The 72,089-nt window shown below is 48.8% G+C and overlaps 1 protein-coding gene and 1 long non-coding RNA gene across 2 annotated transcripts; one reads left to right on the top strand and one right to left on the bottom strand.

Moving 5' to 3' along the window:
* The first annotated feature begins 22,854 nt into the window (after positions 1-22,854).
* On the top strand, positions 22,855-52,909 carry LOC146026853 (uncharacterized). Its single transcript, XR_014454557.1, has 3 exons — positions 22,855-23,021; positions 51,529-51,595; positions 52,686-52,909. It is a non-coding gene; the product is annotated as an uncharacterized LOC146026853 (long non-coding RNA).
* Positions 23,249-28,458, bottom strand: CCN1 (cellular communication network factor 1). Its single transcript, XM_083157898.1, has 5 exons — positions 27,281-28,458; positions 26,972-27,185; positions 26,528-26,878; positions 24,345-24,547; positions 23,249-24,240 (listed from the first exon to the last, which is right to left on the bottom strand). Exons 1-5 carry the CDS (start codon positions 27,341-27,343, stop codon positions 23,941-23,943), a joined length of 1,131 nt encoding a protein of 376 aa, XP_083014024.1. The 5' UTR covers positions 27,344-28,458; the 3' UTR covers positions 23,249-23,940.
* Positions 52,910-72,089: the final 19,180 nt, after the last annotated feature.

Raw genomic sequence — 72,089 nt, 5'->3', positions numbered from 1 at the left:
TTGTAATTCCCAGTCATATTTCGTAGGTTCTCTCTGACTTAGTTTTTCTGAGGGGATATTCCAAAAGCTGGGACTCTCCCCTTTCTGTCGACACTAGGGGCTTGTCTCTATCATGCCCAGAACCAGAGATATCAGCCTTCCAGCAGACAGTCTCTGCTCCAGCTCCAAACGTCTGGTGTACATATTTTTGTCAATGGATTGCTCTGGCTCCTGATCTCTGATCCCCAAGTTCCCAGCACCTCCTGAAAGTTGGGACTCTAGGTTTTTATACTATTGAAGGCTAAGAAATCTATTTCCAGATAATGGCGATATCTGCAGTCAAACAAGCTGCCCTTCCACCGGAAAATGACGAATATTAAGCCCACTCCATTATCCAACCCTCCCCTGCGTATATAACACCCGCTACCTCCCTGGAAGTCATTTACAAGGGACCCTTCATTCAGCTCAGTGCCCCCTTCCACATGTTAGTGTTCTCCCTCCCGCCACCTCTGCAGTAAAGGAGTAATTAGCAGAAGTTACTGCTCCAGGTCCTACATGGTGAGTGGAAGATAGAGCACCCCCTGCCACCCGTGGGACATCAGAGCTGCTGCTAGGAGGGGAGAATGGGTAAGGGCCCTAGTGCATTGCTTTGCCCAGGGGCCCATACTGCTGTTAAGACGGTCCTGGACAGAATTACTTGCTGATCCGTGTGTTTTAGTTGAACCTGTGTCTGACGTGGCCGGAATTACTCGCTGCACCATGTGTTTTGGTAGAACGTGTGTCTGACGTGGCCGGAATTACTTGCTGATCCGTGTGTTTTGGTTGAACCTGTGTCTGACGTGGCCGGAATTACTCGCTGATCCGTGTGTTTTGGTTGAACCTGTGTCTGACGTGGCCGGAATTACTCGCTGATCCGTGTGTTTTGGTTGAACCTGTGTCTGACGTGGGCAGAATTACTCGCTGATCCATGTGTTTCGTTAAACCTGTGTCTGACGTGGCCGGAATTACTCGCTTATCCGTGTGTTTTAGTTAAAGCTGTGTCTGACGTGGCCGGAATTACTCGCTGATCCGTGTGTTTTGGTTGAGCCTGTGTCTGACGTGGCCGGAATTACTCGCTGATCCGTGTGTTTTGGTTGAGCCTGTGTCTGACGTGGCCGGAATTACTCGCTGCACCATGTGTTTTGGTGGAACCTGTGTCTGACGTGGCGGAATTACTCGCTGATCCGTGTGTTTTAGTTGAAGCTGTGTCTGACGTGGCCGGAATTACTCGCTGATCCGTGTGTTTTGGTTGAACCTGTGTCTGACGTGGCGTAATTACTCGCTGATCCGTGTGTTTTGGTTGAACCTGTGTCTGACGTGGCGGAATTACTTGCTGATCCGTGTGTTTTGGTTGAACCTGTGTCTAACGTGGCCAGAATTACTCGCTGATCCATGTGTTTGGTTGAACCTGTGTCTGACGTGGCCGGAATTACTCGCTGCACCGTGTGTTTTGGTTGAACCTGTGTCTGACGTGGCGGAATTACTTGCTGATCCGTGTGTTTTGGTTGAACCTGTGTCTGACGTGGCGGAATTACTTGCTGATCCCTGTGTTTTGGTTGAACCTGTGTCTGACGTGGCCGGAATTACTCGCTTATCCGTGTGTTTTAGTTGAAGCTGTGTCTGACGTTGCCGGAATTACTCGCTTATCCGTGTGTTTTAGTTGAAGCTGTGTCTGACGTGGCCGGAATTACTCGCTGATCCGTGTGTTTTGGTTGAACCTGTGTCTGACGTGGCCAGAATTACTCGCTGATCCATGTGTTTGGTTGAACCTGTGTATGATGTGGCCGGAATTACTTGCTGCACCGTGTGTTTTGGTTGAACCTGTGTCTGACGTGGCGGAATTACTCGCTGATCTGTGTGTTTTGGTTGAACCTGTGTCAGACGTGGCCGGAATTACTTGCTGCACCGTGTGTTTTGGTTGAACCTGTGTCTGACGTGGCCGGAATAACTTGCTGATCCGTGGGTTTTGGTTGAACCTGTGTCTGACGTGGCCGGAATTACTCGCTGATGCGTGTGTTTTGGTTAAACCTGTGTCTGACGTGGCCGGAATTACTCGCTGCACCATGTGTTTTGGTTGAACCTGTGTCTGACGTGGCGGAATTACTCGTTGCACCGTGTGCTTTGGTTGAGCCTGTGTCTGACGTGGCGGAATTACTTGCTGATCCGTGTGTTTTTGTTGAACCTGTGTCTGACGTGGCCGGAATTACTCGCTGATCCGTGTGTTTTGGTTAAACCTGTGTCTGACGTGGCCGGAATTACTCGCTGCACCATGTGTTTTGGTTAAACCTGTGTCTGAAGTAGCCGGAATTACTCGCTGATCCGTGTGTTTTGGTTGAACCTGTGTCTGACGTGGCGGAATTACTTGCTGATCCGTGTGTTTTGGTTAAACCTGTGTCTGACGTGGCCGGAATTACTCGCTGCACCATGTGTTTTGGTTAAACCTGTGTCTGACGTAGCCGGAATTACTCGCTGATCCGTGTGTTTTGGTTGAACCTGTGTCTGACGTGGCGGAATTACTTGCTGATCCGTGTGTTTTGGTTAAACCTGTGTCTGACGTGGCCGGAATTACTCGCTGCACCATGTGTTTTGGTTAAACCTGTGTCTGACGTAGCCGGAATTACTCGCTGATCCGTGTGTTTTGGTTGAACCTGTGTCTGACGTGGCCAGAATTACTCGCTGATCCATGTGTTTGGTTGAACCTGTGTATGATGTGGCCGGAATTACTTGCTGCACCGTGTGTTTTGGTTGAACCTGTGTCTGACGTGGCGGAATTACTCGCTGATCTGTGTGTTTTGGTTGAACCTGTGTCAGACGTGGCCGGAATTACTTGCTGCACCGTGTGTTTTGGTTGAACCTGTGTCTGACGTGGCCGGAATAACTTGTTGATCCGTGGGTTTTGGTTGAACCTGTGTCTGACGTGGCCGGAATTACTCGCTGATGCGTGTGTTTTGGTTAAACCTGTGTCTGACGTGGCCGGAATTACTCGCTGCACCATGTGTTTTGGTTGAACCTGTGTCTGACGTGGCGGAATTACTCGTTGCACCGTGTGCTTTGGTTGAGCCTGTGTCTGACGTGGCGGAATTACTTGCTGATCCGTGTGTTTTTGTTGAACCTGTGTCTGACGTGGCCGGAATTACTCGCTGATCCGTGTGTTTTGGTTAAACCTGTGTCTGACGTGGCCGGAATTACTCGCTGCACCATGTGTTTTGGTTAAACCTGTGTCTGACGTAGCCGGAATTACTCGCTGATCCGTGTGTTTTGGTTGAACCTGTGTCTGACGTGGCGGAATTACTTGCTGATCCGTGTGTTTTGGTTAAACCTGTGTCTGACGTGGCCGGAATTACTCGCTGCACCATGTGTTTTGGTTAAACCTGTGTCTGACGTAGCCGGAATTACTCGCTGATCCGTGTGTTTTGGTTGAACCTGTGTCTGACGTGGCGGAATTACTTGCTGATCCGTGTGTTTTGGTTAAACCTGTGTCTGACGTGGCCGGAATTACTCGCTGCACCATGTGTTTTGGTTAAACCTGTGTCTGACGTAGCCGGAATTACTCGCTGATCCGTGTGTTTTGGTTGAACCTGTGTCTGACGTGGCGGAATTACTCGCTGATCCGTGTGTTTTGGTTAAACCTGTGTCTGACGTGGCCGGAATTACTCGCTGATCCGTGTGTTTTGGTTGAACCTGTGTCTGACGTGGCCGGAATTACTCGCTGATCCGTGTGTTTTGGTTGAACCTGTGTCTGACGTGGCCGGAATTACTCGCTGATCCGTGTGTTTTGGTTGAACCTGTGTCACCCCATTTCTCCCCTTTCTTCCCACAACCATTAGGGGGTACACCCATTATCAGGAGGCTTCTTCCCCCCCCCCCCCCCGACCATTAGGAGGTTCTCCCCCTTATCAGGAGGACCTTTCACCCTCCGACCATCAGAAGGTTTTTCTTACTCCCCCTTCCCTCCTCTCTCTCCTTCCCTCTAACTGGGGGTCTCCGCACCATCTCCCCTCTCCACCCCCCCCCCACCATTGGTAGGGTTTCTCTCCCCCCTGCATTCTCACCATGAGGAGGTCTCTTTCACCCTCTACCCTCCTCTCACCTGTTTGAGATTTTCTTTGCGGTTGCCAGGGCTGGACTAAGCGCCTTATGGACCTGGTGCTGAAAACATACAAAGGACTATTATGGGAAGTGGGAGAGGTGAGGCCATGTAGACTCCATAAGACGGTATATGCCCCAGTCTCTCCACAGACAACATACCAAGGCTTATTATGGGAAGTGGGAGAGGTGAGGCCATGTAGACTCCATAAGACGGAATATGCCCCAGTCTCTCCACAGACAACATACAAAGGCCTATTGTGGGAAGTGGGAGAGGTGAGGCCATGTAGACTCCATAAGACGGAATATGCCCCAGTCTCTCCACAGACAACATACAAAGGCTTATTATGGGAAGTGGGAGAGATGAGGCCATTTAGACTCCATAAGACGGAATATGCCCCTGTCTCTCCACAGACAACATACAAAGGCCTATTATGGGAAGTGGGAGAGGTGAGGCCATGTAGACTCCATAAGACGGAATATGCCCCAGTGTCTCCACAGACAACATACAAAGGCCTATTATGGGAAGTGGGAGAGGTGAGGCCATGTAGACTCCATAACACGGCATATGCCCCAGTCTCTCCACAGACAACATACAAAGGCCTATTATGTTAAGAGGGAGAGGTGAGGCCATGTAGACTCTATAAGACGGAATATGCCCCAGTGTCTCCACAGACAACATACAAAGGCCTATTATGGGAAGTGGGAGAGGTGAGGCCATGTAGACTCCATAACACGGCATATGCCCCAGTCTCTCCACAGACAACATACAAAGGCCTATTATGTTAAGAGGGAGAGGTGAGGCCATGTAGACTCTATAAGACGGAATATGCCCCAGTGTCTCCACAGACAACATACAAAGGCCTATTATGGGTAGTGGGAGAGGTGAGGCCATGTAGACTCTATAAGACGGAATATGCCCCAGTCTCTCCACAGACAACATACAAAGGCCTATTATGGGAAGTGGGAGAGGTGAGGCCATGTAGACTCCATAAGACGGAATATGCCCCAGTGTCTCCACAGACAACATACAAAGGCCTATTGTGGGAAGTGGGAGAGGTGAGGCCATGTAGACTCCATAAGACGGCATATTCCCCAGTGTCTCCACAGCAGACAACATACAAAGGCCTATTATGGGAAGTTGGAGAGGTGAGGCCATGTAGACTCCATAAGACGGAATATGCCCCAGTGTCTCCACACACAACATACAAAGGCCTATTGTGGGAAGTGGGAGAGGTGAGGCCATGTAGACTCCATAAGACGGCATATTCCCCAGTGTCTCCACAGCAGACAACATACAAAGGCCTATTATGGGAAGTGGGAGAGGTGAGGCCACGTAGACTCCATAAGACGGAATATGCCCCAGTCTCTCCGCAGACAACATACAAAGGCCTATTATGGTAAGTGGGAGAGGTGAGGCCATGTAGACTCCATAAGACGGCATATGCCCCAGTCTCTCCGCAGACAACATACAAAGGCCTATTATGGAAGTGGGAAAGGTGAGGCCATTTAGACTCCATAAGACGGAATATGCCCCAGTCTCTCCACAGACAACATACAAAGGCCTATTATGGGAAGTGGGAGAGGTGAGGCCATGTAGACTCCATAAGACGGAATATGCCCCAGTGTCTCCACAGACAACATACAAAGGCCTATTATGGGAAGTGGGAGAGGTGAGGCCATGTAGACTCCATAACACGGCATATGCCCCAGTCTCTCCACAGACAACATACAAAGGCCTATTATGGGAAGAGGGAGAGGTGAGGCCATGTAGACTCTATAAGACGGAATATGCCCCAGTGTCTCCACAGACAACATACAAAGGCCTATTATGGGAAGTGGGAGAGGTGAGGCCATGTAGACTCCATAAGACGGAATATGCCCCAGTGTCTCCACAGACAACATACAAAGGCCTATTGTGGGAAGTGGGAGAGGTGAGGCCATGTAGACTCCATAAGACGGCATATTCCCCAGTGTCTCCACAGCAGACAACATACAAAGGCCTATTATGGGAAGTGGGAGAGGTGAGGCCATGTAGACTCCATAAGACGGAATATGCCCCAGTGTCTCCACACACAACATACAAAGGCCTATTGTGGGAAGTGGGAGAGGTGAGGCCATGTAGACTCCATAAGACGGCATATTCCCCAGTGTCTCCACAGCAGACAACATACAAAGGCCTATTATGGGAAGTGGGAGAGGTGAGGCCATGTAGACTCCATAAGACGGAATATGCCCCAGTCTCTCCACAGACAACATACAAAGGCCTATTATGGGAAGTGGGAGAGGTGAGGCCATGTAGACTCCATAAGACGGAATATGCCCCAGTCTCTCCGCAGACAACATACAAAGGCCTATTATGGGAAGTGGGAGAGGTGAGGCCATGTAGACTCCATAAGACGGCATATGCCCCAGTCTCTCCGCAGACAACATACAAAGGCCTATTATGGGAAGTGGGAGAGGTGAGGCCATGTAGACTCCATAAGACGGAATATGCCCCAGTGTCTCCACAGACAACATACAAAGGCCTATTATGGGAAGTGGGAGAGGTGAGGCCATGTAGACTTCATAAGACGGCATATGCCCCAGTGTCTCCACAGACAACATACAAAGGCTTATTATGGGAAGTGGGAGAGGTGAGGCCATGTAGACTCCATAAGACGGTATATGCCCCAGTCTCTCCGCAGACAACATACAAAGGCCTATTATGGGAAGTGGGAGAGGAGAGGCCATGTAGACTCCATAAGATGGAATATGCCCCAGTCTCTCCACAGACAACATACAAAGGCCTATTATGGGTAGTGGGAGAGGTGAGGCCATGTAGACTCCATAAGACGGAATATGCCCCAGTGTCTCCACAGACAACATACAAAGGCCTATTATGGGGAGTGGGAGAGGTGAGGCCATGTAGACTCCATAAGACGGAATATGCCCCAGTCTCTCCACAGACAACATACAAAGGCCTATTATGGGAAGTGGGAGAGGTGAGGCCATGTAGACTCCATAAGACGGCATATGCCCCAGTGTCTCCACAGACAACATACAAAGGCCTATTATGGGAAGTGGGAGAGGTGAGGCCATGTAGACTCCATAAGACGGAATATGCCCCAGTGTCTCCACAGACAACATACAAAGGCCTATTATGGGAAGTGGGAGAGGTGAGGCCATGTAGACTCCATAAGACGGAATATGCCCCAGTGTCTCCACAGACAACATACAAAGGCCTATTATGGGTAGTGGGAGAGGTGAGGCCATGTAGACTCCATAAGACGGAATATGCCCCAGTGTCTCCACAGACAACATACAAAGGCCTATTATGGGAAGTGGGAGAGGTGAGGCCACGTAGACTCCATAAGACGGTATATGCCCCAGTGTCTCCACAGACAACATACAAAGGCCTATTATGGGAAGTGGGAGAGGTGAGGCCACGTAGACTCCATAAGACGGAATATGCCCCAGTGTCTCCACAGACAACATACAAAGGCCTATTATGGGAAGTGGGAGAGGTGAGGCCATGTAGACTCCATAAGACGGAATATGCCCCAGTGTCTCCACAGACAACATACAAAGGCCTATTATGGGAAGTGGGAGAGGTGAGGCCATGTAGACTCCATAAGACGGAATATGCCCCAGTGTCTCCACAGACAACATACAAAGGCCTATTATGGGAAGTGGGAGAGGTGAGGCCACGTAGACTCCATAAGACGGTATATGCCCCAGTGTCTCCACAGACAACATACAAAGGCCTATTATGGGAAGTGGGAGAGGTGAGGCCATGTAGACTCCATAAGACGGAATATGCCCCAGTCTCTCCACAGACAACATACAAAGGCCTATTATGGGAAGTGGGAGAGGTGAGGCCATGTAGACTCCATAAGACGGCATATGCCCCAGTGTCTCCACAGACAACATACAAAGGCCTATTATGGGAAGTGGGAGAGGTGAGGCCATGTAGACTCCATAAGACGGAATATGCCCCAGTGTCTCCACAGACAACATACAAAGGCCTATTATGGGAAGTGGGAGAGGTGAGGCCATGTAGACTCCATAAGACGGAATATGCCCCAGTGTCTCCACAGACAACATACAAAGGCCTATTATGGGTAGTGGGAGAGGTGAGGCCATGTAGACTCCATAAGACGGAATATGCCCCAGTGTCTCCACAGACAACATACAAAGGCCTATTATGGGAAGTGGGAGAGGTGAGGCCACGTAGACTCCATAAGACGGTATATGCCCCAGTGTCTCCACAGACAACATACAAAGGCCTATTATGGGAAGTGGGAGAGGTGAGGCCATGTAGACTCCATAAGACGGAATATGCCCCAGTGTCTCCACAGACAACATACAAAGGCCTATTATGGGAAGTGGGAGAGGTGAGGCCATGTAGACTCCATAAGACGGAATATGCCCCAGTGTCTCCACAGACAACATACAAAGGCCTATTATGGGAAGTGGGAGAGGTGAGGCCATGTAGACTCCATAAGACGGAATATGCCCCAGTGTCTCCACAGACAACATACAAAGGCCTATTATGGGAAGTGGGAGAGGTGAGGCCACGTAGACTCCATAAGACGGTATATGCCCCAGTGTCTCCACAGACAACATACAAAGGCCTATTATGGGAAGTGGGAGAGGTGAGGCCATGTAGACTCCATAAGACGGAATATGCCCCAGTCTCTCCACAGACAACATACAAAGGCCTATTATGGGAAGTGGGAGAGGTGAGGCCATGTAGACTCCATAAGACGGCATATGCCCCAGTGTCTCCACAGACAACATACAAAGGCCTATTATGGGAAGTGGGAGAGGTGAGGCCATGTAGACTCCATAAGACGGAATATGCCCCAGTGTCTCCACAGACAACATACAAAGGCCTATTATGGGAAGTGGGAGAGGTGAGGCCATGTAGACTCCATAAGACGGAATATGCCCCAGTGTCTCCACAGACAACATACAAAGGCCTATTATGGGTAGTGGGAGAGGTGAGGCCATGTAGACTCCATAAGACGGAATATGCCCCAGTGTCTCCACAGACAACATACAAAGGCCTATTATGGGAAGTGGGAGAGGTGAGGCCACGTAGACTCCATAAGACGGTATATGCCCCAGTGTCTCCACAGACAACATACAAAGGCCTATTATGGGAAGTGGGAGAGGTGAGGCCATGTAGACTCCATAAGACGGAATATGCCCCAGTGTCTCCACAGACAACATACAAAGGCCTATTATGGGAAGTGGGAGAGGTGAGGCCATGTAGACTCCATAAGACGGAATATGCCCCAGTGTCTCCACAGACAACATACAAAGGCCTATTATGGGAAGTGGGAGAGGTGAGGCCATGTAGACTCCATAAGACGGAATATGCCCCAGTGTCTCCACAGACAACATACAAAGGCCTATTATGGGAAGTGGGAGAGGTGAGGCCACGTAGACTCCATAAGACGGTATATGCCCCAGTGTCTCCACAGACAACATACAAAGGCCTATTATGGGAAGTGGGAGAGGTGAGGCCATGTAGACTCCATAAGACGGAATATGCCCCAGTCTCTCCACAGACAACATACAAAGGCCTATTATGGGAAGTGGGAGAGGTGAGGCCATGTAGACTCCATAAGACGGCATATGCCCCAGTGTCTCCACAGACAACATACAAAGGCCTATTATGGGAAGTGGGAGAGGTGAGGCCATGTAGACTCCATAAGACGGAATATGCCCCAGTGTCTCCACAGACAACATACAAAGGCCTATTATGGGAAGTGGGAGAGGTGAGGCCATGTAGACTCCATAAGACGGAATATGCCCCAGTGTCTCCACAGACAACATACAAAGGCCTATTATGGGTAGTGGGAGAGGTGAGGCCATGTAGACTCCATAAGACGGAATATGCCCCAGTGTCTCCACAGACAACATACAAAGGCCTATTATGGGAAGTGGGAGAGGTGAGGCCACGTAGACTCCATAAGACGGTATATGCCCCAGTGTCTCCACAGACAACATACAAAGGCCTATTATGGGAAGTGGGAGAGGTGAGGCCATGTAGACTCCATAAGACGGAATATGCCCCAGTGTCTCCACAGACAACATACAAAGGCCTATTATGGGAAGTGGGAGAGGTGAGGCCATGTAGACTCCATAAGACGGAATATGCCCCAGTGTCTCCACAGACAACATACAAAGGCCTATTATGGGAAGTGGGAGAGGTGAGGCCATGTAGACTCCATAAGACGGAATATGCCCCAGTGTCTCCACAGACAACATACAAAGGCCTATTATGGGAAGTGGGAGAGGTGAGGCCACGTAGACTCCATAAGACGGTATATGCCCCAGTGTCTCCACAGACAACATACAAAGGCCTATTATGGGAAGTGGGAGAGGTGAGGCCATGTAGACTCCATAAGACGGAATATGCCCCAGTCTCTCCACAGACAACATACAAAGGCCTATTGTGGGAAGTGGGAGAGGTGAGGCCATGTAGACTCCATAAGACGGAATATGCCCCAGTCTCTTCACAGACAACATACAAACATTGCATAAATGTGTAAAATAGGAAAGGGGTGAATGCAATTGTAATTCTTCTGTTGATGGGCCTATTTTTATGTGGAGGTCTGGAGCTGTAAGCTGGACAGCTGGGAGGTATGGTAGGCTATGGGCAGAGTTCACCAGGATCTCTCAGCTGGAAATGGTTGCTGGGATTGGTGGTCATTCTGACTGCGCAGTGGCCCAGCACCACACTTGGCATATCGCAGGGACGGCTTGCTTTAGTAGTCCCTGTCCCTGCCAGTGCGGGGTGATACCTACACCCCATATGATCTGATATAATATCGCACCCATATTGCATTGTAATTGCAGTGATTGATAAACGGACCCCTTTGTATACTACACTGCACAACCCAGTAGCTGACATCTGTTCCCGATCATCGCACTGTCCTCTCCGCGCCAGCACTTATGAGCATTCCTCCAGTCTGCTTTATTGTGTTTACCAAAGCCTGGCGTCTGTAATTCCAACGCTGCACACACGCACATACCTGCATGGAACCGCTACACGGGAAGACAGAACAGGAGGAAATGCACTTTCTTCCCCGTCTATAATTCCTCCTGTCACATGCCGACATATGGGGCACATTACACGTGTTAGAATTCGTTTGAAGTGTAGAAGATATTTTAAGAAAATATCAGATGGTAAATGAATAAAAGCTGTGGGGTGTCGCTTGCGGAGGGTCCTAGTGGAGTGGGCTTTCATCCACGCAGCCGCCATATTGCCTGTATTGTACAAATGTGATGTTATTAATAAAGGTCACACTGTATGTTATGTGCCACTCATCGGTGGCCGATGTTTCCAATGGTTTTTTCCATTTGATGACATGAGGCTAAGGGTAGTAACAAGCACTTGTGTTGTGCCAGTGTTGGGTAGTTCCTGCTGCAAAAACCACAAGAACAAACTCAGTCAGTCGCTGGGGTCCAAAGTCAAGCAGAGAGGACACTCTCCATCCTGCACATATACTCTCCAGCAGACAGTCCAGGGACACTCTCCATCCTACCCATATACACTCCGCCAGAAATTCCGGAGACACTCTCCATCCTGCACATATACTCTCCAGCAGACAGTCCAGGGACACTCTCCTTCCTGCCCATATACTCTCCAACAGGAATCTGGGGACACTCTCCATCCTGCCCCTATACACTCCAAGTCCAGGGACACTCTCCATCCTGCCCATATACTCTAGCAGAAAGTCTGGGGACACTCTCCATCCTGCCCATATACACTCCAGCAGAAAGTCCAGGGACACTCTCCATCCTTCCCATATACTCTCCAGCAGAAAGTCCAGGGACACTCTCCATCCTGCCCATATACTCTCCAGCAGAAAGTCCAGGGACACTCTCCATCCTGCCCATATACTCTCCAGTAGAAAGTCCAGGGACACTCTCCATCGTGCCCATATACTCTCCAGTAGAAAGTCCAGGGACACTCTCCATCCTGCCCATATACACTCCAGCTGGAATTCCGGGGACATTCTCTATCCTGCCCATATACTCTCCAGCTGGAATTCCGGGGACACTCTCCATCCTGCCCATATACTCTCCAACAGGAAGTCCGGGGACACTCTCCATCCTGCCCATATACTCTCCAACAGGAATCCGGGGACACTCTCCATCCTACCCATATACACTCCAGCAGGAAGTCCAGGGACACTCTCCATCCTGCCCATATACTCTCCAGCAGGAATCCGGGGACACTCTCCATCCTGCCCATATACTCTCCAGCAGGAATCCGGGGACACTCTCCATCCTGCCCATATACTCTCCAGCAGACAGTCCAGGGACACTCTCCATCCTGCCCATATACTCTCCAGTAGAAAGTCTGGGGACACTCTCCATCCTGCCCATATACTCTCCAGCAGACAGTCCAGGGACACTCTCCCTCCTGCCCATATACTCTCCAACAGGAATCTGGGGACACTCTCCATCCTGCCCATATACACTCCAAGTCCAGGGACACTCTCCATCCTGCCCATATACACTCCAGCAGAAAGTCCAGGGACACTCTCCATCCTGCACATATACACTCCGCCAGAAATTCCAGAGACACTCTCCATCCTGCCCATATACTCTCCAGCAGAAAGTCCAGGGACACTCTCCATCCTGCACATATACTCTCCAGCAGACAGTCCAGGGACACTCTCCATCCTGCCCATATACTCTCCAGCAGACAGTCCAGGGACACTCTCCATCCTGCCCATATACTCTCCAGTAGAAAATCTGGAGACACTCTCCATCCTGCCCATATACTCTAGCAGAAAGTCTGGGGACACTCTCTATCCTGCCCATATACTCTCCAGCAGACAGTCCAGGGACACTCTCCATCCTGCCCATATACTCTCCAGCAGACAGTCCAGGGACACTCTCCATCCTGCCCATATACTCTCCAGTAGAAAATCTGGAGACACTCTCCATCCTGCCCATATACTCTAGCAGAAAGTCTGGGGACACTCTCTATCCTGCCCATATACTCTCCAGTAGAAAGTCCAGGGACACTCTCCATCCTGCCCATATACTCTCCAGTAGACAGTCCAGGGACACTCTCCATCCTGCCCATATACTCTCCAGCAGACAGTCCAGGGACACTCTCCATCCTGCCCATATACTCTCCAGCAGACAGTCCAGGGACACTCTCCATCCTGCCCATATACTCTCCAGCAGACAGTCCAGGGACACTCTCCATCCTGCCCATATACTCTCCAGTAGAAAATCTGGAGACACTCTCCATCCTGCCCATATACTCTAGCAGAAAGTCTGGGGACACTCTCTATCCTGCCCCTATACACTCCAAGTCCAGGGACACTCTCCATCCTGCCCATATACTCTAGCAGAAAGTCTGGGGACACTCTCTATCCTGCCCATATACTCCCCAGTAGAAAGTCCAGGGACACTCTCCATCCTGCCCATATACTCTCCAGTAGAAGTCCAGGGACACTCTCCAACCTGCCCATATACTCTCCAGTAGAAAGTCCAGGGACACTCTCCATCCTGCCCATATACACTCCGCCAGAAATTCCGGGGACACTCTCCATCCTGCCCATATACACCCCAGCAGAAAGTCCAAGGACACTCTACATCCTGCCCATATACACTCCGCCAGAAATTCCGGGGACACTCTCCATCCTGCCCATATACTTTCCAGCAGACAGTCCAGGGACACTCTCCATATCCTGCCCATATACTCTCCAGTAGAAAATCTGGAGACACTCTCCATCCTGCCCATATACACCCCAGCAGGAAGTCCGGGGACACTCTCCATCCTGCCCATATACTCTCCAGCAGGAATCCGGGGACACTCTCCATCCTGCCCATATACTCTCCAGCAGGAATCCGGGGACACTCTCCATCCTGCCTATACTGTCAGGACTGCGCTTCTGGCCTCTCCATGTGGACTGCTCTGATTTACATAACCTTCCTATGACCTTGAAATCCAACAGGAGCAATATCTCCTCTCTGCTAAAAGCGATGATTGATTGGAGTCCATGGCTGGTTATAGATATATACTGTATATTTAAGTCAATTCCTTTTTTTTTTAAAACATCTATTGCACTGACAAGTTCTCCGGTGTGTGGAACAAATGCCATTTGGTATCTGAATTCCACAACAGCTCCCTCGCCTCTGGCAAGGAACAGAAAAATCCCATGAGAAGATACTGTATAGGGGAATCATATCTCAGGGAGTGTCAGGGAACGGGGGGCTCATCTGCAGTAGGACTGAGCATGTCACAGTGACGTGTGTGTGTGTGTGTATATATATATATATATATATATATATATATAGTCTTAAGGCGGGCGACGGATGGGCAAAAGATTATGGTTATGCAAAAAGTTTTGTATACTGAAAATGTTTTTAATTTAATGGACCCTTATTGGCCTTCAATGGTATGATGGGAAATTTCCCGGGCTGAGCTGCATGGCACTATGAAGAAAGAGTGCGCCAGTGGTGTCTCCAGTGGTTCCCCCCCCCCATCGCTGATCCTCCCCATTGCCTCACGGGTTCAGTCCGTGTTTGGGGGTCCAAAGCCAGGAATGCCCGAACGTCTGAGCGTCCAAATACCCACTGCAATACCCAGAGAGGAACGACCGCCTAATAAGTAAAAGGATAACATCTTTGCATGGGTCAATGCATATAGGGGCGCATTTATCATTAATGTGCGATGCCGGCGTGGTGACATCGCCGGGCATCGCTTTGCGGTTGCTTTTAATACCACCGGGATGTATGATGCCGGGGACGCAGGGACAGGGCTCCGAAAGGAGCCTGTCCCTGCGAAGCCCCGACCCGTAAGCCGGGGGGTCTGCGCATGCGCGGTTATGCGCTGACCCCTGCCGACCCCTGTGACCGCACTGCCCCGCTTGGCAGTGCGATGTGTAGCCATAGGCTACAATGGGCTATCGCCATACCAGAATGGCGATAGCCCAGGGGCGCGTTGCCGGGCTGCCCGATGTTGATACATCAGGAAGCTTCGCATTCCCCATAGAAACCTATGGGGGATGTGGCCGGCGGCGCTGCAGGGAGGATCGCAGCAGGGATCGGAGACTCCTGCTGTGGTCCCACTTAATACATTTAGGGGATACTTAGTATTTGCGGTTAACCCCCGAAAACGGATTTGTCGGGGATTTAGCCGCAAATATTACTTGATAAATGCGGCCCCATAATCCTAACAGTACATTTACATCACAGAAAGCCAAACAATCCTGGCCGATTATTACCAGGGACCCTGAGCTTACTTCATTACGCCACACACGGCGCCACACATGGATCACACAGATCTTACGCCACACACGGCGTCGCACATGGATCACACAGATCTTACGCCACACACGGCGTCGCACATGGATCACACAGATCTTACCCCACACACGGCGTCGCACATGGATCACACAGATCTTACGCCACACACGGCATTGCACATGGATCACACAGATCTTACCCCACACACGGCATCGCACATGGACCACACAGATCTTACGCCACACACGGCGTCGCACATGGACCACACAGATCTTACGCCACACACGGCGTCGCACATGGATCACACAGATCTTACGCCACACACGGCATCGCACATGGATCACACAGATCTTACGCCACACAAGGCGTCGCACATGGACCACACAGATCTTACGCCACACACGGCGTCGCACATGGATCACACAGATCTTACGCCACACACGGCGTCGCACATGGATCACACAGATCTTACGCCACACACGGCGTCGCACATGGATCACACAGATCTTACGCCACACACGGCGTCGCACATGGATCACACAGATCTTACGCCACACACGGCGTCGCACATGGATCACACAGATCTTACGCCACACACGGCGTCGCACATGGATCACACAGATCTTACGCCACACACGGCGTCGCACATGGATCACACAGATCTTACGCCACACACGGCGTCGCACATGGATCACACAGATCTTACGCCACACACGGCGTCGCACATGGATCGCACAGATCTTACGCCACACACGGCGTCGCACATGGATCACACAGATCTTACGCCACACACGGCGTCGCACATGGATCACACAGATCTTACGCCACACACGGCGTCGCACATGGCTCACACAGATCTTACACCACACACGGTGTCGCACATGGCTCACACAGATCTTTCCCCACACACGGTGTTGCACATGGCTCACACAGATCTTTCCCCACACACGGCGTCGCACATGGATCACACAGATCCTACCCCACACACGGCGTCGCACATGGATCACACAGATCTTACGCCACACACGGCGTCGCACATGGATCATACAGATCTTACGCCACACACGGCGTTGCACATGGATCACACAGATCATACGCCCCACACGGCGTCGCACATGGATCACACAGATCATACGCCCCACACGGCGTCGCACATGGATCACACAGATCTTACGCCACACACGGCATCGCACATGGATCACACAGATCTTACGCCACACACGGCGTCGCACATGGATCACACAGATCTTACGCCACACACGGCGTCGCACATGGATCACACAGATCTTACGCCACACACGGCGTCGCACATGGATCACACAGATCTTACGCCACACACGGCGTCGCACATGGATCACACAGATCTTACGCCACACACGGCGTCGCACATGGATCACACAGATCTTACCCCACACACGGCGTCGCACATGGATCACACAGATCTTACGCCACACACGGCGTCGCACATGGATCGCACAGATCTTACCCCACACACGGCGTCGCACATGGATCGCACAGATCTTACGCCACACACGGCGTCGCACATGGATCACACAGATCTTTACGCCACACACGGCGTCGCACATGGATCACACAGATCTTACTCCACACACGGCGTCGCACATGGATCACACAGATCTTACGCCACACACGGCGTCGCACATGGATCACACAGATCTTACGCCACACACGGCGTCGCACATGGATCACACAGATCTTACCACACACACGGCGTCGCACATGGATCACACAGATCTTACCACACACACGGCGTCGCACATGGATCACACAGATCTTACGCCACACACGGCGTCGCACATGGATCACACAGATCTTACGCCACACACGGCGTCGCACATGGATCACACAGATCATACGCCACACACGGCGGCGCACATGGATCACACAGATCTTACGCCACACACGGCGTCGCACATGGATCACACAGATCTTACACCACACACGGCGGCGCACATGGATCACACAGATCTTACGCCACACACGGCGTCGCACATGGATCACACAGATCATACGCCACACACGGCGTCGCACATGGATCACACAGATCTTACGCCACACACGGCGTCGCACATGGATCACACAGATCTCCACACACGGATTTTGCCCATTTATACTCGTGGCGGAGGGTGAGGGGATAGTTCTCCTCCTTGGCACCCATCACCCCCGCCAAGGAGGAGAACTATCCCTTCACCCTCCGCAGTCCAACACCTGACGGGCAGTCATTCGGGAGCCGGGCACCAGCACAGCAAATCAAGGACACGGCACAGCGGGACGCCGCAGCCGTAGGAACATCTAAACCTGAACTCTAGCCCCCCTGAACCCCTTCGCATCAGAAGGAACAACCTTCGACCCCCATTCCCCCACAACCACAGAAGTCCAGGCTCACAGGAGTAAGACATTCTTGCCCAAAAACCCACGCAAAGCAATTTAGAAACTGCATATATATTGCAAAAGCATTTGTACTACGCACATTGTACCGCTGACTGTAACATTTGTACTACCCACATTGTACCGCTGACTGTAACATTTGTACTACGCACATTGCACCGCTGACTGTAACATTTGTACTACGCACATTGCACCGCTGACTGTAACATTTGAACTACGCACATTGTACCGCTGACTGTAACATTTGTACTACGCACATTATACCGCTGACTGTAACATTTGTACTACGCACATTGTACCGCTGACTGTAACATTTGTACTACCCACATTGTACCGCTGACTGTAACATTTGTACTACCCACATTGTACCGCTGACTGTAACATTTGTACTATGCACATTGTACTGCTGACTGTAACATTTGTACTACGCACATTGTACCGCTGACTGTAACATTTGACTGTAAATGTATTTATACCTGCACCATTTGAAGTTAAATTTGTTTTACACAAAATCTCATTGTTCATTCATCCAATTCTGGACCATTCGTACACCCCACACCTAAGGAGCGGGGGGCTACACTAAACCTTACCTTTACAATGTACCACAGGATGACCGCTCCTTCACCTGCTCTTCCCCTCCTGCTGCCTGGTCACCACACTCCTCCATGTCTGTTCCTCCTGGGTATAGCTCTGTCCTGATCCTTCTGAGGCTATGCTGCGATGTGTCCACCAGGGGGCAGAACAAGCCTTTGTTACATAGCACATTGGTTGGGCAGGTATTGAGGGAAATAGCAGAATACCTATCAGACTGCGCCATAAGCACACAGCTCAGCTGTCCTCACAGGTCTCATAAGGGCGGAAGCTGGCATATCCCTGTCCCCAGGCCAGCGCCAAGTGTGGTAAATGACAGCTCAACCTGGCACCATGGGCTCTCAACCCTTCTCACACTGGGAGAACTATGGTGGCAGAGATGTAATGTTTGGTGCCAGGGTTGGCACATCATGACAGGTGGGTAATTATGATGACAGGGTTTGGAGTATTGGGGGGGCATGGCACCCAGTACTTTCTATTCATCTCCTAGATCCAGTGCCAGATTAAGCCTTCGGGGGGGCCCGGGGCACTTTAGACAGGGGGGCCCCCTTGCACTTGTCATTACTGGCCGCAAACTGCATGGGGGAATATTACACTGTCAAAACACAGAGTAAAGGTAGTATACATTTGGTCAATGGGTAACTTCAGGGGATATATATATATATATATATATACAGGTGTGGGGCGGACCGGCACTCGGTTCCTAAATAGATATGTTATGCTGCGGTGCCTTCCGATACATAACATGCAGGAAACAACAATAATGGCGGCACTCGTAGGCTTAGTGAAAAAATTCTGTTTATCAAAGCATCACAGGTGCAAAAGATACCGACGTTTCGGGGATCAACCCCGTTTTCAAGGTGCAGGAAAACAACAACCGTTGTTGTTTTCCTGCACCTTGAAAACGGGGTTGATCCCCGAAACGTCGGTATCTTTTGCACCTGTGATGCTTTGATAAACAGAATTTTTTCACTAAGCCTACGAGTGCCGCCATTATTGTTGTTTCCTGTATATATATATATATATATAAATACACACAAACATACATACATACATACATACATACCACATGAAAAGCCTGTGTTTGTCCCTCTGCACCTTACTCTGTAGGAGACCTCACAGTCCCAGTGCTGCCTCTTATTAAAAACCCTCCCATGACTAGGCTGCTGCTGCTGTTATCCATGGGCCTGAGAAGCATGTTATGAGCTCCACCAATCAGAGCTCAGCACAAACGTCTCAGCCTCTGCCCTCTGATGCAAAGTGTCATGGGACTTAGTCAACTCCCAGTAATGCACTGCACACTTGGCTCCCAATGCTCAGCACCATTAATCATTGTCACATTGGCAGACAGGTGAAGCTGCAGCACTACCCCACTCCCATGCACAAATCCTTTAGCTAAAAAAAAAAAACACATGCCAAACACAGGGGGCCCCTAGCTAGAGGGGGGCACAGGGGCACTGACCCCTTGTGCCCCCATTATAATCCGGCCCTGCCTAGATCAGAGGTGGCCAACCTGTCCTCAGGATCTACCCACAGTGCATGTATATCAGGCTACCTGTGGATCTATAGTAGGAATGTGACAGTAATGACTATACCTGTGCACCAGCTAGGTGATCTGGGAAATGTGACAGTTAGTAATGACTGCACCTGTGCACCAGCTAGGTGGTCTGGGGAATGTGACAGTTAGTAATGACTACTCCTGTGCACCAGCTAGGTGATCTGGGGGGATGTGACATTTAGTAATGACTACACCTGTGCACCAGCTAGGTGATCTGGGGAATGTGACAGTTAGTAATGACTACACCTATGCACCAGCTAGGTGATCTGGGGAATGTGACAGTTAGTAATGACTACACCTGTGCACCAGCTAGGTGATCTGGGGAATATGACAGTTAGTAATGACTACACCTGGGGACGGGGACGGAGAAGACGCCGCCATCCAAGAACAACCAAAGGAGAGGTAAGGCTAGGGACAAATAGGGCATCCATACCCTCCCGAACACTACCAATGGCAACCTCCGGCTTACTAACAACAAACCCGCGATTCCACCGCCATTTCCATCTAAGTGCACTCCACGGAATACCCCACTGGAAAAAACTCCATTTGCTCCAAAAGGAGCTGTAAACATTCAAAGTGAAATATCCTGCTTATATTTTATATTTTATTTTTATTTTAATCTTATTTCCATTATTTTTATCTATTCTCACCTTATATTTCGGCATGCACAATTACCATATACAAGCGCTTAATTAATTTTAGAATATTAGACCTGTGCACCAGCTGGTCTAGGGAATGTGACAGTTAGTAATGACTGCACCTGTGCACCAGCTAGCTGGTCTGGGACATGTGACAGTTAGTAATGACTGCACCTGTGCACCAGCTAGCCTGTCTGGGAAATGTGACAGTTAGTAATGACTGCACCTGTGCACCAGCTAGCTGGTCTGGGGAATGTGACAGTTAGTAATTACTGCACCTGTGCACCAGCTAGCTGGTCTGGGGAATGTGACAGTTAGTAATGACTGCACCTCTACACCAGCTAGGTGGTCTGGGACATGTGACAGTAATGACTGCACCTGTGCACCAGCTAGGTGGTCTGGGGAATGTGAGCTAGTAATGACTGCACCTGTGCACCAGCTAGGTGGTCTGGGACATGTGACAGTTAGTAATGACTGCACCTGTGCACCAGCTAGGTGGTCTAGGGAATGTGACAGTTAGTAATGACTGCACCTGAGCACCAGCTAGCTGGTCTGGGGAATATGACAGTTAGTAATGACTGCACCTGTGCACCAGCTAGGTGGTCTGGGGAATGTGACAGTTACTAATGACTACACCTGTGCACCAGCTAGGTGATACAGGTAATGTGACAGTTACTAATGACTACACCTGTGTTCCAGCTAGCTGGTCTGGGGAATGTGACAGTTAGTAATGACTGCACCTGTGCACCAGCTAGGTGGTCTGGGACATGTGACAGTTAGTAATGACTGCACCTGTGCACCAGCTAGGTGGTCTGGGAGACATGGACTGTTGGTAGATCACAAGAACCGGTTTTGCCAGCCCTGTCCTAGACCCTCTGGGGGAGTTTCCCAGCGATTTGCCGTTGCGATGATTATCTGTGTCTATCACCATCTGTGCCGGTAGCCAAACATACAGTAGCTACATTTCCTGCACACCTCTGTGAGGTGTGAGGGTAAATCAGTGCCCACACCAGGCTGCTGCAGGGGGTGGGCAAACCTAATAATACTGGCAAGGGAACGGTTGGTGCACACTACTAGGCTATTAGGGAAAGTTAAAACGAAGACCGGGCATGCTGGGACATGTAGTTTCCCAACAGCTGGAGAGCCACAGATTGCTAACTACTACTACGCTGCAAAATGAATGCTGTTCTCCTCCTATTCATTATCCAGCCAATGGGTTATCCTGAATCATGGCTGGGGGGTGACATCACGGAAAGCTCAGGCCTTTGTATACCACCCCCCCCCCCCCCACACACACACACACACACTCCTCCCCCCCCCCCCCACCCGCTCATGTTATATTGACAACACTGATAAATACGGGAGCTCAGAAAATGCCATATCCTCCTGGTGACGGGTGCAGGAATCTCACCTCTCTGTTATTTAGAACCACAGTATTTGCATTTTATTTTAATTACAATTAGCTGGCTCACTCCGGTGACCCCCTGAGATGCTGCCTCGGAGAATGTCACCCCCCGCAGAGCTGGACTGGGTTCATAGAGTCCTGCTGGAGAAAATGTCCCAATTAATGGATATTTTCCTGGGAACTGCTCGACATTCCTGACATTCCGACGTGTTTACCTTTAGTGATGTCGTTATTAGGGTTACAGTAGCTGCAGTCATAGCTTCCAGCTCATTAGATGGGGCAGGGTGCCTCCTGTGGGCAGGGTAATGCATTCATGGCACAGACCGCAGCCTGGGCCCCCAACTGTCAGGGAATAGGACACGCGTGTGACCTCTAGCAACCCCTGCCTATGTGTAAGAGGCACGTCTCTAGTGTCATAGATGGTGTGTGAGGTCATAGCCTCCTGGTGATGTCATCATGCTAGCTGTATGCTACACTTAGACAATGGCATAGCTCTGGAAGCTGTAATACCAATGTTCATGTGGACATCCCGAATGTAAGACCTGATTGTATCAAGCTTCAGAAAGTGATAAACCACCAGCCAATCAGCTCCTACCTGACATTGTCAAACCCGGCCTGTAACATAACAGGCAGGAGCTGATTGGCTGGCTGTTTATCATGTATGTAACTATTCAGGAACCAATAATAGAATGTAACACAGACACCAAATGTTGTAACAGGGTTAATCCTAATTCACTGTGGCCCCAGAAACTGGCGTTCCTTTACAAAAGCCTCCTGTGCCCATATCTGCACCTTACTTAGCAATCAGCAGTGTGATGACATCACAATGGGGGGATGACCTCACACATCACATATTATTTTTACAGCAGCAGTTCTGATCACAGATCACCTCGTCATTAGCGGAACCCCGAGAGCATGCTGCAGCAATTCTCCCGGGAACCCCATTTCTGTGATATAACACCCACCATGTCTGTGAGCGGTGTAGGACCCAGAGGAAGCTGCAAGCCCCATGCTTAGGAGAATCTGTCCCAGCAGGAGGGAGCAGGTTGGTGGCAGGGAATTGGGGTTGGAGCTTGGAACCCCCTAACAAGAACGTGTAAGAGCTGTGGCATTATTCTAGTGTTCGTCCAATGTTAAATAAGTCTTCAGTGAATGTATGAGGGTGGATGTAATCCTAGTTACAGCTCGCCTGGGACACAAAGGGTTACATTATTCCCCCGTGGCCAAACCCCCCACGTTGTATCAGGGACAAAGACACGTGGAGAAATGATGTAAAAAATAAGTAAATAAATTTTATTAATTGATTAATTCCATAAATAATATCTTTAATTCATTGAATATAAAAATTAAAACAATTTACAATTTATTCCAGTATAACATTTGTCACCCAAAAAAAAAAAGCTACATTTTCGATAAATAAAAACACATCGGATTTGACTTCGGAATGTTTGGCTGTGATAGCTGCCGCAGATACGCACTTGACCAAGCGCAATCCGATAAGGAAGGAATGTAACGCTCAACTCGGTTTTTCTTCTTCGTTTTACCAAAATTTGGTCATTCAGTAATATTATGTAGGAACAACTCCCTGACGGACCAGAGGAATTCTTAGAAGATAATTTACTACCAGAATAATAATAATAATTATAATATAATAACAATAGAAATTGCTCCAAAAAAAGAAGCGACGCACTTTGCTCCAGTATTATGAAGCTGTAAAATAGTTCAGTCTGCTGTAGTGAAGACCGGGTGGTACTGCGCTTGAGAATGCGCTCTGTAACACATTCGGTACTGCCCACTGTAACGCACTCTGTACTGCACTCTGTAACACACTCTGTGCTGCGCACTGTAACGTGCTCTGTAATGCACATTCCTCATGTCCACAGTGTCCACAGACGACATTGCAACCTCTCCATGACAGAAAGTTCCCAATTTTGTCAAGTTTGTCCATTGGTGGCTCGTTGGCTTTAATCCCGGAACTTGTGGATGTCGTTGAACAGTCTGTAGTAGGGGTAGGCTTCGTTGGTGTGGGGGCAGTTGTAGTTGCACCTACATGATTGGATCATCATTACGTTCTTGGTGAAGGTCTCTCCGTCCTCACACCTAAACCTGATTTTGACAGTCCGCGTCTGCTGGGGGGTGCAGCACCTCCCATCAACGCAGGAGCCGCAGTATTTCGGTCTGTATTTCTTGGCGCTGGTGCAGCCAGCGTAGCTGTAGCGCACGGGAGCTGGAGATTTTTTGGTTTTTGTACATTTCTTTCCCTTCTGGAAAAAAAAAAGAAAACGTGTTATTACCCGCAACATATCGAGACAATTTCAGGAAAACAATAAGAAACGCAACCAGAGGAGGGGAATGGCGTCGGGCTTACCTTTAGCTGGGAGTAGTTGGTATGGCCACATGGTCGGACCTCGCAGATTCGGGTTTCCCTCACTAGCCTGCAGTTGCTGTTGTCATTGGTAACCCGTGTAGAGATACCGGTTCCACAGGTCTTTGAGCACTGAGACCAGGACGTAGTTTGGACAATGCACTTCTGTGTCTCTACAACGTGAGCTTGTGGATCAGAACCATATGCTATGGAGAGAGAGATAACGCAGTGCTTAGTACATGCCGCCTGCCAACTATATGCTACATTGTTACCCCCCGGAGTAAGACTACCAGCAGCCTACTCCACATTGTTACCCCCCCATAGCCTACTCCACATTGTTACCCCCCCATAGCCTACTCCACATTGTTACCCCCCCCCATAGCCTACTCCACATTGTTACCCCCCCCCATAGCCTACTCCACATTGTTACCCCCCCCATAGCCTACTCCACATTGTTACCCCCCCATAGCCTACTCCACATTGTTACCCCCCAGAGTAAGACTACCAGGAGCCTACTCCACATTGTTCCCCCCCCCCATAGCCTACTCCACATTGTTACCCCCCCATAGCCTACTCCACATTGTTACCCCCCAGAGTAAGACTACCAGCAGCCTACTCCACATTGTTACCCCCCCTCCACATTGTACCAGTAGACCAATCCACATTGTTACCCCTCCTAATAAGAGTACCCAGAGCCTACTCCACATTGTTACCCCTCAGAGTAAGAGTACCCAATGCCTAGTCCACATTGTTACCCCTCAGAGTAAGAGTACCCAAAGCCTAGTCCACATTGTTACCCCTTAGAGTAAGAGTACCCAGAGCCTAGTCCACATTGTTACCCCTCAGAGTAAGAGTACCCAATGCCTAGTCCACATTGTTACCCCTCAGAGTAAGAGTACCCAAAGCCTAGTCCACATTGTTACCCCTCAGAGTAAGAGTACCCAGAGCCTAGTCCACATTGTTACCCCTCAGAGTAAGAGTACCCAGAGCCTAGTCCACATTGTTACCCCTCAGAGTAAGAGTACCCAGAGCCTAGTCCACATTGTTACCCCTCAGAGTAAGAGTACCCAAAGCCTACTCCACATTGTTACCCCTCAGAGTAAGAGTACCCAATGCCTAGTACACATTGTTACCCCTCAGAGTAAGAGTACCCAAAGCCTACTCCACATTGTTACCCCTCAGAGTAAGAGTACCCAAAGCCTAGTCCACATTGTTACCCCTCAGAGTAAGAGTACCCAGAGCCTAGTCCACATTGTTACCCCTCAGAGTAAGAGTACCCAAAGCCTACTCCACATTGTTACCCCTCAGAGTAAGAGTACCCAATGCCTAGTACACATTGTTACCCCTCAGAGTAAGAGTACCCAAAGCCTACTCCACATTGTTACCCCTCAGAGTAAGAGTACCCAAAGCCTAGTCCACATTGTTACCCCTCAGAGTAAGAGTACCCAGAGCCTAGTCCACATTGTTACCCCTCAGAGTAAGAGTACCCAGAGCCTAGTCCACATTGTTACCCCTCAGAGTAAGAGTACCCAGAGCCTAGTCCACATTGTTACCCCTCAGAGTAAGAGTACCCAATGCCTACTCCACATTGTTACCCCTCAGAGTAAGAGTACCCAAAGCCTAGTCCACATTGTTACCCCTCAGAGTAAGAGTACCCAGAGCCTAGTCCACATTGTTACCCCTCAGAGTAAGAGTACCCAGAGCCTACTCCACATTGTTACCCCTCAGAGTAAGAGTACCCAAAGCCTAGTCCACATTGTTACCCCTCAGAGTAAGAGTACCCAGAGCCTAGTCCACATTGTTACCCCTCAGAGTAAGAGTACCCAGAGCCTAGTCCACATTGTTACCCCTCAGAGTAAGAGTACCCAGAGCCTAGTCCACATTGTTACCCCTCAGAGTAAGAGTACCCAGAGCCTAGTCCACATTGTTACCCCTGATAGTAAGAGTACCCAGAGCCTACTCCACATTGTTACCCCTCAGAGTAAGAGTACCCAGAGCCTAGTCCACATTGTTACCCCTCAGAGTAAGAGTACCCAATGCCTAGTACACATTGTTACCCCTCAGAGTAAGAGTACCCAATGCCTAGTCCACATTGTTACCCCTCAGAGTAAGAGTACCCAGAGCCTAGTCCACATTGTTACCCCTGATAGTAAGAGTACCCAGCTGGCAGCGTGGAGGGAACGTACCTGGCAGCATTTTGTGTCCTCCTTTCACAACTGGGACAAACTCGTTTTTACTAGTCAGATCTCCTTCATTAGCATCCAGCCCAAATTCCTTGCTGAAGAAGTCCTCGATGTCATCGTCCCCGGTGTCTCTGGCTTTGTCGCACACCCACTCCTCGCAGCACTGCCCTGGCACCTTCACCAGCTTTGGATTTGTGCAGCCCAGGTTTGGAAGGGAGAGTTCCTGGGGACATAAAGGAAGGCAGCCCACTGCTCCGTCTATGCATGTACACTGGTGCTTGCAGTTGGGCTGGAAGCTCTCCCCGTTCTGGTATATTCTGGAGTTGTACTCGCAGGGTCTGCCTTCAGACTTGGCTGCAGGAAGGGAGAGAGAAGCAGCATTGTAATTCTCCTGACACCGAGTGCATTCCAGGCTGCTGTAGTCATGCATCACTCTGCCAGACTTACCTCTGCAGATGCCCCTGGTGGCCCTGGCGCTGGCCCCAAAGTTGCACTCTAGCCCCTTGGTGTGGTCACAGGGTTGGCTCTTGCTGCAGTCCTCATTCAGCTGCTTGGCACAGACCTTGCAGCACCCGCAGCTGTCCAGTACCAATCCTACCCCCGGGGCACATCTGGGCACCTCTAGGGGACACTGGCACATGGATGGGCATGATGCCAACGTCTAGGAATAAGAGAGAGAGGGGGTGTTAGTATCATGTGTTATTACCCCATCAGGAGGCAGCAGACACACATGGGCAGAGCAGGGTGACTACTTACCAAGTCCATGAGGCTGATGAGGATGGCTGCAGCCAGTATGGGGGTAATTGCTAATGAGGGCATAGTTCCTCTATCAGGATACAGATATGGGTATCGCTGTGTACTGGTCCCAGTGGCAGTGCTGGTCTGTAGTGTACTGGTTCCAGTGGCTGTGCTGGTCTGTGGTGTACTGGTCCCAGTGGCTGTGCTGGTCTGTAGTGTACTGGTTCCAGTGGCTGTGCTGGTCTGTGGTGTACTGGTTCCAGTGGCTGTGCTGGTCTGTGGTGTACTGGTTCCAGTGGCTGTGCTGGTCTGTGGTGTACTGGTCCCAGTGGCTGTGCTGGTCTGTGGTGTACTGGTCCCAGTGGCTGTGCTGGTCTGTGGTGTACTGGTTCCAGTGGCTGTGCTGGTCTGTGGTGTACTGGTTCCAGTGGCTGTGCTGGTCTGTGGTGTACTGGTCCCAGTGGCTGTGCTATGCTGGTCCCAGTCTTCCTCTGAGCTGCTGCGGGCTCTCCCTGGATTATATAGAGGCAGCAGGCCGTGACGTCACGAGTTCCACATTCAGAAAGAATCCCAAGAATGCGGCTGAGCCCGAACTGCGGCCAAAGCCCTCCCCGTCTAATGGGAGCCTGGCTGGGAGAGGGGGGAGCAGCCTGAGCCCCTACAGACAGGATGCACGGGCCCCCAGGTCTGCACCAGGGAAGGGGGCATACAGGATGGCATCAGGGGGAGGGGCATACAGGATGGCATTAGGGGGGGGGGCACACAGGATGGCATTAGGGGAGGGGCACACAGGATGGCATCAGGGAGAGTGGGCACACAGGATGACATAAGGGGGCACACAGGATGGCATCGGGGGAGGGGACACACAGGATGGCATCAGGGGGAGGGGGCACACAGGATGGCATCAGGGGGAGGGGGCATACAGGATGGAATCAGGGGAGGAGGGGGCACACAGGATGGCATTAGGAGGAGGGGCACACAGGTTGGCATCAGGTGGAGGGAGGCACACTTAATGACATCAGAGAGTGGGGGCACACAGGATGGCATCAGAGGGAGGGGGCACAATGGATGCATCAGGTGAGAAGGGGCCCCCCAGGTCTGATGCACTCCAGATGGCCCCCTGATGCACACTTAATGGCATCAGGGGAGAAGGGGGCCCCCAAGTCTGCATCAAAAAGGAAAAGGGCACACAGGATGGCATCAGGTGGAGGGAGGCACACTTAATGACATCAGAGGGTGGGGGCACACAGGATGCATCAGTTGAGAAGCCCCCCCCCCCCCCCACCAGGCCCCCTGATGCACATTTAGTGGAATCAGGGGAGAAGGGGGCCCCCAGGTCTGCATCAGGAGGAGAAGGGCACACAGGATGGCATCAGGTGGAGGGGGTACAAAGGATGGCATCAGTGGGAGGAGAATGGGAGGAGGGCACACACACAGGATGGCATCAGGTGGAGGGGGTACAAAGGATGGCATCAGTGGGAGGAGAATGGGAGGAGGGCACACACACAGGATGGCATCAGGGGAGGGGCACACAGGATGGCATCAGGAGGAGGAGGGGGATCCAGGATGGCATCAGGAAAGAGGGGGCACATAGCATCAGCAGGAGGAGGGGGTACACAGGATGGCATTAGGGGAGGAGGGGGCACACAGGATGGCATCAGGGGAGGAGGTACACAGGATGGCATCAGGGGAGGAGGTGGCACTGGTATCAGGGTGAGAGGGCACAGAATGGAATCAGACTGGCTGCAGAATACACTGAGTTTATAGCATACTTGCTGGCGATCTGACCCTCTTTTTCCAAATTCCTTCTTCTTTCCCTGCAGACTTGTTCCTCTTGGTGCAGAGATATTGGAGGTGATTCAGGTTGGTTTTCAAAAGCAATCTCCTTCTTTAATGGACAAAAGCATGCTGTGCTGCAGGTGGACAGATGTTACAGGTGTAGAGAGAGTTAGAATTGGGTGAGTTACAGTGGCGGCTTATAGATTTTGGCAGGAGAGGGACCGCGATGCAGACACCCCCCCCCCCCCCCCCCCTCCTGCCACCGCCGCTCCTCCTGGTCCCAGCCACACACAGGCACAGCGTTCGCTGGGGTGCTGCAACCTATAGGTAAAAACCGCCACTGGTGAGTTATTTTGTTTCTGTGCAGAGTAAATACTGGCTGCTTTATACTTATACTGCAATATACATATCAGTTTTGAACACCCCCAAACGTAACTTTCTCTGCACCTGTTACATCTGCCCCCTGCAGTGCTGCATGATTTTGCCCATTAGAGAGAGATATTGCTTTTGCAAGCCAACCTGAATTAGGTCCATTATACTGCCTGTATACGTCATGTGATGGATTCAGTAACAAGGGCCTGATTCAGAGCTGATCGCACGGCCAGTGTTAGGTTAAATCTCTGGCCCGCTAGAGTGAAGTCCCACCTTGTGAATCAATGTGATCGCTGTGCGAATGGGTGTGTACAGGACAGGCTCACCATCGATGGTTGTTACACTGGGCACCAGTCATCGCAGGCTCACCATCGATGGTTGTTACACTGGGCACCAGTCATCGCAGGCTCACCATCGATGGTTGTTACACTGGGCACCAGTCATCGCAGGCTCACCATCGATGGTTGTTACACTGGGCACCAGTCATCGCAGGCTCAGAGCAGCCAGAGACTTACACGGTGGCTGCGATGGGTACAGGTATATCCAGCCTGACGCTGATGTCACACGCCCTCCCCGCACACCCTGGCAGAGAGCTGTCCGCGGTGCCCTCCCCCGCACACCCTGGCAGAGAGCTGTCCGCGGTGCCCCCGTCCCAGTACGCCCTGGCCGAGAGCTGTCCATGGTGCCCTCCCCCGCACACCCTGGCAGAGAGCTGTCCGCGGTGCCCCAGTCCCAGTCCCAGTACGCCCTGGCCGAGAGCTGTCCGCGGTGCACCAGTACGCCCTGGCAGAGAGCTGTCCATGGTGCCCCCGTCCCAGTATGCCCTGGCAGAGAGCTGTCCATGGTGCCCCCGTCCCAGTACGCCCTGGCAGAGAGCTGTCCATGGTGCCCCCGTCCCAGTATGCCCTGGCAGAGAGCTGTCCATGGTGCCCCCGTCCCAGTACGCCCTGGCAGAGAGCTGTCCGCGGTGCCCCAGTACCACTCTCAGTACGCCCTGGCAGAGAGCTGCCCATGGTTCCCTGGTACCAGTGCTGCATCAGTTCCTGTGAGAGCTCGGAACCTGCAGTAATTATATATAATATAGTGGCCTGTGACTATACGGCAGATACCTGCCGTGCCCAAGGTGCCCAGCTCGCCCTGGCAGAGAGTAATTACCAGTATGATGTGAGGCGATTTCTCATTTTCTTACATTAAGTTGTGCTGGTCTGATAGAGGTGTATGTCTTATTGGGGTGTATGTCTTATTGGGGTGTATGTCTTATCGGGGTGTATGTCTTATTGGGCTCCTCTCTCATGCTGCCCCCTTTTACCAGGGGGACAATTCGTCTCTGAGCATGGGGGGAGCACATAAGCAAACCCCCGGAGCAAACGCCTTCTGCACGTTACACACACCGGGGCATTCACAACATGAGTGACAGCAGGGTGGCGGTCACTGGGGTTCACCCAGGATTTCAGGGGCATGCTCACAAAAAGAGTGGGTGCACATTTACCAGCGGCGTAGGCACAGGTCTGAATGCCCCTTTGTGTAAGGGCCGTGTATAAGGGCATGCTCATCAGCGACTGCTATGGATGCTGTAATGGACGCCATGACGGGACAGAGCTAGGAGGTGACCTGCGTCTCATATCTCCTGTTACATAGCCCTGGTACTGAGTAGGTGTCGGGCCCCAGGCTCTTATCTATTAGGGAATACCCTCTTTTTGAACATCTTGCAGGCAGCTGAATCTGTCTTCACCATCTCATTTGCATAGAGTGCCGCCGGCACTGTCAGTAAGGGAAAGGAAGCATACAGATCACATTACTTATAGATATGCTACATGCATCTAATGGCGGATCTTGTTGTTGTTGTGTAAGCTTGCAGCAGGGCCCTCCTACCTCCAAGTCTGTTTGTTGTCACCCATTGGTTTTATCACTTTCTACTATTCTACGGAATCTGCTGCGCTATATAAGACGCTGTAACGGAATCTGCTGCGCTATATAAGACACTGTAACGGAATCTGCTGCGCTATATAAGACGCTGTAACGGAATCTGCTGCGCTATATAAGACGCTGTAACGGAATCTGCTGCGCTATATAAGACACTGTAACGGAATCTGCTGCGCTATATAAGAACCTGTAACGGAATCTGCTGCGCTATATAAGACGCTGTAACGGAATCTGCTGCACTATATAAGACGCTGTAACGGAATCTGCTGCGCTATATAAGACGCTGTAACGGAATCTGCTGCGCTATATAAGACACTGTAACGGAATCTGCTGCAATATATAAGACGCCGTAACGTAATCTGCTGCGCTATATAAGAACCTGTAACGGAATCTGCTGCGCTATATAAGACACTGTAACGGAATCTGCTGCGCTATATAAGACGCTGTAACGGAATCTGCTGCACTATATAAGACGCTGTAACGGAATCTGCTGCGCTATATAAGACACTGTAACGGAATCTGCTGCAATATATAAGACGCCGTAACGTAATCTGCTGCGTTATATAAGACACTGTAACGGAATCTGTTGCGTTATATAAGACACTGTAACGGAATCTGCTGCGCTATATAAGACGCTGTAACGGAATCTGCTGCACTATATAAGACGCTGTAACGTAATCTGCTGCGCTATATAACACACTGTAACGGAATCTGCTGCGCTATATAAGACGCTGTAACGGAATCTTCTGGGCTATATAAGACACTGTAACGGAATCTGCTGCGCTATATAAGACACTGTAACGGAATCTGCTGCTCTATATAATACGCTGTAACAGAATCTGCTGCGCCATATAAGACGCTGTAATGGAATCTGCTGCGCTATATAAGACACTGTTACAGAATCTGCTGCGCTATATAAGACACTGTAACGGAATCTGCTGCGCTATATAAGACACTGTAACGGAATCTTCTGCGCTATATAAGACACTGTAACGGAATCTGCTGCGCTATATAAGACACTGAAACGGAATCTGCTGCGCTATATAAGACACTGAAACGGAATCTGCTGCGCTATATAAGACACTGTAACGGAATCTGCTGCGCTATATAAGACACTAACGGAATCTGCTGCGCTATATAAGACACTGTAACGGAATCTGCTGAGCTATATAAGACACTGTAACGGAATCTGCTGCGCTATATAAAACACTGTAACGGAATCTGCTGCTCTATATAAGACTCTGTAACGGAATCTGCTGCGCTATATAAGACACTGAAACGGAATCTGCTGCGCTATATGAGACACTAACGGAATCTGCTGCGCTATATAAGACGCTGTAATGGAATCTGCTGCGCTATAAAAGACGCTGTAACGGAATCTGCTGCGCTATATAAGACGCTGTAACGGAATCTGCTGCGCTATATAAGACGCTGTAACGGAATCTGCTGTGCTATATGAGACACTGTAACGGAATCTGCTGCGCTATATAACACACTGTAACGGAATCTGCTGCGCTATATAATACACTGTAACGGAATCTGCTGCGCTATATAAGACGCTGTAAAGGAATCTGCTGCGCTATATAAGACACTGTAACGGAATCTGCTGCGCTATATAAGACGCTGTAACGGAATCTGCTGCGCTATATAAGACGCTGTAACGGAATCTGCTGCGCTATATAAGACGCTGGAACGGAATCTGCTGCACTATATAATACACTGTAACGGAATCTGCTGCGCTATATAAGACGCTGTAACGGAATCTGCTGCGCTATATAAGACGCTGTAACAGAATCTGCTGCGCCATATAAGACACTGTAACGGAATCTGCTGCGCTATATAAGACGCTGTAACGGAATCTGCCGCGCTATATAAGACGCTGTAGCTGAATCTGCTGCGCTATATAAAACACTGTAACGTAATCTGCTAAGCTATATAAGACGCTGGAACGGAATCTGCTGCGCTATATAAGACACTGTAACGGAATCTGCTGCGCTATATAAGACACTGTAACGGAATCTGCTGCGCTATATAAGACGCTGTAACGTAATCTGCTGCGCTATATAAGACACTGTAACGGAATCTGCTGCGCTATATAAGACACTAACGGAATCTGCTGCGCTATATAAGACACTGTAACGGAATCTGCTGCGCTATATAAGACACTGTAACGGAATCTGCTGCGCTATATAAGACACTGTAACGGAATCTGCTGCGCTATATAAGACGCTGTAACGTAATCTGCTGCGCTATATAAGACACTGTAACGGAATCTGCTGCGCTATATAAGACACTAACAGAATCTGCTGCGCTATATAAGAACCTGTAACGGAATCTGCTGCGCTATATAAGACGCTGTAACGGAATCTGCTGTGCTATATAATACACTGTAACGGAATCGGATGCACTATATATAGCGCAGCAGATTCCGTTACAGTGTCTTATATAGCGCAGCAGATTACGTTACAGTGTCTTATACAGCGCAGCAGATTCCGTAGAATAGTAGAAAGTGCACAGTAACGTAATCGGCTGCGCTATATAAGACACTGTAACGGAATCTGCTGCGCTATATAAGTCACTGTAACGGAATCTGCTGCACTATATAAGACGCTGTAACAGAATCTGCTGCGCTATATAAGACACTGTAACGGAATCTGCTGACGCTGTAACGGAATCTGCCGCGCTATATAAGACGCTGTAACGGAATCTGCTGCCCTATATAAGACGCTGTAACGGAATCTGCTGCGCTATATAAGACACTGTAACGGAATCTGCTGCGCTATATAAGACCCTGTAATGGAATCTGCTGCGCTATATAAGACACTGTAACGGAATCTGCTGCGCTATATAAGACACTGTAACGGAATCTGCTGCGCTATATAAGACCCTGTAATGGAATCTGCTGCGCTATATAAGACCCTGTAATGGAATCTGCTGCGCTATATAATACACTGAAACGGAATCTTCTGCGCTATATAAGACACTGTAACGGAATCTGCTGCGCTATATAAGACACTGTAACGTAATCTGATGCGCTATATAAGACACTGTAACGTAATCTGATGCGCTATATAAGACACTGTAATGGAATCTGCTGCGCTATATAAGACGCTGTAACGGAATCTGCTGCGCTATATAAGACGCTGTAACGGAATCTGCTGCGCTATATAAGACGCTGTAACCGAATCTGCTGCGCTATATAAGACGCTGTAACAGAATCTGCAGCGCTATATAAGACGCTGTAACGGAATCTGCTGCGCTATATAAGACACTGTAATGGAATCTGCTGCGCTATATAAGACGCTGTAACGGAATCTGCTGCGCTATATAAGACGCTGTAACGGAATCTGCTGCGCTATATAAGACACTGTAACGGAAACTGCTGCGCTATATAAGACACTGTAACGGAATCTGCTGCGCTATATAAGACACTGTAACGGAAACTGCTGCGCTATATAAGACGCTGTAACGGAATCTGCTGCGCTATATAAGACACTGTAACGGAAACTGCTGCGCTATATAAGACACTGTAACGGAAACTGCTGCGCTATATAAGACGCTGTAACGGAATCTGCTGCGCTATATAAGACGCTGTAACGGAATCTGCTGCGCTATATAAGACACTGTAACGGAATCTGCTGCGCTATATAAGACAATGTAACGGAATCTGCTGCGCTATATAAGACGCTGTAACGGAATCTGCTGCGCTATATAAGACACTGTAATGGAATCTGCTGCGCTATATAAGACGCTGTAACGGAATCTGCTGCGCTATATAAGACGCTGTAACGGAATCTGCTGCGCTATATAAGACACTGTAACGGAATCTGCTGCGCTATATAAGAACCTGTAACGGAATCTGCTGCGCTATATAAGACGCTGTAACGGAATCTGCTGCACTATATAAGACGCTGTAACGGAATCTGCTGCGCTATATAAGACGCTGTAACGGAATCTGCTGCGCTATATAAGACACTGTAACGGAATCTGCTGCAATATATAAGACGCCGTAACGTAATCTGCTGCGCTATATAAGAACCTGTAACGGAATCTGCTGCGCTATATAAGACACTGTAACGGAATCTGCTGCGCTATATAAGACGCTGTAACGGAATCTGCTGCACTATATAAGACGCTGTAACGGAATCTGCTGCGCTATATAAGACACTGTAACGGAATCTGCTGCAATATATAAGACGCCGTAACGTAATCTGCTGCGTTATATAAGACACTGTAACGGAATCTGTTGCGTTATATAAGACACTGTAACGGAATCTGCTGCGCTATATAAGACGCTGTAACGGAATCTGCTGCACTATATAAGACGCTGTAACGTAATCTGCTGCGCTATATAACACACTGTAACGGAATCTGCTGCGCTATATAAGACGCTGTAACGGAATCTTCTGGGCTATATAAGACACTGTAACGGAATCTGCTGCGCTATATAAGACACTGTAACGGAATCTGCTGCTCTATATAATACGCTGTAACAGAATCTGCTGCGCCATATAAGACGCTGTAATGGAATCTGCTGCGCTATATAAGACACTGTTACAGAATCTGCTGCGCTATATAAGACACTGTAACGGAATCTGCTGCGCTATATAAGACACTGTAACGGAATCTTCTGCGCTATATAAGACACTGTAACGGAATCTGCTGCGCTATATAAGACACTGAAACGGAATCTGCTGCGCTATATAAGACACTGAAACGGAATCTGCTGCGCTATATAAGACACTGTAACGGAATCTGCTGCGCTATATAAGACACTAACGGAATCTGCTGCGCTATATAAGACACTGTAACGGAATCTGCTGAGCTATATAAGACACTGTAACGGAATCTGCTGCGCTATATAAAACACTGTAACGGAATCTGCTGCTCTATATAAGACTCTGTAACGGAATCTGCTGCGCTATATAAGACACTGAAACGGAATCTGCTGCGCTATATGAGACACTAACGGAATCTGCTGCGCTATATAAGACGCTGTAATGGAATCTGCTGCGCTATAAAAGACGCTGTAACGGAATCTGCTGCGCTATATAAGACGCTGTAACGGAATCTGCTGCGCTATATAAGACGCTGTAACGGAATCTGCTGTGCTATATGAGACACTGTAACGGAATCTGCTGCGCTATATAACACACTGTAACGGAATCTGCTGCGCTATATAATACACTGTAACGGAATCTGCTGCGCTATATAAGACGCTGTAAAGGAATCTGCTGCGCTATATAAGACACTGTAACGGAATCTGCTGCGCTATATAAGACGCTGTAACGGAATCTGCTGCGCTATATAAGACGCTGTAACGGAATCTGCTGCGCTATATAAGACGCTGGAACGGAATCTGCTGCACTATATAATACACTGTAACGGAATCTGCTGCGCTATATAAGACGCTGTAACGGAATCTGCTGCGCTATATAAGACGCTGTAACAGAATCTGCTGCGCCATATAAGACACTGTAACGGAATCTGCTGCGCTATATAAGACGCTGTAACGGAATCTGCCGCGCTATATAAGACGCTGTAGCTGAATCTGCTGCGCTATATAAAACACTGTAACGTAATCTGCTAAGCTATATAAGACGCTGGAACGGAATCTGCTGCGCTATATAAGACACTGTAACGGAATCTGCTGCGCTATATAAGACACTGTAACGGAATCTGCTGCGCTATATAAGACGCTGTAACGTAATCTGCTGCGCTATATAAGACACTGTAACGGAATCTGCTGCGCTATATAAGACACTAACGGAATCTGCTGCGCTATATAAGACACTGTAACGGAATCTGCTGCGCTATATAAGACACTGTAACGGAATCTGCTGCGCTATATAAGACACTGTAACGGAATCTGCTGCGCTATATAAGACGCTGTAACGTAATCTGCTGCGCTATATAAGACACTGTAACGGAATCTGCTGCGCTATATAAGACACTAACAGAATCTGCTGCGCTATATAAGAACCTGTAACGGAATCTGCTGCGCTATATAAGACGCTGTAACGGAATCTGCTGTGCTATATAATACACTGTAACGGAATCGGATGCACTATATATAGCGCAGCAGATTCCGTTACAGTGTCTTATATAGCGCAGCAGATTACGTTACAGTGTCTTATACAGCGCAGCAGATTCCGTAGAATAGTAGAAAGTGCACAGTAACGTAATCGGCTGCGCTATATAAGACACTGTAACGGAATCTGCTGCGCTATATAAGTCACTGTAACGGAATCTGCTGCACTATATAAGACGCTGTAACAGAATCTGCTGCGCTATATAAGACACTGTAACGGAATCTGCTGACGCTGTAACGGAATCTGCCGCGCTATATAAGACGCTGTAACGGAATCTGCTGCCCTATATAAGACGCTGTAACGGAATCTGCTGCGCTATATAAGACACTGTAACGGAATCTGCTGCGCTATATAAGACCCTGTAATGGAATCTGCTGCGCTATATAAGACACTGTAACGGAATCTGCTGCGCTATATAAGACACTGTAACGGAATCTGCTGCGCTATATAAGACCCTGTAATGGAATCTGCTGCGCTATATAAGACCCTGTAATGGAATCTGCTGCGCTATATAATACACTGAAACGGAATCTTCTGCGCTATATAAGACACTGTAACGGAATCTGCTGCGCTATATAAGACACTGTAACGTAATCTGATGCGCTATATAAGACACTGTAACGTAATCTGATGCGCTATATAAGACACTGTAATGGAATCTGCTGCGCTATATAAGACGCTGTAACGGAATCTGCTGCGCTATATAAGACGCTGTAACGGAATCTGCTGCGCTATATAAGACGCTGTAACCGAATCTGCTGCGCTATATAAGACGCTGTAACAGAATCTGCAGCGCTATATAAGACGCTGTAACGGAATCTGCTGCGCTATATAAGACACTGTAATGGAATCTGCTGCGCTATATAAGACGCTGTAACGGAATCTGCTGCGCTATATAAGACGCTGTAACGGAATCTGCTGCGCTATATAAGACACTGTAACGGAAACTGCTGCGCTATATAAGACACTGTAACGGAATCTGCTGCGCTATATAAGACACTGTAACGGAAACTGCTGCGCTATATAAGACGCTGTAACGGAATCTGCTGCGCTATATAAGACACTGTAACGGAAACTGCTGCGCTATATAAGACACTGTAACGGAAACTGCTGCGCTATATAAGACGCTGTAACGGAATCTGCTGCGCTATATAAGACGCTGTAACGGAATCTGCTGCGCTATATAAGACACTGTAACGGAATCTGCTGCGCTATATAAGACAATGTAACGGAATCTGCTGCGCTATATAAGACGCTGTAACGGAATCTGCTGCGCTATATAAGACACTGTAATGGAATCTGCTGCGCTATATAAGACGCTGTAACGGAATCTGCTGCGCTATACAAGACACTGTAACAGAATCTGCTGCGCTATATAAGACACTGTAACGGAATCTGCTGTGCTATATAAGACACTGTCACAGAATCTGCTGCGCTATATCAGACACTGTAACAGAATCTGCTGCGCTATATAAGACACTGTAACGGAATCTGCTGTGCTATATAAGACACTGTCACAGAATCTGCTGCGCTATATCAGACGCTGTAACGGAATCTGCTGCGCTATATAAGACACTGTAACGGAATCTGCTGCGCTATATAAGACCCTGTAATGGAATCTGCTGCGCTATATAAGACACTGTAACGGAATCTGCTGCGCTATATAAGACACTGTAACGGAATCTGCTGCGCTATATAAGACCCTGTAATGGAATCTGCTGCGCTATATAAGACCCTGTAATGGAATCTGCTGCGCTATATAATACACTGAAACGGAATCTTCTGCGCTATATAAGACACTGTAACGGAATCTGCTGCGCTATATAAGACACTGTAACGTAATCTGATGCGCTATATAAGACACTGTAACGTAATCTGATGCGCTATATAAGACACTGTAATGGAATCTGCTGCGCTATATAAGACGCTGTAACGGAATCTGCTGCGCTATATAAGACGCTGTAACGGAATCTGCTGCGCTATATAAGACGCTGTAACCGAATCTGCTGCGCTATATAAGACGCTGTAACAGAATCTGCAGCGCTATATAAGACGCTGTAACGGAATCTGCTGCGCTATATAAGACACTGTAATGGAATCTGCTGCGCTATATAAGACGCTGTAACGGAATCTGCTGCGCTATATAAGACGCTGTAACGGAATCTGCTGCGCTATATAAGACACTGTAACGGAAACTGCTGCGCTATATAAGACACTGTAACGGAATCTGCTGCGCTATATAAGACACTGTAACGGAAACTGCTGCGCTATATAAGACGCTGTAACGGAATCTGCTGCGCTATATAAGACACTGTAACGGAAACTGCTGCGCTATATAAGACACTGTAACGGAAACTGCTGCGCTATATAAGACGCTGTAACGGAATCTGCTGCGCTATATAAGACGCTGTAACGGAATCTGCTGCGCTATATAAGACACTGTAACGGAATCTGCTGCGCTATATAAGACAATGTAACGGAATCTGCTGCGCTATATAAGACGCTGTAACGGAATCTGCTGCGCTATATAAGACACTGTAATGGAATCTGCTGCGCTATATAAGACGCTGTAACGGAATCTGCTGCGCTATACAAGACACTGTAACAGAATCTGCTGCGCTATATAAGACACTGTAACGGAATCTGCTGTGCTATATAAGACACTGTCACAGAATCTGCTGCGCTATATCAGACACGGTAACGGAATCTGCTGCGCTATATAACACACTGTAACGGAATCTGCTGCGCTATATAAGACGCTGTAACGGAATCTGCTGCGCTGTATAAGACGCTGTAACGGAATCTGCTGCGCTATATAAGACGCTGTAACGGAATCTGCTGCGCTATATAAGACGCTGTAACGGAATCTGCTGCGCTATATAAGACACTGTAACGGAATCTGCTGCGCTATATAACACACTGTAACGGAATCTGCTGCGCTATATAAGTACCTGTAATGGAATCTGCTGCGCTATATAAGACGCTGTAACGGAATCTGCTGCGCTATATAAGACACTGTAACGGAATCTGCTGCGCTATATAAGACACTGTAACGGAATCTGCTGCGTTATATAAGACGCTGTAACGGAATCTGCTGCGTTATATAAGACGCTGTAACGGAATCTGCTGCGCTATATAAGACGCTGTAACGGAATCTGCTGCGCTATATAAGACACTGTAACGGAATCTGCTGCGCTATATAAGACGCTGTAATGGAATCTGCTGCGCTATATAAGACGCTGTAACGGAATCTGCTGCGCTATATAAGACACTGTAACGGAATCTGCTGCGCTATATAAGACGCTGTAATGGAATCTGCTGCGCTATATAAGACGCTGTAACGGAATCTGCTGCGCTATATAACACACTGTAACAGAATCTGCTGCGCTATATAAGACACTGTAACGGAATCTGCTGCGCTATATAAGACGCTGTAATGGAATCTGCTGCGCTATATAAGACGCTGTAACGGAATCTGCTGCGCTATATAAGACCCTGTAACGGAATCTGCTGCGCTATATAAGACACTGTAACAGAATCTGCTGCGCTATATAAGACACTGTAACGGAATCTGCTGCGCTATATAAGACACTGTAATGGAATCTGCTGCGCTATATAAGACGCTGTAACCGGAATCTGCTGCGCTATATAAGACACTGTAACGGAATCTGCTGCGTTATATAAGACACTGTAACGGAATCTGCTGTGCTATACAAGACACTGTAACAGAATCTGCTGCGCTATATAAGACACTGTAACGGAATCTGCTGCGCTATATAAGAAACGGTAAATAAATAATGACAATATATTAATGTTCGAGAAGAGCATTGTTAGGCTGAGGGGATCTATTTCGTTCTCTCCCCCATGTTTTATTCTGCATTCACTGAAGATATTTATATTGGGACATGTCTGCAGTTTCCGTGTCCTGTGAGCGCGCAGGGTGTCTCGTCCTCCCAGACGGCTGGGTCTGCAGCACGGAATATTCCGTTTTCCTGCTTCCACAACAGCATGAGGTACAATGGGTTCCCAGTGTGCGAGGCACAGGGGCGTGTGCGAGCAGCCCGGAGAGTGTGTAAGTGTTTGCAGATGTGGAGTCACGTCCAGACGTAACAATATTTCCATATTTGGAAGAACTGCAATCCCTGCGTTTTTCACATTTTTCTGCCCCTGTTATTCGACCGCAAAACATTCCTGACACTTTTAGTTGCTGTTAAATATAGACTATGTCCCGGGCGCAGGGAATCCTCATTATTCACGCCATGTGTCTGCCATGATAGACTTAACCGTCCACGGGCCTTACAGGGCTGCTGAGACGTGGGAACGGCGCAGGAACGCAGACTGCTTCCCTATGGCGTGAAAATAAGTCACATACCAGAGATATCTCCTGCCATCGCATCACATTGGGATTCATCAGCGATTCCGCCTAGTACATGAGAATGTTTCCTGGCCAGATCCATATTAACCAAATCCTCCACCCAGACAGGACTCACTGCCTCACTAACCTGTGCGATGGAGAGGATGCCCGCACCACCCGCAGCGCCTGTCTGACAGGGGTCTGGGTATGTCTCGTGGACTATGGGTAAGTCACCCTCTGATGCCTATGGAGCTGACAGTGCCCGGCCCTCTATAACATGAGGCTCGTCCATACCTGTAGCACCCTTACCCCCGGGACTTCTACAGTCTGCACTGGCAGCATCTTGCCCTCGGACGTTATGCTGGCAGCCTCCTATATCACCTACATTGTGCACTATTAGAACCATCCTCTTACTGACAGGTAAGACCGATCCCTTATACTGTAACCCTCCGTTACTGACAGGTAAGACCGATCCCTTATACTGTGACCCTCCGTTACTGACAGGTAAGACCGATCCCTTATGCTGTTACCCTCCGTTACTGACAGGTAAGACCGATCCCTTATGCTGTTACCCTCCGTTACTGACAGGTAAGACCGATCCCTTATACTGTAACCCTCCGTTACTGACAGGTAAGACCGATCCCTTATACTGTGACCCTCCGTTACTGACAGGTAAGACCGATCCCTTATACTGTGACCCTCTGTTACTGACAGGTAAGACCGATCCCTTATGCTGTTACCCTCCGTTACTGACAGGTAAGACCGATCCCTTATACTGTAACCCTCCGTTACTGACAGGTAAGACCGATCCCTTATACTGTGACCCTCCGTTACTGACAGGTAAGACCGATCCCTTATACTGTGACCCTCCGTTACTGACAGGTAAGACCGATCCCTTATACTGTAACCCTCCGTTACTGACAGGTAAGACCGATCCCTTATACTGTGACCCTCTGTTACTGACAGGTAAGACCGATCCCTTATACTGTGACCCTCCGTTACTGACAGGTAAGAGCGATCCTCCGTTACTGACAGGTAAGACCGATCCCTTATACTGTGACCCTCTGTTACTGACAGGTAAGACCGATCCCTTATACTGTAACCCTCCGTTACTGACAGGTAAGACCGATCCCTTATACTGTGACCCTCCGTTACTGACAGGTAAGACCGATCCCTTATACTGTGACCCTCCGTTACTGACAGGTAAGACCGATCCCTTATACTGTGACCCTCCGTTACTGACAGGTAAGACCGATCCCTTATACTGTGACCCCCTGTTACTGACAGGTAAGACCGATCCCTTATACTGTGACCCTCTGTTACTGACAGGTAAGACCGATCCCTTATACTGTAACCCTCCGTTACTGACAGGTAAGACCGATCCCTTATACTGTGACCCTCCGTTACTGACAGGTAAGACCGATCCCTTATACTGTGACCCTCTGTTACTGACAGGTAAGACCGATCCCTTATACTGTGACCCTCTGTTACTGACAGGTAAGACCGATCCCTTATACTGTGACCCTTTGTTACTGACAGGTAAGACCGATCCCTTATACTGTGACCCTCCGTTACTGACAGGTAAGACCGATCCCTTATACTGTGACCCTCTGTTACTGACAGGTAAGACCGATCCCTTATACTGTGACCCTCTGTTACTGACAGGTAAGACCGATCCCTTATACTGTGACCCTCCGTTACTGACAGGTAAGACCGATCCCTTATACTGTAACCCTCCGTTACTGACAGGTAAGACCGATCCCTTATACTGTAACCCTCTGTTACTGACAGGTAAGACCGATCCCTTATACTGTGACCCTCTGTTACTGACAGGTAAGACCGATCCCTTATACTGTAACCCTCTGTTACTGACAGGTAAGACCGATCCCTTATACTGTAACCCTCTGTTACTGACAGGTAAGACTGATCCCTTATACTGTGACCCTCTGTTACTGACAGGTAAGAGCGATCCCTTATACTGTGACCCTCTGTTACTGACAGGTAAGACCGATCCCTTATACTGTGACCCTCCGTTACTGACAGGTAAGACCGATCCCTTATACTGTGACCCTCCGTTACTGACAGGTAAGACCGATCCCTTATACTGTAACCCGCTGTTACTGACAGATAAGACCGATCCCTTATACTGTAACCCTCTGTTACTGACAGGTAAGACCGATCCCTTATACTGTAATCCTCCGTTACTGACAGGTAAGACCGATCCCTTATACTGTGACCCTCTGTTACTGACAGGTAAGACCGATCCCTTATACTGTGACCCTCTGTTACTGACAGGTAAGAGCGATCCCTTATACTGTGACCCTCCGTTACTGACAGGTAAGAGCGATCCCTTATACTGTAACCCTCTGTTACTGACAGGTAAGACCGATCCCTTATACTGTAACCCTCTGTTACTGACAGGTAAGACCGATCCCTTATGCTGTTACCCTCTGTTACTGACAGGTAAGACCGATCCCTTATACTATGACCCTCCGTTACTGACAGGTAAGACCGATCCCTTATACTATGACCCTCCGTTACTGACAGGTAAGACCGATCCCTTCTACTGTGACCCTCTGTTACTGACAGGTAAGAGCGATCCCTTATACTGTGACCCTCCGTTACTGACAGGTAAGAGCGATCCCTTATACTGTAACCCTCTGTTACTGACAGGTAAGACCGATCCCTTATACTGTAACCCTCTGTTACTGACAGGTAAGACCGATCCCTTATGCTGTTACCCTCTGTTACTGACAGGTAAGACCGATCCCTTATACTATGACCCTCCGTTACTGACAGGTAAGACCGATCCCTTATACTATGACCCTCCGTTACTGACAGGTAAGACCGATCCCTTCTACTGTGACCCTCCGTTACTGACAGGTAAGAGCGATCCCTTATACTGTGACCCTCTGTTACTGACAGGTAAGACCGATCCCTTATACTGTAACCCTCCGTCACTGACAGGTAAGACCGATCCCTTATACTGTGACCCTCTGTTACTGACAGGTAAGACCGATCCCTTATACTGTAACCCTCCATTACTGACAGGTAAGACCGATCCCTTCTACTGTGACCCTCTGTTACTGACAGGTAAGAGCGATTCCTTATACTGTGACCCTCTGTTACTGACAGGTAAGACCGATCCCTTATACTGTGACCCTCTGTTACTGACAGGTAAGACTGATCCCTTATACTGTGAACCTCTGTTACTGACAGGTAAGACCGATCCCTTATACTGTGACCCGCTGTTACTGACAGGTAAGACCGATCCCTTATACTGTGACCCGCTGTTACTGACAGGTAAGACCGATCCCTTATACTGTAACCATCTGTTACTGACAGGTAAGACCGATCCCTTATACTGTGACCCTCTGTTACTGACAGGTAAGAGCGATTCCTTATACTGTGACCCTCTGTTACTGACAGGTAAGACTGATCCCTTATACTGTGACCCTCCGTTACTGACAGGTAAGACCGATCCCTTATACTGTGACCCTCTGTTACTGACAGGTAAGACCGATCCCTTATACTGTGACCCGCTGTTACTGACAGGTAAGACCGATCCCTTATACTGTGACCCGCTGTTACTGACAGGTAAGACCGATCCCTTATACTGTAACCATCTGTTACTGACAGGTAAGACCGATCCCTTATACTGTGACCCTCCGTTACTGACAGGTAAGACCGATCCCTTATACTGTGACCCTCTGTTACTGACAGGTAAGAGCGATCCCTTCTACTGTGACCCTCTGTTACTGACAGGTAAGAGCGATCCCTTCTACTGTGACCCTCCGTTAATGACAGGTAAGACCGATCCCTTATACTGTGACCCTCTGTTACTGACAGGTAAGAGCGATCCCTTCTACTGTGACCCTCTGTTACTGACAGGTAAGAGCGATTCCTTATACTGTGACCCTCTGTTACTGACAGGTAAGACCGATCCCTTATACTGTGACCCTCCGTTACTGACAGGTAAGACTGATCCCTTATACTGTGACCCTCTGTTACTGACAGGTAAGACCGATCCCTTATACTGTGACCCTCTGTTACTGACAGGTAAGAGTGATCCCTAATACTGTGACCCGCTGTTACTGACAGGTAAGACCGATCCCTTATACTGTGACCCTCTGTTACTGACAGGTAAGTCCGATCCCTTATACTGTGACCCTCTGTGACTGACAGGTAAGAGCGATCCTCCGTTACTGACAGGTAAGACCGATCCCTTATACTGTAATCCTCCGTTACTGACAGGTAAGATCGATCCCTTATACTATGACCCTCCGTTACTGACAGGTAAGACCGATCCCTTATACTGTAACCCGCTGTTACTGACAGGTAAGACCGATCCCTTATACTGTGACCCTCCGTTACTGACAGGTAAGAGCGATCCCTTATACTGTAACCCTCTGTTACTGACAGGTAAGACCGATCCCTTATACTGTGACCCTCTGTTACTGACAGGTAAGACCGATCCCTTATACTGTAACCCTCCGTTACTGACAGGTAAGACCGATCCCTTATACTGTGACCCGCTGTTACTGACAGGTAAGACCGATCCCTTATACTGTGACCCTCTGTTACTGACAGGTAAGACCGATCCCTTATACTGTGACCCGCTGTTACTGACAGGTAAGAGCGATCCCTTATACTGTGACCCGCTGTTACTGACAGGTAAGACCGATCCCTTATACTGTGACCCGCTGTTACTGACAGGTAAGACCGATCCCTTATACTGTGACCCTCTGTTACTGACAGGTAAGAGCGATCCCTAATACTGTGACCCTCTGTTACTGACAGGTAAGACCGATCCCTTATACTGTGACCCTCTGTTACTGACAGGTAAGACCGATCCCTTATACTGTAACCCTCCGTTACTGACAGGTAAGACCGATCCCTTATACTGTGACCCTCCGTTACTGACAGGTAAGACCGATCCCTTATACTGTGACCCTCTGTTACTGACAGGTAAGACCGATCCCTTATACTGTGACCCTCTGTTACTGACAGGTAAGACCGATCCCTTATACTGTGACCCTCTGTTACTGACAGGTAAGACCGATCCCTTATACTGTGACCCTCTGTTACTGACAGGTAAGACCGATCCCTTATACTGTGACCCTCCGTTACTGACAGGTAAGACCGATCCCTTATACTGTGACCCTCTGTTACTGACAGGTAAGAGCGATCCCTTATACTGTGACCCTCCGTTACTGACAGGTAAGACCGATCCCTTATACTGTGACCCTCCGTTACTGACAGGTAAGACCGATCCCTTATACTGTGACCCTCCGTTACTGACAGGTAAGACCGATCCCTTATACTGTGACCCTCTGTTACTGACAGGTAAGACCGATCCCTTATACTGTGACCCTCCGTTACTGACAGGTAAGACCGATCCCTTATACTGTGACCCTCTGTTACTGACAGGTAAGACCGATCCCTTATACTGTGACCCTCTGTTACTGACAGGTAAGACCGATCCCTTATACTGTGACCCGCTGTTACTGACAGGTAAGACCGATCCCTTATACTGTGACCCTCTGTTACTGACAGGTAAGACCGATCCCTTATACTGTGACCCTCTGTTACTGACAGGTAAGACCGATCCCTTATACTGTGACCCGCTGTTACTGACAGGTAAGACCGATCCCTTATACTGTGACCCTCCGTTACTGACAGGTAAGACCGATCCCTTATACTGTGACCCTCCGTTACTGACAGGTAAGAGCGACGCGGGAGATCTCGCTGCACAATCCGCTCCAGGGCCCTTATTCTGATTGATGCGGACTTTACCGCGTTCTTACGGATCGCGTCTTTACGGCGTCTGCGCATGCGTGGAGAACGCTACGCGCATGTGCCACGCCTTGACTCGGTACCAGTTCGGACAAAGCCCGTCCAAAACTGGTCACCGCAATCAGTCGGGAAATAGGGGCGTATTATGGGCGTCATGCGGAATGACACATGGGCGTAGTTTCAAAGTGGGCAAAACGGGGCGGAAACATGGGCGGACACGGGGGAGTACACTTATGTTGGGGGGCGTACATTCGGAAACCACTCCGAATGCACGCGAGCAAAAAGGGCTGAAATGTGCGGTGTCCACAAGTGTACTATTGCTTTGCGGACACCACTCGTTCATGCGGTAGGCGAACGTACGCCTAATGACTACAACCATTAACACCTGAACCCAATACAATCTACTCCTTTACTCATTACTCACTAATAGGACGCTTGTCAGTGCTTTAATTGAAACCATTGCTGCTTCAAGGAAACCTTAGTAATCCCCCACATATGCTGTACTTGTCCCACACTTAAAAACTGCTAACAATGGACATGACTGAATATTAATACTAGCAATACACATGTGTATTCGACATGTACTCATGAAACAAATAAGCTGTTTTTTATGAGGGTAGGTAATTGAATAAGTGGGTCATGTGATGTATTGCAGAAGATACTTCATAGTGGGTTGTTTGGCGTAAATCCTCCGCTTACGTGCGGTAGCACCGCTTGGCTCCCGTTCGGATGCGGTATTCCCGAGCATACACTGTAATACTCTGTAATACCGTGCCGAATCGGAGTGTTTCTCCCGCACACGCATGGTTTGTATGTCGTCCGTAAACACGCCCTGTTCTTAAAGAGTGAGTCCGTCCGAATGCGGAGGACACGTGGGCGTTTCTACGGACGATGGCCGCATGCGGCAAAACACCGTGGCGTGCGGACCGCTCCGTAAGAATGCGGGAATTTCCGCACAGATCAGAATAAGGGCCCAGGCTATCCGATCTCAGCTCCCGGGATGGAAAGAAAACCTGACCTTTGTTACAGTGCGACGTAATGTCAGCATCTAGGTGTAAAAGAATGTGGGCGACACGAGGTGCCCCGGGGTGACCCACTGTGCCGCAGGTAAGTCCCATCTGGGCTGGGAGGAGGGTTCTGCGCTGTGTCTGTTCTCATGGGACATATTACATAATGTGTGGGCTAAGCGGATGTACATGTTATCACGCATGGAGAGGGGAATCCTACATCCCCCCCTTCTTCCCTTTCCCTGTCGTCCTACAGGGGGGTTCCCAAGTCAGCTGTAGAAATAATTAACCTCTTATGTGCCCGGCTGGTTACAGATGCTGTTAGGGAAATAGATAAGTCACGTTTATGTGGAAGTGTGATCCACGGGTCGGATCTGTGCCAGGTGATTGATATTCTGTTTTATATGAATATTGGCACATTGATGTAACTCTCTGCATTGTGTTCTACTCGGATCAGGACTGGTAATGATCACTATACATGTGTCCTGGGAGTTATAGCTCCAGTGCATTGTGGGTATTACAGCAGCCACCGATCAATATCTTGTGTTCTGTATACTATGGACTATAATCAATAGCTCCGGGCAGAGACCACAGTGCATTGTGGGTATTACAGCAGCCACCGATCAATATCTTGTGTTCTGTATACTATGTACTATAATCAATAGCTCCGGGCAGAGACCACAGTGCATTGTGGGTATTACAGCAGCCACCGATCAATATCTTGTGTTCTGTATACTATGGACTATAATCAATAGCTCCGGGCAGAGACCATAGTGCATTGTGGGTATTACAGCAGCCACCGATAAATATCTCGTGTTCTGTATACTATGGACTATAATCAATAGCTCCGGGCAGAGACCACAGTGCATTGTGGGTATTACAGCAGCCACCGATCAATATCTTGTGTTCTGTATACTATGGACTATAATCAATAGCTCCGGGCAAAGGCCACGATGCATTGTGGGTATTACAGCAGCCACCGATCAATATCTTGTGTTCTGTATACTATGGACTATAATCAATAGCTCCGGGCAGAGAACATAGTGCATTGTGGGTATTACAGCAGCCACCGATAAATATCTCGTGTTCTGTATACTATGGACTATAATCAATAGCTCCGGGCAGAGACCACAGTGCATTGTGGGTATTACAGCAGCCACCGATCAATATCTTGTGTTCTGTATACTATGGACTATAATCAATAGCTCCGGGCAAAGGCCACAGTGCATTGTGGGTATTACAGCAGCCACCGATCAATATCTTGTGTTCTGTATACTATGGACTATAATCAATAGCTCTGGGCAGAGACCACGATGCATTGTGGGTATTACAGCAGCCACCGATCAATATCTTGTGTTCTGTATACTATGGACTATAATCAATAGCTCCGGGCAGAGACCACAGTGCATTGTGGGTATTACAGCAGCCACCGATCAATATCTTGTGTTCTGTATACTATGGACTATAATCAATAGCTCCGGGCAGAGACCACAGTGCATTGTGGGTATTACAGCAGCCACCGATCAATATCTCGTGTTCTGTATACTATGGACTATAATCAATAGCTCGGGGCAGAGACCACAGTGCATTGTGGGTATTACAGCAGCCACCGATCAATATCTTGTGTTCTGTATACTATGGACTATAATCAATAGCTCCGGGCAGAGACCACAGTGCATTGTGGGTATTACAGCAGCCACCGATCTATATCTTGTGTTCTGTATACCATGGACTATAATCAATAGCTCGGGGCAGAGACCACAGTGCATTGTGGGTATTACAGCAGCCACCGATCAATATCTTGTGTTCTGTATACTATGGACTATAATCAATAGCTCGGGGCAGAGACCACAGTGCATTGGGGGTATTACAGTAGCCACCGATCAATATCTTGTGTTCTGTATACTATGGACTGTAATCAATAGCTCCGGGCAGAGGCCACAGTGCATTGTGGGTATTACAGCAGCCACCGATCAATATCTCGTGTTCTTTATACTATGGACTGTAATCAATAGCTCCGGGCAGAGGCCACAGTGCATTGTGGGTATTACAGCAGCCACCGATCAATATCTCGTGTTCTGTATACTATGGACTATAATCAATAGCTCGGGGCAGAGACCACAGTGCATTGTGGGTATTACAGCAGCCACCGATCAATATCTCGTGTTCTGTATACTATGGACTGTAATCAATAGCTCCGGGCAGAGGCCACAGTGCATTGTGGGTATTACAGCAGCCACCGATCAATATCTCGTGTTCTTTATACTATGGACTGTAATCAATAGCTCCGGGCAGAGGCCACAGTGCATTGTGGGTATAACAGCAGCCACCGATCAATATCTCGTGTTCTTTATACTATGGACTATAATCAATAGCTCGGGGCAGAGACCACAGTGCATTGTGGGTATTACAACAGCCACCGATCAATATCTCGTGTTCTGTATACTATGGACTATAATCAATAGCTGCGGGCAGAGGCCACAGTGCATTGTGGGTATTACAGCAGCCACCGATCAATATCTTGTGTTCTGTATACTATGGACTATAATCAATAGCTCCGGGCAGAGGCCACAGTACATTGTGGGTATTACAGCAGCCACCGATTAATATCTCGTGTTCTGTATACTATGGACTATAATCAATAGCTCGGGGCAGAGACCACAGTGCATTGTGGGTATTACAGCAGCCACCGATCAATATCTCGTGTTCTGTATACTATGGACTATAATCAATAGCTCCAGGCAGAGACCACAGTGCATTGTGGGTATTACAGCAGCCACCGATCAATATCTTGTGTTCTGTATACTATGGACTATAATCAATAGCTCCAGGCAGAGACCACAGTGCATTTTGGGTATTACAGCAGCCACCGATCAATGTCTCGTGTTCTTTATACTATGGAGTGTAATTATGTAGACAGTAACAATGTATCGTTATCCCTAGAGTCAGACATGAGGAACGTGTTGTGGGATTGTTATCTATAGGTGCTGTGGAGAGTTTACAACTTCAGGTACATATGACAAAAAAAAGATTTTTATATATTTTGAAAGAATTTTGATATATATGTTTTGCCTATTACATAATGCCACACGCCGTAATGCCTATTACATATTATGCCACACACCGTAATGCCTATTACATATTATGCCACACGCCGTAATGCCTATTACATATTATGCCACACGCCGTAATGCCTATTACATATTATGCCACACGCCGTAATGCCTATTACATATTATGCCACACACCGTAATGCCTATTACTCTTTATGCCACACACCGTAATGCTTATTACATATTATGCCACACACCATAATGCCTATTACATATTATGCCAGACACCGTAATGCCTACTACATATTATACCACACACAATGGTGAATCTGATCACCTCTTTTCACTTTTAGATGCTTTAGTAAATGTAGCTCTCAGTCTTTGTGATGAGATAAATGTTCTTTATTATAAGTCACAGTACAGTTTATTAGTACCAGGAGAGGGAACCAGCAGTCAGGGACCCAAATACAGGGCATGTTCCCATATACCCGACGAAGTTTCCCACCATGGGGACATTAGTGGCCAGCTGCCTGAGAGTAAGTACATTTACCCCCAGATGGTAATGAGCACCTGCACACCTTGTGTGATTGGCGGATTCCCCCCTTGAAGCTGATAGGCGCTCTCCTCCTTCCTCGGCTTGGGCCACTCTTTTTGTGCCACTTTAGTTGTAGTGACAAATGCCCTCCCGGTGCCCGTCCTCTCTGGCAGCTGCTGGAATAAAAGCACATCTGGGGTCCCTGATAGGGTTAAGTGTAAGGGTCAGAGCGTGGGGCCTTCCATCTATGACATCACCTCCCGCGCTGCGTCCAGCACTGAGCCTTATTTGGTGCACACTGTGTGTGCGTCATGGCCGGCCCTCCAGGGGGAGGTCAGCAGCTCCCCCAGCATACCTCACCTCTGATGTAGTGGAATCCCTCCAGCTCGATGGCGCTGCGCTCTCTGCCTTGTGTTTACCTCATTGCAGAACCCTAACGAGATGGAAATAATTACATCATTCTTTTTCCATTTCCAGAATAAAACAATAACAACCCTTTCCCTTCATTGCAGATGATTTCAGTATGTCCGAGGCGGATAATGATGGATCCTACGCCGCATTGTGCGCCCCTGTGTACATAACGTGTCTATACATTATGTGGTGAGGAACGTGTTCAATCTAAACATGGCCCTGGGCATAAAACATGGGGTCTCTATGTCGATCTTTGGGGCCTTTAGTCGTGCGGGAAGGGCTGTTTCCACACGGTTATGTGGTATTCCGGGTATTTAGTAAGATGAGATGAGCAGCAGTCCCTATGATCAGTCCTTTATACAGCACTGAAGAGCACGGCCTTCTCCACGTGTCCCCAATATCTGACGCTATCTGCAGATGTCTAGTCATCGCAGGGGGGGGGGGGATCTCAGGATCCCTCCCCAGCAGCTTGGACTATCACCAGTGCACCTTTATGTGTGGTGTGCAAGTGGCGCAGATCACGGCACATTGTGTAACCAACTCTGTGGCTGATCAGAGGTGGCGCTAATTGCTCCGCCGCGGCGTCTTTGTACACGGCACAAAGTGCAAGAGGCGAAGAAGGTGTCTTGCGTTAGAAGGTGCCCAGTGCCGCGTTCTCTGATCCGCATACATACATGATGTTACCATGATACCAGACCAGCCTTAGCAGTGTGGCGTTTTCCTTTGGCAATCCTGTGACTGGCCGCAGAGGAAGATACGCCAGTACGCCGGCTGACCGCGACTGAAGCGCAATCTGTCTTGCACTGCATAAATAGCTGCTTGTTTTGGGACTGTGACTATTACCCCCACCTGCGCTGAGGTGTAGCTGTGTCTGTACACATGCTTGTACGCTGCCTTCCCTGACCTGTGACCTGCACGACCTTGTTGTGTCTCACGCTCCGGTAATGAATTATTCTGCCCTCTGGGAACTTTCCATCGTGCTCCTCCACGAGACCTTTTTCCATTCCAGGTGCTGCAGCGAGTGTGATGGCGCCGGTACACCGCTGCTACGCTCTCTGCCCCCCAGACATCCTGCCATTGCTCAGACACAGCTCTTGCCCTGTGCCATTCCTGCCCCAGACTCAGCCCTTGCCCTGTGCCATTCCTGCCCCAGATGCGGCTCTTGCTCGGTGCTATTCCTGCCCCAGATGCGGCTCTTGCCCTGTGCCATTCCTGCCCCAGACTCGGCTCTTGCCCTGTGCCATTCCTGCCCCAGACGCGGCTCTTGCCCTGTGCCATTCCTGCCCTAGATGCGGCTCTTGCCCTGTGCCATTCCTGCCCCAGACGCGGCTCTTGCCCTGTGCCATTCCTGCCAAAGACTCGGCTCTTGCTCGGTGCTATTCCTGCCCCAGACGCGGCTCTTGCCCTGTGCCATTCCTGCCCCAGACGCGGCTCTTGCCCTGTGCCATTCCTGCCCCAGACGCGGCTCTTGCACTGTGTCATTCCTGCCCCAGACTCAGCTCTTGCCCTGTGCCATTCCTGCCCCAGACTCGACTCTTGCCCTGTGCCATTCTTGCCCCAGGCGCGGCTCTTGCCCTGTGCCATTCCTGCCCCAGACTCAGCCCTTGCCCTGTGCCATTCCTGCCCCAGATGCGGCTCTTGCTCGGTGCTATTCCTGCCCCAGATGCGGCTCTTGCCCTGTGCCATTCCTGCCCCAGACTCGGCTCTTGCCCTGTGCCATTCCTGCCCCAGACGCGGCTCTTGCCCTGTGCCATTCCTGCCCTAGATGCGGCTCTTGCCCTGTGCCATTCCTGCCCCAGACGCGGCTCTTGCCCTGTGCCATTCCTGCCAAAGACTCGGCTCTTGCTCGGTGCTATTCCTGCCCCAGACGCGGCTCTTGCCCTGTGCCATTCCTGCCCCAGACTCGGCTCTTGCCCTGTGCCATTCCTGCCCCAGACGCGGCTCTTGCACTGTGTCATTCCTGCCCCAGACTCAGCTCTTGCCCTGTGCCATTCCTGCCCCAGACTCGACTCTTGCCCTGTGCCATTCTTGCCCCAGGCGCGGCTCTTGCCCTGTGCCATTCCTGCCACAGACTCGGCTCTTGCCCTGTCCCATTCCTGCCCCAGACGCGGCTCTTGCCCTGCGCCATTCCTGCCCCAGACTCGGCTCTTGCCCTGTCCCATTCCTGCCCCAGACTCTGCTCTTGCCCTGTGCCATTCCTGCCCCTGACTCGGCTCTTGCCCTGTGCCATTCCTGCCCCAGACGCGGCTCTTGCCCTGTGCCATTCCTGCCAAAGACTCGGCTCTTGCCCTGTGCCATTCCTGCCCCAGACTCGGCTCTTGCCCTGTGCCATTCCTGCCCTAGATGCAACTCTTGCCCTGTGCCATTCCTGCCCCAGACTCGGCTCTTGCCCTGTGCCATTCCTGCCCCAGACGCAGCTCTTGCCCTGTGCCATTCCTGCCCCAGACTCGGCTCTTGCCCTGTTCCATTCCTGCCCCAGACGCGGCTCTTGCACTGTGTCATTCCTGCCCCAGACTCAGCTCTTGCCCTGTGCCATTCCTGCCCCAGACCCAGCTCTTGCCCTGTGCCATTCCTGCCCCAGACTCGGCTCTTGCCCTGTGCCATTCCTGCCCCAGACCCGGCTCTTGCCCTGTGCAATTCCTGCCCCTGACGCGGCTCTTGCCCTGTGCCATTCCTGCCCCAGACTCGGCTCTTGCCCTGCGCCATTCCTGCCCCAGACTCGGCCCTTGTCCTGTGCCATTCCTGCCCCAGACGCAGCTCTTACCCTGTGCTATTCCTGCCCCAGACGTGGCTCTTGCCCTGTGCCATTCCTGCCCCAGACTCGGCTCTTGCCCTGCGCCATTCCTGCCCCAGACTCGGCTCTTGCCCTGTGCCATTCCTGCCCCAGACTTGGCTCTTGCCCTGTGCCATTCCTGCCCCAGACGCAGCTCTTGCCCTGTGCCATTCCTGCCCCAGACTCGGCCCTTGTCCTGTGCCATTCCTGCCCCAGACGCAGCTCTTACCCTGTGCCATTCCTGCCCCAGACGTGGCTCTTGCCCTGTGCCATTCCTGCCCCAGACTCGGCTCTTGCCCTGTGCCATTCCTGCCCCAGACGTGGCTCTTGCCCTGTGCCATTCCTGCCCCAGACTCGGCTCTTGCCCTGTGCCATTCCTGCCCCAGACGCAGCTCTTACCCTGTGCCATTCCTGCCCCAGACGTGGCTCTTGCCCTGTGCCATTCCTGCCCCAGACTCGGCTCTTGCCCTGTGCCATTCCTGCCCCAGACGTGGCTCTTGCCCTGTGCCATTCCTGCCCCAGACTCGGCTCTTGCCCTGTGCCATTCCTGCCCTAGATGCGGCTCTTGCCCTGTGCCATTCCTGCCCCAGACTCAGCTCTTGCCCTGTGCCATTCCTGCCCCAGACTCGACTCTTGCCCTGTGCCATTCTTGCCCCAGGCGCGGCTCTTGCCCTGTGCCATTCCTGCCACAGACTCGGCTCTTGCCCTGTCCCATTCCTGCCCCAGACGCGGCTCTTGCCCTGTCCCATTCCTGCCCCAGACTCTGCTCTTGCCCTGTGCCATTCCTGCCCCAGACGCGGCTCTTGCCCTGTGCCATTCCTGCCAAAGACTCGGCTCTTGCCCTGTCCCATTCCTGCCCCAGACGCGGCTCTTGCCCTGTCCCATTCCTGCCCCAGACTCTGCTCTTGCCCTGTGCCATTCCTGCCCCAGACGCGGCTCTTGCCCTGTGCCATTCCTGCCAAAGACTCGGCTCTTGCCCTGTGCCATTCCTGCCCCAGACTCGGCTCTTGCCCTGTCCCATTCCTGCCCCAGACGCGGCTCTTGCCCTGTCCCATTCCTGCCCCAGACTCTGCTCTTGCCCTGTGCCATTCCTGCCCCAGACGTGGCTCTTGCCCTGTGCCATTCCTGCCCCAGACGCGGCTCTTGCCCTGTGCCATTCCTGCCCCAGACTCAGCCCTTGTCCTGTGCCATTCCTGCCCCAGACTCGGCTCTTGCCCTGTGCCATTCCTGCCACAGACTCGGCTCTTGCCCTGTGCCATTCCTGCCCTAGATGCGGCTCTTGCCCTGTGCCATTCCTGTTCCAGACTCGGCTCTTGCCCTGTGCCATTCCTGCCCCCGACTCGGCTCTTGCCCTGTGCCATTCCTGCCCCAGACTCGGCTCTTGCCCTGTGCCATTCCTGCCCCAGACGCGGCTCTTGCCCTGTGCCATTCCTGCCCCAGACTCAGCCCTTGTCCTGTGCCATTCCTGCCCCAGACTCGGCTCTTGCCCTGTGCCATTCCTGCCACAGACTCGGCTCTTGCCCTGTGCCATTCCTGCCCTAGATGCGGCTCTTGCCCTGTGCCATTCCTGCCCCAGACGCGGCTCTTGCCCTGTGCCATTCCTGTTCCAGACGCGGCTCTTGCCCTGTGCCATTCCTGCCCCAGACGCGGCTCTTGCCCTGTGCAATTCCTGCCCCAGACTCGGCTCTTGCCCTGTGCCATTCCTGTTCCAGACTCGGCTCTTGCCCTGTGCCATTCCTGCCCCCGACTCGGCTCTTGCCCTGTGCCATTCCTGCCCCAGACTCGGCTCTTGCCCTGTGCCATTCCTGCCCCAGACGCGGCTCTTGCCCTGTGCCATTCCTGCCCCAGACGCGGCTCTTGCCCTGTGCAATTCCTGCCCCAGACGTGGCTCTTGCCCTGTGCCATTCCTGCCCCAGACGCGGCTCTTGCCCTGTGCCATTCCTGCCCCAGACGCGGCTCTTGCCCTGTGCCATTCCTGCCCCAGACTCAGCTCTTGCCCTGTGCCATTCCTGCCACAGACTCAGCTCTTGCCCTGTGCCATTCCTGCCCCAGACACGGCTCTTGCCCTGTGCCATTCCTGCCCCAGACTCGGCCCTTGTCCTGTGCCATTCCTGCCCCAGACTCAGCTCTTGCCCTGTGCCATTCCTGCCCCAGACACGGCTCTTGCCCTGTGCCATTCCTGCCACAGACTCGGCTCTTGCCCTGTGCCATTCCTGCCCCAGACACGGCTCTTGCCCTGTGCCATTCCTGCCCCAGACTCGGCCCTTGCCCTGTCCCATTCCTGCCCCAGACTCAGCTCTTGCCCTGCGCCATTCCTGCCCCAGACGCGGCTCTTGCCCTGCGCCATTCCTGCCCCAGACTCAGCTCTTGCCCTGTGCCATTCCTGCCCCAGACGTGGCTCTTGCCCTGTGCCATTCCTGCCCCAGACGTGGCTCTTGCCCTGTGCCATTCCTGCCCCAGACTCAGCTCTTGCCCTGTGCCATTCCTGCCCCAGACTCAGCTCTTGCCCTGTGCCATTCCTGCCACAGACTCAGCTCTTGCCCTGTGCCATTCCTGCCCCAGACTCGGCTCTTGCCCTGTGCCATTCCTGACCCAGACTCGGCTCTTGCCCTGTGCCATTCCTGCCCCAGACGCGGCTCTTGCCCTGTGCCATTCCTGCCCCAGACTCGGCTCTTGCCCTGTGCCATTCCTGCCCCAGACGCGGCTCTTGCCCTGTGCCATTCCTGCCCCAGACGCGGCTCTTGCCCTGTGCCATTCCTGCCCCAGACGCGGCTCTTGCCCTGTGCCATTCCTGCCCCAGACGCGGCTCTTGCCCTGTGCCATTCCTGCCACAGACTCAGCTCTTGCCCTGTGCCATTCCTGCCCCAGACTCGGCTCTTGCCCTGTGCCATTCCTGACCCAGACTCGGCTCTTGCCCTGTGCCATTCCTGCCCCAGACGCGGCTCTTGCCCTGTGCCATTCCTGCCCCAGACTCGGCTCTTGCCCTGTGCCATTCCTGCCCCAGACGCAGCTCTTGCCCTGTGCCATTCCTGCCACAGACCCGGCTCTTGCCCTGTGCCATTCCTGCCCCAGACTCGGCTCTTGCCCTGTGCCATTCCCGCCCCAGACGCGGCTCTTACCCTGTACATGTTTCCTGCAGCGCTGGAGGTGAGATTAGCTGTGTCTGTGGCGGATGAATGCAGTCTCTTCATACAAGGCCTGTAGGTGGCTGGCGTTTCCGTGGGAATGTCTCCTGGCCTCGGAAGTAACGGCTTCTGGCCGGGACATGCGTCAGCCCTTAGGAATGCTGCAGGCAGAGAAGGATTCTTTGTGCGGCCTCCTGGCTAATAAGAACCAGGCGCAGAGAGGCCGAGTAATGTTCCGCTATTGGGATAGATGGTACCCGCGTTATCTAGCCGGATTCTGACGCTCTGTCCTTCTGTGTTGTGAGGGGGGGAAGTTCCTTTCACATGGCCGCCTGACATTGTCCCCATTCCCCAGGCGTCTCCATAGCTCTGCGTTATCTGCTCAGTGTGTGGAAGGTTACACGCTGTCACTGCGCCACAGACATTACATGCAGGTGACACAGTCACACACGTGGCACACACGTGACACACAAACAGCAGATAGTATGTGTTAGGTCCCTGACAAGTGGCTATGACATGGGGCAAGTAACACATACTATAACATGGGGCAAGTAACACATACTATGACACACAACTTACATGGGGCAAGTAACACATACTATAACATGGGGCAAGTAACACATACTATGACACACAACTTACATGGGGCAAGTAACACATACTATAACACACAACATACATGGGGCGAGTAACACATGCTATAACACACAACTTACATGGGGCGAGTAACACATACTATAACACACGACTTACATGGGGCAAGTAACACATACTATGACACACAACTTACATGGGGCGAGTAACACATACTATAACACACAACTTACATGGGGCGAGTAACACATGCTATAACACACAACTTACATGGGGCGAGTAACACATACTATGACACACAACTTACATGGGGCGAGTAACACATGCTATAACACACAACTTACATGGGGCGAGTAACACATACTATAACACACGACTTACATGGGGCAAGTAACATATACTATAACACACAACTTACATGGGGCGAGTAACATATACTATAACACACAACTTACATGGGGCGAGTAACATATACTATAACACACAACTTACATGGGGCGAGTAACATATACTATAACACACAACTTACATGGGGCGAGTAACATATACTATAACACACAACTTACATGGGGCATGTAACACATACTATAACACACAACTTACATGGGGCGAGTAACACATACTATAACACACAACTTACATGGGGCGAGTAACACATACTATAACACACAACTTACATGGGGCATGTAACACATACTATAACACACAACTTACATGGGGCGAGTAACATATACTATAACACACAACTTACATGGGGCGAGTAACACATACTATAACACACAACTTACATGGGGCGAGTAACACATACTATAACACACAATTTACATGGGGCGAGTAACATATACTATAACAAACAACTTACATGGGGCATGTAACACATACTATAACACACAACTTACATGGGGAGAGTAACATATACTATAACACACAACTTACATGGGGCGAGTAACATATACTATAACACACAACTTACATGGGTCGAGTAACACATACTATAACACACAACTTACATGGGGCGAGTAACGCATACTATAACACACAATTTACATGGGGCGAGTAACACATACTATAACACACAACTTACATGGGGCGAGTAACACATACTATGACACAGAACTTACATGGGGCGAGTAACACATACTATAACACACAACTTACATGGGGCGAGTAACACATACTATAACACACAACTTACATGGGGCGAGTAACACATACTATAACACACAACTTACATGGGGCGAGTAACGCATACTATAACACACAATTTACATGGGGCGAGTAACACATACTATAACACACAACTTACATGGGGCGAGTAACATATACTATAACACACAACTTACATGGGGCGAGTAACATATACTATAACACACAACTTACATGGGGCGAGTAACATACTATAACACACAACTTATATGGGGCGAGTAACATATACTATAACACACAACTTACATGGGGCATGTAACACATACTATAACACACAACTTATATGGGGCGAGTAACATATACTATAACACACATCTTACATGGGGCGAGTAACATACTATAACACACAACTTACATGGGTCGAGTAACACATACTATAACACACAACTTACATGGGGCGAGTAACACATACTATAACACACAACTTACATGGGGCGAGTAACATACTATAACACACAACTTACATGGGGCGAGTAACACATAGTATAACAAACAACTTATATGGGGCATGTAACACATACTATAATACACAACTTACATGGGGCGAGTAACACATACTATAACACACAACTTACATGGGGCGAGTAACACATACTATAACACACAACTTATATGGGGCATGTAACACATACTATAATACACAACTTACATGGGGCATGTAACACATACTATAACACACAACTTACATGGGGCAAGTAACATACTATAACACACAACTTATATGGGGTAAGTAACATATACTATAACACACAACTTACATGGGGCGAGTAACATACTATAACACACAACTTACATTGGGCGAGTAACACAAACTATAACACACAACTTACATGGGGCGAGTAACATACTATAACACACAACTTACATGGGGCGAGTAACACATACTATAACACACAACTTACATGGGGCGAGTAACACGTACTATAACACACAACTTACATGGGGCATGTAACATATACTATAACACACAACTTACATGGGGCATGTAACACATACTATAACACACAACTTACATGGGGCATGTAACATATACTATAACACACAACTTACATGGGGCGAGTAACACGTACTATATCACACAACTTACATGGGGCAAGTAACATACTATAACACACAACTTACATGGGGCATGTAACACATACTATGACACACAACTTACATGGGGTGATAACATATACTATAACACAAAACTTACATGGGGCGAGTAACATACTATAACACACAACTTACATGGGGCGAGTAACACATACTATAACACACAACTTACATGGTGCGAGTAAAACATACTATAACACACAACTTACATGGGGCGAGTAACACATACTATAACACACAACATACATGGGGCGAGTAACACATACTATAACACACAACTTACATGGGGCGAGTAACACATACTATAACACACAACTTACATGGGGTGAGTAACACATACAGTACTATAACACACAACTTACATGGGGCGAGTAACACATACTATAACACACAACTTACATGGGGCGAGTAACACATACTATAACACACAACTTACATGGGGCATGTAACACATACTATAACACACAACTTACATGGGGTGAGTAACACATACAGTACTATAACACACAACTTACATGGGGCGAGTAACACATACTATAACACACAACTTACATGGTGCGAGTAAAACATACTATAACACACAACTTACATGGGGCGAGTAACACATACTATAACAAACAACTTACATGGGGCGAGTAACACATACTATAACAAACAACTTATATGGGGCATGTAACACATACTATAACACACAACTTACATGGGGCGAGTAACACATACTATAACACACAACTTACATGGGGCGAGTAACACATACTATAACACACAACTTATATGGGGCATGTAACACATACTATAACACACAACTTACATGGGGCGAGTAACATATACTATAACACACAACTTACATGGGGCGAGTAACACATACTATAACACACAACTTACATGGGGCATGTAACATATACTATAACACACAACTTACATGGGGCATGTAACACATACTATAACACACAACTTACATGGGGCCAGTAACACATACTATGACACACGACTTACATGGGGCGAGTAACATATACTATAACACACAACTTACATGGGGCGAGTAACACATACTATAACACACAACTTACATGGGGCGAGTAACATATACTATAACACACAACTTATATGGGGCATGTAACACATACTATAACACACAACTTACATGGGGCGAGTAACATACTATAACACACAACTTACATGGGGCGAGTAACACATACTATAACACACAACTTACATGGGGCGAGTAACATACTATAACACACAACTTACATGGGGCGAGTAACACATACTATAACACACAACTTACATGGGGCATGTAACACATACTATAACACACAACTTACATGGGGCATGTAACACTTACTATAACACAGGACTTACATGGGGCAAGTAACATACTATAACACACAACTTATATGGGGTAAGTAACACATACTATAACACACAACTTACATGGGGCGAGTAACACATACTATAACACATAACTTACATGGGGCGAGTAACATACTATAACACACAACTTACATGGGGCGAGTAACACGTACTATAACACACAACTTACATGGGGCGAGTAACACATACTATAACACACAACTTACATGGGGCGAGTAACACATACTATAACACACAACTTACATGGGGCATGTAACACATACTATAACACACAACTTACATGGGGCGAGTAACATATACTATAACACAAAACTTACGTGGGGCGAGTAACGCGTACTATGACACACAACTTACATGGGGCGAGTAACACATACTATAACACACAACTTACATGGGGCGAGTAACACATACTATAACACACAACTTACATGGGGCGAGTAACACATACTATAACACACAACTTACATGGGGCGAGTAACACATACTATAACACACAACTTACATGGGGTGAGTAACACATAAAGTACTATAACACACAACTTACATGGGGCGAGTAACACATACTATAACACACAACTTATATGGGGCATGTAACACATACTATAACACACAACTTACATGGGGCAAGTAACACATACTATAACACACAACTTACATGGGGCAAGTAACACATACTATAACACACAACTTACATGGGGCGAGTAACACATACTATAACACACAACTTACATGGGGTGAGTAACACATAAAGTACTATAACACACAACTTACATGGGGCGAGTAACACATACTATAACACACAACTTATATGGGGCATGTAACACATACTATAACACACAACTTACATGGGGCGAGTAACATACTATAACACACAACTTACATGGGGCGAGTAACACATACTATAACACACAACTTACATGGGGCGAGTAACATACTATAACACACAACTTACATGGGGCGAGTAACATACTATAACACACAACTTACATGGGGCATGTAACACATACTATAACACACAACTTACATGGGGCATGTAACACTTACTATAACACACAACTTACATGGGGTGAGTAACACATACTATAACACACAACATACATGGGGCGAGTAACACATACTATAACACACAACTTACATGGGGCGAGTAACACATACTATAACACACAACTTACATGGGGCAAGTAACATACTATAACACACAACTTATATGGGGTAAGTAACACATACTATAACACACAACTTACATGGGGCGAGTAACACATACTATAACACACAACTTACATGGGGCGAGTAACATACTATAACACACAACTTACATGGGGCGAGTAACATACTATAACACACAACTTACATGGGGCATGTAACACATACTATAACACACAACTTACATGGGGCATGTAACACTTACTATAACACAGGACTTACATGGGGCAAGTAACATACTATAACACACAACTTATATGGGGTAAGTAACACATACTATAACACACAACTTATATGGGGTAAGTAACACATACTATAACACACAACTTACATGGGGCGAGTAACACATACTATAACACACAACTTACATGGGGCGAGTAACATACTATAACACACAACTTTCATGGGGCAAGTAACACGTACTATAACACACAACTTACATGGGGCGAGTAACACATACTATAACACACAACTTACATGGGGCAAGTAACACATACTATAACACACAACTTACATGGGGCGAGTAACATATACTATAACACACAACTTACATGGGGCGAGTAACATATACTATAACACACAACTTACATGGGGCGAGTAACATACTATAACACACAACTTATATGGGGCGAGTAACATATACTATAACACACAACTTACATGGGGCATGTAACACATACTATAACACACAACTTATATGGGGCGAGTAACATATACTATAACACACATCTTACATGGGGCGAGTAACATACTATAACACACAACTTACATGGGTCGAGTAACACATACTATAACACACAACTTACATGGGGCGAGTAACACATACTATAACACACAACTTACATGGGGCGAGTAACATACTATAACACACAACTTACATGGGGCGAGTAACACATAGTATAACAAACAACTTATATGGGGCATGTAACACATACTATAATACACAACTTACATGGGGCGAGTAACACATACTATAACACACAACTTACATGGGGCGAGTAACACATACTATAACACACAACTTATATGGGGCATGTAACACATACTATAATACACAACTTACATGGGGCATGTAACACATACTATAACACACAACTTACATGGGGCAAGTAACATACTATAACACACAACTTATATGGGGTAAGTAACATATACTATAACACACAACTTACATGGGGCGAGTAACATACTATAACACACAACTTACATTGGGCGAGTAACACAAACTATAACACACAACTTACATGGGGCGAGTAACATACTATAACACACAACTTACATGGGGCGAGTAACACATACTATAACACACAACTTACATGGGGCGAGTAACACGTACTATAACACACAACTTACATGGGGCATGTAACATATACTATAACACACAACTTACATGGGGCATGTAACACATACTATAACACACAACTTACATGGGGCATGTAACATATACTATAACACACAACTTACATGGGGCGAGTAACACGTACTATATCACACAACTTACATGGGGCAAGTAACATACTATAACACACAACTTACATGGGGCATGTAACACATACTATAACACACAACTTACATGGGGCATGTAACATATACTATAACACACAACTTACATGGGGCCAGTAACACATACTATGACACACGACTTACATGGGGCGAGTAACATATACTATAACACACAACTTACATGGGGCGAGTAACACATACTATAACACACAACTTACATGGGGCGAGTAACATATACTATAACACACAACTTATATGGGGCATGTAACACATACTATAACACACAACTTACATGGGGCGAGTAACATACTATAACACACAACTTACATGGGGCGAGTAACACATACTATAACACACAACTTACATGGGGCGAGTAACATACTATAACACACAACTTACATGGGGCGAGTAACACATACTATAACACACAACTTACATGGGGCATGTAACACATACTATAACACACAACTTACATGGGGCATGTAACACTTACTATAACACAGGACTTACATGGGGCAAGTAACATACTATAACACACAACTTATATGGGGTAAGTAACACATACTATAACACACAACTTACATGGGGCGAGTAACACATACTATAACACATAACTTACATGGGGCGAGTAACATACTATAACACACAACTTACATGGGGCGAGTAACACGTACTATAACACACAACTTACATGGGGCGAGTAACACATACTATAACACACAACTTACATGGGGCGAGTAACACATACTATAACACACAACTTACATGGGGCATGTAACACATACTATAACACACAACTTACATGGGGCGAGTAACATATACTATAACACAAAACTTACGTGGGGCGAGTAACGCGTACTATGACACACAACTTACATGGGGCGAGTAACACATACTATAACACACAACTTACATGGGGCGAGTAACACATACTATAACACACAACTTACATGGGGCGAGTAACACATACTATAACACACAACTTACATGGGGCGAGTAACACATACTATAACACACAACTTACATGGGGCGAGTAACACATACTATAACACACAACTTACATGGGGCGAGTAACATATACTATAACACACAACTTACATGGGGTGAGTAACACATAAAGTACTATAACACACAACTTACATGGGGCGAGTAACACATACTATAACACACAACTTATATGGGGCATGTAACACATACTATAACACACAACTTACATGGGGCAAGTAACACATACTATAACACACAACTTACATGGGGCAAGTAACACATACTATAACACACAACTTACATGGGGCGAGTAACACATACTATAACACACAACTTACATGGGGTGAGTAACACATAAAGTACTATAACACACAACTTACATGGGGCGAGTAACACATACTATAACACACAACTTATATGGGGCATGTAACACATACTATAACACACAACTTACATGGGGCGAGTAACATACTATAACACACAACTTACATGGGGCGAGTAACACATACTATAACACACAACTTACATGGGGCGAGTAACATACTATAACACACAACTTACATGGGGCGAGTAACATACTATAACACACAACTTACATGGGGCATGTAACACATACTATAACACACAACTTACATGGGGCATGTAACACTTACTATAACACACAACTTACATGGGGTGAGTAACACATACTATAACACACAACATACATGGGGCGAGTAACACATACTATAACACACAACTTACATGGGGCGAGTAACACATACTATAACACACAACTTACATGGGGCGAGTAACATACTATAACACACAACTTATATGGGGTAAGTAACACATACTATAACACACAACTTACATGGGGCGAGTAACACATACTATAACACACAACTTACATGGGGCGAGTAACATACTATAACACACAACTTACATGGGGCGAGTAACATACTATAACACACAACTTACATGGGGCATGTAACACATACTATAACACACAACTTACATGGGGCATGTAACACTTACTATAACACAGGACTTACATGGGGCAAGTAACATACTATAACACACAACTTATATGGGGTAAGTAACACATACTATAACACACAACTTATATGGGGTAAGTAACACATACTATAACACACAACTTACATGGGGCGAGTAACACATACTATAACACACAACTTACATGGGGCGAGTAACATACTATAACACACAACTTTCATGGGGCGAGTAACATATACTATAACACACAACTTACATGGGGCGAGTAACATATACTATGACACACAACTTACATGGGGCGAGTAACACATACTATAACACACAACTTACATGGGGCGAGTAACACATACTATAACACACAACTTACATGGGGCGAGTAACACGTACTATAACACACAACTTACATGGGGCGAGTAACACATACTATAACACACAACTTACATGGGGCGAGTAACACATACTATAACACACAACTTACATGGGCAAGTAACACATACTATAACACACAACTTACATGGGGCATGTAACATATACTATAACACACAACTTACATGGGGCGAGTAACACGTACTATGACACACAACTTACATGGGCAAATAACACATACTATAACACACAACTTACATGGGGCAAGTAACATATACTATAACACACAACTTACATGGGGCAAGTAACATATACTATAACACACAACTTACATGGGGCATGTAAAATATACTATAACACACAACTTACATGGGGCGAGTAACATATACTATAACACACAACTTACATGGGGCGAGTAACACGTACTATTACACACAACTTACATGGGGCAAGTAACATATACTATAACACACAACTTACATGGGGCGAGTAATACATACTATAACACACAACTTACATGGGGTGATAACACATACTATAACACACAACTTACATGGGGCAAGTAACATATTCTATGACATACAACTTACATGGGGCGAGTAACATACTATAACACACAACTTACATGGGGCGAGTAACACATACTATAACACAGAACTTACATGGGGCGAGTAACACATACTATAACACACAACTTACATGGGGCGAGTAATACATACTATAACACACAACTTACATGGGCAAGTAACATATTCTATGACATACAACTTACATGGGGTGATAACACATACTATAACACACAACTTACATGGGGCAAGTAACATATTCTATGACATACAACTTACATGGGGCAAGTAACATATACTATAACACACAACTTACATGGGGTGATAACACATACTATAACACACAACTTATATGGGGCGAGTAACACATACTATAACACACAACTTACATGGGGCGATAACATATACTATAACACACAACTCGCCACACTTTATAAAATTAACTCCACGCCGACGTGGATAGTAAGGGTATAAAAAGGTCGGTCGGACGCGTACCGCCTCCCTTTGCCACGCTTCGGAGTGGCGTGGATAGTGGAATTCACAAGGTCGACAGCTGTTACCTCGACTAGTGTTAGGATGGGAGGTAACTATGATGTATTAGTGCAATGTGGGCTAGGTGACATGAGGGAGATTGCTAGACTAATGAGGGAGAGAGGGAGATTGCTGCTATGTCAGGGAGTCTCCTGCAGAATGCAGGAGGGGAGGTAATTATGATGTAACAGTGTAATGTGGGCTAGGTGACATGAGGGAGATTGCTAGACTAATGAGGGAGAGAGGGAGATTGCTGCTATGTCAGGGAGTCTCCTGCAGAATGCAGGAGGGGAGGTAACTATGATGTAACAGTGTAATGTGGGCTAGGTGACATGAGGGAGATTGCTAGACTAATGAGGGAGAGAGGGAGATTGCTGCTATGTCAGGGAGTCTCCTGCAGAATGCAGGAGGGGAGGTAACTATGAGGTAACAGTGTAATGTGGGCTAGGTGACATGAGGGAGATTGCTAGACTAATGAGGGAGAGAGGGAGATTGCTACTATGTCAGGGAGTCTCCTGCAGAATGCAGGAGGGGAGGTTACTATGATGTAACAGTGTAATGTGGCCTAGGTGACATGAGGGAGATTGCTAGACTAATGAGGGAGAGAGGGAGATTGCTGCTATGTCAGGGAGTCTCCTGCAGAATGCAGGAGGGGAGGTAACTATGATGTAACAGTGTAATGTGGGCTAGGTGACATGAGGGAGATTGCTAGACTAATGAGGGAGAGAGGGAGATGGCTGCTATGTCAGGGAGTCTCCTGCAGAATGCAGGAGGGGAGGTAACTTTGATGTAACAGTGTAATGTGGGCAAGGTGACATGAGGAAGATGGGTAGACTAATGAGGGAGAGAGAGAGATTGCTGCTATGTCAGGGAGTCTCCTGCAGAATGCAGGAGGGGAGGTAACTATGATGTAACAGTGTAATGTGGGCTAGGTGACATGAGGGAGATTCTAGACTAATGAGGGAGAGAGGGAGATTGCTGCTATGTCAGGGAGTCTCCTGCAGGAGGTAACTATGATGTAACAGTGTAATGTGGGCTAGGTGACATGAGGGAGATTGCTAGACTAATGAGGGAGAGAGGGAGATTGCTGCTATGTCAGGGAGTCTCCTGCAGAATGCAGGAGGGGAGGTAACTATGATGTAACAGTGTAATGTGGGCTAGGTGACATGAGGGAGATTGCTAGACTAATGAGGGAGAGAGGGAGATTGCTGCTATGTCGGGGAGTCTCCTGCAGAATGCAGGAGGGGAGGTAACTGTGATGTTACAGTGCAGGTACATAAATGCCCCCACAGTGCAGGTACATAAATGCCCCCACAGTGCAGGTACATAAATCCCCCCCCCCCCCCCCACAGTGCAGGTACATAAATGCCCCCACAGTGCAGGTACTCCACAGACAGAATACACTCTTCCCGGCATACTGTTTCCCAGGTGGCGGGTCTGGCAATGTGGGTGCTGCAGCCGCAAATTAGCAAGTTAATATGGCGGCCCAGCAGCGGGACTCGGGCCCATGAGTGCTCATCAATTTCCGTGGGTGCTTGGGCCCTTGAGCACCCACAGAATCGGCACCTATGGTTACAGGTGAGGGACCTGCCTCACAAAAAGGTTATTTGATTGAGAGGGTTTTGTAACCTGCGCTCATTGGGACATATGCAGGACAGAGGGGGGGGCCTAGACTGCCCCCCATGTAATGAGAGGCGCTACCTTGCTGAGATCTGTAGCTATATGCAGGACAGAGGGGGGCCCTAGACTGCCCCCCATGTAATGAGAGGCGCTACCTTGCTGAGATCTGTAGCTATATGCAGGACAGAGGGGGGCCCTAGACCGCACCCCCGGTAATGAGAGGCGCTACCTTGCTGAGATCTGTAGCTATATGCAGGACAGAGGGGGGCCCTAGACTGCACCCCCTGTAATGAGAGGCGCTACCTTGCTGAGATCTGTAGCTATATGCAGGACAGAGGGGGGCCCTAGACTGCACCCCCTGTAATGAGAGGCGCTACCTTGCTGAGATCTGTAGCTATATGCAGGACAGAGGGGGGCCCTAGACTGCACCCCCTGTAATGAGAGGTGCTACCTTGCTGAGATCTGTAGCTATATGCAGGACAGAGGGGGGCCCTAGACTGCACCCCCGGTAATGAGAGGCGCTACCCTGCTGAGATCTGTAGCTATATGCAGGACAGAGGGGGGCCCTAGACTGCACCCCCTGTAATGAGAGGTGCTACCTTGCTGAGATCTGTAGCTATATGCAGGACAGAGGGGGGCCCTAGACTGCACCCCCGGTAATGAGAGGCGCTACCCTGCTGAGATCTGTAGCTATATGCAGGACAGAGGGGGGCCCTAGACTGCACCCACTGTAATGAGAGGCGCTACCTTGCTGAGATCTGTAGCTATATGCAGGACCGAGGGGGGCCCTAGACTGTACCCCCTGTAATGAGAGGCGCTACCTTGCTGAGATCTGTAGCTATATGCAGCACAGAGGGGGGCCCTAGACTGCACCCCCGGTAATGAGAGGCGCTACCTTGCTGAGATCTGTAGCTATATGCAGGACAGAGGGGGTCCCTAGACTGCACCCCCGGTAATGAGAGGTGCTACCTTGCTGAGATCTGTAGCTATATGCAGGACAGAGGGGGGCCCTAGACTGCCCCCCATGTAATGAGAGGCGCTACCTTGCTGAGATCTGTAGCTATATGCAGGACAGAGGGGGGCCCTAGACTGCACCCCCTGTAATGAGAGGTGCTACCTTGCTGAGATCTGTAGCTATATGCAGGATAGAGGGGGGCCCTAGACTGCACCCCCTGTAATGAGAGGCGCTACCTTGCTGAGATCTGTAGCTATATGCAGGACAGAGGGGGGCCCTCGACTGCACACCCAGTAATGAGAGGCGCTACCTTGCTGAGATCTGTAGCTATATGCAGGACAGAGGGGGGCCCTAGACTGCACCCCTGGTAATGAGAGGTGCTACCTTGCTGAGATCTGTAGCTATATGCAGGACAGAGGGGGGCCCTAGACTGCACACCTGGTAATGAGAGGCGCTACCTTGCTGAGGTCTGTAGCTATATGCAGCACAGAGGGGGCCCCTAGACTGCACCCCCTGTAATGAGAGGTGCTACCTTGCTGAGATCTGTAGCTATATGCAGGACAGAGGGGGGCCCTAGACTGCACCCCCTGTAATGAGAGGCGCTACCTTGC

Source organism: Crinia signifera, chromosome 8, assembly GCF_055691185.1.
Source record: "Crinia signifera chromosome 8, ASM5569118v1, whole genome shotgun sequence".
NCBI lineage: Eukaryota > Metazoa > Chordata > Amphibia > Anura > Myobatrachidae > Crinia > Crinia signifera.
This window is presented reverse-complemented; position numbering and strand designations above follow the sequence as displayed.

Coding starts and splice junctions, on each gene's coding strand:
- CCN1 (XM_083157898.1), bottom strand. CDS start 27,343: ATGCCCTCATTAGCAATTACCCCCATACTGGCTGCAGCCATCCTCATC. Junction 27,186..27,280: donor TCATCAGCCTCATGGACTTG/GTAAGTAGTCAC, acceptor TCTTATTCCTAG/ACGTTGGCATCATGCCCATC. Junction 24,548..26,527: donor AGGACACAAAATGCTGCCAG/GTACGTTCCCTC, acceptor CTCTCTCCATAG/CATATGGTTCTGATCCACAA.